Here is a 64,298-nt window from a genome sequence, read left to right on the forward strand (position 1 = left end):
TGCAAAACCACAGCTTTCTCTGATGGCTCCCTCACAGGAGGCTCATCTCAGATTAGGGGCCATAGCACCTGGTGAGCATCAAGCCCAGAACATGTGAGTTTATTTGCATTTCAAAATAGGTGAGGTTTCCCCTATTTCATTTACTTGTGAATGAATGTGTGCAGAGAGAGAAAGAGAAGCATAAGGAATCTTATATTTTTGTGTTGGCTGAAATATATAAGTCCAACAGTCATATTATTAAAAAATGTTTTGTTAAAAAATTGTTGAAGTCAGATTTTTAATGAGGATTAGATTAAGTGCAGTGAGCTTCCCCTCAGTGAAGTCATATTTTCAGCTGCTACCCATCATGGCTTTTATCAAGTTGTTACAACAACTTTTTTTTTAAACAAACACTGTGTACCTTGAAAATTCTGCATGAGAGATGATCTCAAAATGAAGCTTTATTTAAGGATCTGTGACTAAGGTCCATCAGCAAGTGTCTGGTCTTCCAGGTTGCTGCTACCTGTGTTTGAAAACACCAAAGTTCCTTACTAAGTCTTGGCCAGATTATCTCTTCGGTCAGTGCTAACATTGCTTACATATATGATAACTCTCTTTCTGCTGTTTTATGTTCCAGAGTGAAGGTAGTATCTGAGTAGGGCACCAAATTTTCTTCAAAAAATTAAGAACCTTCTCAACTCTCTTTGACTCTCTGGTCTTTTTCGCTGGCTGCTTCAGGGGACAGATTAGAAGTCTGTATTCTTCTGCTTTCAGGCTTGGTTTCAATGGCTCGTGCTAAATCCTGCTTTAACTAACATGCAAATAAAAATACAGTACAGTAAAGCTTAAAAACTACTACCACAAACACTACCAAGAGTTAGCAGAAAACTCAGGTGGAGGCCTAGGCTAGAAGCAATGGTGGGAGACATGAACACAGACAGATACGGAGCACTTGCCCATCCCCTAGACAATCATGTTCAAACCTATTGTCTTCAAATTAGTGGCTTCCTGACTGCACAGCCATCTCTTTTGCAAATAAATCTTCCCCTGTGGCAAATTCCAGCACCAAAGTAGAGCCATTCAATGTGGTCTACCTCTTGTTTCTGCTCTTTGTCTTGCCAGCTCTTGGGTGGCTGGGAACTGCCTCTGTCAAGAAACAGCACAGGCAACGACACTCAGAAATGTTGTGATAAAAAGAGACAGTCAGGGCCCTCCTCAGTGTTTTGTTTTGATACTCTTCAGTTCTCCATTACAAACGATAATGAGAGGCTGAATACCCTGAATAATAACAAACCAGATAGTTTTCTTTTTATGCCCAGTCAATGTTTCTGCTCCACAGTTCCTGGGATGCTCATTTTCAGGATGCCAGGTTAGTTCTCAGGCAGCAATGCAGAAATGTGCCAACTAACTAAATGGCAGCATCCTTGACCCTGAGCCAGGAGTGGAACCAGAAAAGCTGGGAGAGTAAGGTGGGTGCACAGTGGACAGGGCTGCACCATTGCTGTATTTCTGGAAGCAACAAAGCTGTGCTCTCACGCCACTACATTCGAGCGAAGTCCTGCCAGGTCCACGCTGGCTCTTTGTCCTTGGTATAATTTACCCACAAATAAGATAATTCATCCATGGAAAATGAAAAGTGGATCAATCAGCCGTTTCTTTTGTAAAACTGCCACCCTGCAGCAACAGCAATGAAACATGACCTCGGTGTAGGCGCTGTTGCTCCTGCTCTGACACCTTGCTGACAACGTTCTACATGCCAACAGCTACAATCTTCAGTGAGCTGATGTGGTACCAGAAGCTGAACCTCAGGAGGACTTTTTGCCTGTGCCAGTTATCCCATTCACCTGCTGTGTCTGGCTTCTCAGTTCCATCACTCAACACTAGTCCAGCTTGTCTGATGCTGTCCTGTTTTGTGCTCTGTGGGTGCAGCCTGAGCCTTTGCCACCCAACCATGTTTTGGTTTGCCAGCTCAGTCTTCAGTACTCTCACTTGCACTGGTGTGAGATCAAGGCTTTTGGTAACCCTCTGACCCAAGACTTTAAAGTGATGCAGGCAACTCAATGTCTACACAGATTCCCATGGATTTCTGAAAATAAGCTGCTTTCGTGGAAAGAAAGTGGCTAAAAAACAGTGAAGGTCTGTGCCCAAAGATTTTTGAGTATTTGTATCAGCATCTGCAGGTAAGGAGTTGCCATGGGGATTTCAGCCTTTCCTCAGCACCGGGAAAAGCCACATAGCCACTTAGCTACAAAACCCCAGTATTTAGATGTTCATCCCCTAGTACCTGTATTACTCTGAACTTGTAGTCCTAAGGTCTCAGTCCTTTTGTCCCTCATTGTCTAAATAATTAAACCTCACAAAGCCTTATGAAAAGGGTGATGATATTCTGAAATTGTTAACTTGAATTAACAAGACTTGGGGGTGTGGGGGTTGGTGTTTCAGGTTTTTTCAATAGATCTTCCAGGTAGAAGTGCTAGGAGATTTGCTGTCTGAAGAGGCTTTCTGCCAGTCCACTGCATCCTGCCTTGCATGGACTCACCATGGCAAGTCAGAGCTCCTGCATTAAGAAATCAAATGAATTATGGATCATTATACCTTACTAACACAGTTGGAAATTGTTGGTAAACTTATGATATTATTCTGTTTATTAATATGCTGAGCTGTTATACAGTTTCTGCAGGTACTGGAGTAGAGATTTACAAGTACCAGGTAATCACTTTCCCTTTAAACTAAATGTATTTAGGAGATTGTTAAATCAGGAACTATATGTCTTTCTAATGTGTCTTTTGAACTCAATCTCCTGTATTTATACTAGATTTTTTTTTCATCAATAATGATCTTAGACAAAACTGTGTATGTTCACCCATGGATGTTATCTATACCCCTCTGAATACCTAGATGCAGCTGCAAATTATAGTTTACATTCCAGTATCCTGGAATATGATACCATCACTTTCTGTGATAATAGCTGTGTAATTTCTGTGATTTCTGTGTAAATGCTTTGATCTTGATTATCTCAATACATTTTTCATCTTAAAGTTAACCAGGAATTTTAGGAGATCTGTGTACAGATACGTAAAGAAATTAGTCATTTTGTATATCTCATTTGGCCAGGGCACACTTAATGAGTACCCATTTAGTAGCCTTTGAGAGCATTTTATTAAATTTCCACATCCAACTTCATCAGAAAGAACCCTCATGCCATACTTCTACTTCTCTGTGCCCAGACTCACAGACTTATTCTGTCATTAATCCTCTGACTTCAGGGAAACTGCTGGGGGAATATTCACATAAGTAAAGGCATCACAGTTTGTCTCTTCAAAAGATATTTTTTCTCTTTAAACCTGATCTGCACCTAACTAATCTGGTAGCTATTATCTTTAGAGCTGTGTGGTTTACTCTCATCTACTAGTTCTAGTCGTTTCACTACGGTGCTGAACTGCACACGGAGACTGAAAAAAAATCAGCCAAAACATCAGTTGAGTAAAGCTTCACTTCCCAAAAGAGAAAAACTTGACAAATCTGACAGGCTAGTGCAAAAGGAGCATAGAAATCCCTACCAAAAATATGTGGGAGGGAACGTATATTTAAAATAGGACCGCCTAATTCAGCTGCTAAATCAGTGTAAGGAGCTCTGTATGACTGTGTGTGCGAGAGGGAGAGGGAAAGACAGAGAGAGAGAGACAGAGAGGGAGAGAGGAGCAGAGAGAGGGAGGGGGAGAGAGAGAGCAATGTGCCTTTCACAGAGCTGGGAGCTTGATGGGAATGTTTGATTAGCTCCTCTCTGAAAGAAAAAAAGGTGTCCAGGCCTCCCTCTGCTGCCTGCCTCTCCTTCTGTAGAATAATGTTGGCTGGAGTTTGGGGTACAGAAAAGCTTGGAAAAAAACCCACTTTCATACTGTGTGGAGAAAAGGAATAAAAAGTTGCCCACCTCAAGCAAGGTAATTCTGATGTTGCTTCTCTGCTATATTTATTTAGGGGGGAGAGGGGGAAGTTGGGTTTTTTGCCTGTTGATAATAGTTGAATATTTTCACTGCTGAGAAACTGTAGGGACATAATGTTTTATTTAGCATTCCAGCTGTGTGCTTAGGATCAAAGACTTAAGGAGATGAAGACATAAATGCAGAATGAAACTGTTCTTTACCTCATATGTACTTCATAAAGTATTTATGAAAGCTTTAAGCCCTACTGTTAAAGTGGACACATATACTCCCTGCCTGAACAGCAAGGACTTAACGATGTGATAAAAAATGGTGTATATAAGCCACACACCAGTAGACATTTATTCAAGCCTTCTGTTCAAATAGTGTGTGATAGGGAATGCAACTTGTTCCTAAGTTTTAAACTGCTCTGTTTTCAAGACTGTTTCTTTGTCTCTTTGATCAATAGGAAGGTGTGTGTCATATCATTAATTAACACCACCTCACACTGGGGAACACTAAACTCCAAGGCACAGAATGGAAAATGGTATTATTCCAGTGATGTGTGTTTCTGTGGTGTGAATTCCCTTGCTAATGGATAGATGCAGATGTATGAACAGTACAGTAGCCTAGACTCTATACATCCTTTTGTGCTGAGTGCTTGTTTTGGTGGTGAGGCTCCAAAAATGAATAGCATTGTCAAGCCTGCCACAGCCGCTCAGCTCTCTGCGGAGAGATTAGAGTCTTGATAAGTCTCTTCAAAATGTGGTTTCTCTCCGACTAGTACAAACATGAACCAAATGCCCCAAGCAAAATTTCAACTCTAGTTAATATTTTGTTCCTAGAGTTTATGGGAACTACACCACATTCAGAGCAGAAAGCAAAATTACAGATTACAGAGGCAAGTCCTCCTTGGAGCACACTGCTTTTTCTCTAACCTCTCCAAAATTTAAACAAAACACCAAAACAAGAAAACACACACAGGGAAAAAATTGTTTAGATGGCTTTCAAAATACATTTTACTGAGAAAAGCCATGGAGTTGTATATGTTTATAGCTTGTGCTTTACTAAATACATCCTGAAGTTAAAAACACATTGTGTTTGTCTACACTCAAAGAAAATCTGTGTTTATATGTATTGTCACCTTCTTCAGACTTCACTCAGTTCATCACCTGAATGGCAGTCATGGCTGTAAGACTGATCTCTTCCAGAGATGCAAAGAGAACTCAAGCAAAAATAACTGCGTTACAAGCACATTAATTTTCAAATATTGTTAGTATCTTGTATTAAACAGACTTATTTTGCTTGCATGTTTTATCTAATCCTTTGGGTTTCCAGGTTTGTCCTCACTGGGATGACAAAAAAGACCTCCTGTCTTTTAGCTATTCAAGACAAAAAGTATTTCTTTTTAAAGAAACTTTGACTGTACTGCCAATATAATTGAATACTGCTCTGTGTAATAATGTTATGTTCCTAACTTGCTCTTAACTTGTTCTTACCTTTACTTTATGGGAGACACTTTTTTCCCTGGTGGCACTTACCTCTGACTGGGTCAACCAAACAGTTTTACTAGCTACACCAGGTTTCCTCACTTGGAATGCAAGAAAGATATTCCATCTGGATTCTTTTTTGTCTGATAAGGATTCGATCCTGCACAAGCCTTTCCTTTAAAGGAGGCATTAAGGAGGTGTTTCCTTTTTACCCAGTTACTTACTTTCACAGAAGCAGAAGGAAATTAATTTTTACACTGCTTTTGTCAAAATTAATTAGAATATTTCTAAAAGGGGACTGCCTGAGCCACAGAGTGAACAAAGAAGCTGGGGAAACAGGCTAATTACTTCATGCAAAACATCAGAATTATTTATTATTTCTGGCCTTTGCTTCTTAGAAAACACTGCTAAAAATAAGTCTGAAACTTATGTAACAATGGCATCAAAAACTTGACTGTATCTGGTCTGCCTGGAGAATTTTGAACTTTTTCCTTTTCACCTCTGAACCACAAATAAAGCTCTAATCATTAAATATTGCTAACCTAAGGCTTAGAGCATGTGTCTAAGTCCCCCATTTTACAAAAAGTCTCCTAAATCACAGACCCATAGATTGGTTTTGGGTTGGAAGGAACTTTAAACCCATCTACCCATTCCAACACCCCTGCCATGAGCAGGGATAACTTTCACTAGACCGGGTTGCTCAAAGCCCCATCCAGTCTGGCCTGGAACATTTCCAGGGATGTGACATCCACGACTTCTCTGAGCAACCTGTTGCAGTACCTCACCACCCTCAGGGTGAGGAATTTCTTCTTATTACCTAATCTAAACCTACTCTCAGTTTAAAAGTTGATAGATAAGTCATTTAAGGCACCTGGATGAAATGAGCAAGAAAAAGTGATAGCTCAGTTTACTATCTGCAAGTATGACTGTATTCCCAAAAAAAGTGCTGTGACACTAGTAGATATGGACTGCCCGAATGGTGGGACTGGCATGGGCAGTGCCAGAGCAGGGAGGTGTGTGCTGTCCCATTGCACTTGGGTGGGGTGGCAGTGTCCTTTCCGGATGGGTAATGAAAAACAATGGTCTGGAATTTCCTGACAGTCCTGGGGAATGTTCTGGCCCCCTGAAGCTCTGGGTACACCAGGACTCCTCCAGCCGGCTTTAGCATCAGCTGAGGCTTAGACTTCTCATTCAGGGCTCAGAAAGTGGACACTGAACATATAATATGTCCTTCCTCCTGAAAACCTGTCTGTCATAGAGGTCTCATTGATTCGTGTTGAAAAACCGAAACAGAACTGCAAAACTGATGGTTAAGGTTTGATTTTTTAAAAATAAAAGAAAAATAATAATCATAGCCAGAGAGGATGCAGCTACAGCAGTCACGGGTCTGCCCTCTGCACCTTTCTCCTGCGGAGTAGATTTTAAGCCCAGAGTCGGAGAGAGAAATAGGTGCTTAACACCTACTTAGAGCACTTCAATTCCTCTTTTGAACTTGCCGGGGCACAAGGAGCCCCCTTGTCCCAGCGCTGCCTGGGGAGCCTGTGCTGGAGCTCAGCTGGGCCGGGGGACAATGCAGCCCCTGTTCTGGGCCCGGCTGTCGCACAGAGACTATAATTATCTCTCTTCTAATGACCAGCCAGGCAAGATAACAGTTTTCATGCTATGTTTAGAAAACAATGTCTTACTACAAATTGACGGTTCATTCGTCTGTAAAAGAGCCTCTCTAACAGTCCTAGAGCAGCTGCCACTCTTTTGCATCCCAGTTCCTTTATTTGCTGCATATTTCCCTCTTGGAAAACCTGAGTAAATGCTGCGCAGGCAGCACAGCTTCCCACTGCTACACAAGAGGCTCAGAAAGGCGCAGAAATGCCCAGAAAATCTGTAGCTGTTAAGATTGTATCTCTGATAGCAAATGGAACCCTTAAAGAGTGTCTGTCTTGCCAGAGCCTGCATGGCCCTTGTGAACTCTCTGAACCCCCAGCCGGAGGGGCTGCAGGCTCTGCTGCGAGCACAGCAGTGAACCTGCCCGGTGCTGACTCGTGACTGTGCCCTGCGGAAAGCAAGCTGGGGCAAAAGGTGGGATGTGAAGGGACTTGTCGCAGAAAAAACAGCAGCATGTAATGCTGAGGAACTTTTCTGCCGGTACTGTGGCCCAGAGACAAGTCAGGATCTACTGGAGTTCTGTAGGCTCCAAAGGCATCTGTGGGGCAGCTGTACTGCCCGGGTGTGATTGCTGTCTGTGTGGGTCCAGCTGCCCCTTGCAAACACTGGGAGGTGCCAGGTGTGGACAGTCCTGACAGCATGGCACTCACAGGCTAGCTGCCCAATTGTTTGCTCTGGGCTCTGCAAACATCCTCACCTAACCCTCTGCTGGGGCAGCTCTACATTTGCTGGTGTCTGAGGGCTGCTACCACATCCTCTGCAGGTGCCCTGCCAGCAGAGAACAGAGCCTGTTCCCTCTTCCCCCAGCCAGCTCACCCTGACCTCTCCTGCCATCTTCTCTGTTCTCCTCTGCAGCAGGACATGGCAGGGTTGCCTTGGGCTGCCTTTCCTCTTTGGGCTCATTTTTCAGTGACTGAGGCCTGGGGAAAAAAAAAACAAACAAACAGGAATTGTTGATCAGAAAGAAAATTTCCCAATGGCTTGGAAGCACCAATATTTCTCATGAAAATGCATTTTAATTAAAAAAAAAAAAACCACCATCTGCAGCTTTTTCCTTCCCTTCTTAAGCAGAGCACCCAAATCTATAGCTCATATCCCAAACTGGAAACACATTCACATCAGAAGAGTATTTATAACCTTCTCTGGTTCATTCAAATTATCTAGGTTTAAGCTGTTCTTAACATAAGTGTTGCTGTAGTGGCTGAACTGACTTTGTAGCACTCATAAAGTCCATCCCATCTTTGCTTTATCTCCAGAGTGCATTAAGAGGTCAGTTATCCTTAATGTGTCTCATTCTACAGAACATCCCATAGACACAGATATAAAAAACATTTATAACTTGCATTTGCAAACTGTTGCTCAGCCTATCACCTTATAAAATACCTTTGTAAATGTAATACAGCAGCCAACAATCCTTCAACTGGCAGCTTGTTTCATATTAAAAGAAGCACATAATTGCCAAGTGACAGTTAGACATGCGCCAGAATTTTGGGGAAAATTCTGAATATTCTTGTATAGATTCATGCAGTCCATTAATGTCCCCACCAGGATGACCTGTAGATTTCCAGCACCTTCAGGCTTGTACACAAAACTGTGGAAATTTTCACCTCTCAGAAATCACTAGTTTGGAAAGTTTGGACATGGCCATGTCTGTGCTTCTAGGTCTCCCTGCCAGGTTCCTTTAGGGACTCAGAAGGCTCCATTCTTTTTTATTTCCCCCAAATGCATAGTTTGCCCTTTAGCCCATAGAAAAAGGGTGAGACATAGAGGAAAGCTGGCAGTAGTGCTGTGTATTCTGGCCGTGGACAACTTCAGTGAGTCAGAGCTACAAAAGGGTGAGGGCTCCCTGGCTACAGGGGTACTTTCACAGCTGCCAGCCAGCTCAGGATGATGGGACTCCATCCTGCTCACCTTGGTGGAAGCCCATCCTTCTCACGTCCCCTGCCATGCATCTGCAACACTTGAGAATTTTGTTCTTCTGGGCTTGGTTGAAGAAGTTTTAGGACGTGAATCATAGGAAGAATGAGGCTGGAAATGAGGCTACATGGGAAGGAGAGGAAGGTCCAAATGAGGGAGGTGAGAGGTTATAGAAATTCAGAGTAGTTCCAAAGGAACAACTTGGTACAAATGTTACAAGGGCAAGTACTGGCACCACATAAATTAAACAAGACTAATTTCACCCTGTTTTGGAGACAGCTTTTCCACCAAACTGCACCTCAAAATATGTGGTAATTTGGGGCATAAGGGCTGAGTCTTCTGTGGTGCACATCTTCTATTCTCATTGGTGAAATCTGTGTATAGAAAGAAATACATAGGTTAGGCAACAATTAGATTTGAAGTAGAAGCTCATATGGTAATCTCCTAAAGCCAAAGTTCAGAATAAAATTCCTGAGCATGGAAGTAGATTATGCAATAGTAAGGTTTGCAGGCTTAGTTTGTTTTAAAAACAAAAGACCACAAATTACAAGTTCCTGCTCCCAGTCCATGTGGTTTCCCTTTTTGATCTTGGTCTCTCAGAAACAGAATCCTGTGATTCATCCCTATGCAAAACCAGCAGGTTTTTAAATATTCTAATATGCAAATTAGTAAAACAGTGTAAGCCTGATTCTGAGACACATTTCCAAGCAATTTCTGGCTGCACCTACCCTGTCACAGTATCCAGGACTGGGCTCTGGGGGCCACTTTCTCTGCCACCATGTTTTCTAGCTCTTCATTTCCCCTCCAGGGCACTCAGATACTAAAGGGATGTAGTTCTGGAAGCTTAGCTATTCCTCATGGTGTCTGCATGACCCATATGTTAGAGAGAGCACTCCTGCCAGTTGCCAAGGGCTGCCAACACACGTGCCATAAGGCTGCACAGCTTGGCCCACACTGTGTCATGTCTCTCACCAGCACCTCCACCAACAGCAGGTCTTCAGAAAACCAGCACTACCTGTAATAGCCTCATTTACAATGCTGGCACTCACTCAAATCCATAGCTCCCTCTCCTCCCAAAAGCAGCTTGAGATGTCAAGATGTCTTCTTCAGTCATTAAAAAATGGAAACAGTACTCACAGGTCCACAGTTTTCAAACTGTTCCCCAGAACAGCCTGGTCTGATGAGAGAGCTCAGCCTGAATGTGCCTGTTGGGTTGCAGGTGGGCTTTGGAGCAGCCCCAGGTGGGAGGGATACAACTGGAACAGCCTGGAGCAAAGCCAAAGCAGCAATGACCACCAGCTGGGGAGGGTCATTGGCAGGGCTTGGAGCAGTGTGGCCATGCAGAACGTCCTGGGATGTGGGATTGGGCATCTTGACCTGCAGCTGACCCTGCAAGGAGGCAAAGAGCACTAGAACATGACTGAGGAGCTGAGGAGGTGGTTTGGGGTTGTTTTCTGATTTGCCTTTTGTAGCAACCTCCCTTGCAGCACAGGTTACATGTTTTAAAACTAGAAGTTTCAGGAAGATATTTATCTGAGAAGGCTTGAAGGAAACATTTCCAATCAGAAATAATGCAGTTAGGAAGAAATAATGTTTTTTGAAAAGTACAGAATATATAAGGGAAAATGTCATGCAGTGCAAGAACATGAGACTATCATTCCCATGCTTCCTGATTTGCTGAAGACCTTTTGTGAAACATGCTTCCTTGATCAAGCTGTTATTACTAGACATAAATTAATTTCACCACTTACTTCAGGGTAGTTCCAGATGTGGTTTTTTGGGGTTTTTTTAAAATTACAAATATTTTCTGAATCCTTATCCCATTGGTCCATGGCTTTGGCATGGGCATCACTAGTCATACAAACTGTAGGAGATACCGAATTGATAAAAGTTTTCTGTAAGCTGTTGTATAAATTTACTAGCATGTTTAAGGATGAGTTTGGCTTTTGATCAAATGTATAATTCACTTTTGTAGTAAAGGGTTATGTGTAGCTTTAATAAGGAGAGAATAAACATCCTAAAGTTTCTCTAAATTTCTGCTGCTAAGTTGCTACAAAAAAAAAAAGTTGTTTTGTTTGAACATGCTACAGAAATTCCAAAACCATCCCCAGGGTTATGTGCAGTTTTTTCAGTGCCTTTAACAGAAATTCTTCACTTACAGACTAAATATGTACCTTCGGGGGAATTCTGACACACGACACTAATTCTTAGTTTGCAGGCAGCAAAATAGCATGGTTACTCTGCGCTCTTTATTGTGCATCCAATCTGAGAAACCATGTATTGCACTTTAAAAAGTCACTTTGACTTGTTAAAACGATTTGCTGGAAATAGAAAATGGCACATTTTCATAAAATAAAATAAAAAAATAAAAAAAAGAAAGAAATGTGGCCACAAATCTCATGCTACAAAGCTAGCACAGCCCTCCAGCACAGCTGGATTGCAAGTACTTGCCTCAGCCCTCTATTTCTTGGGAAAATGGCAGTGCCAGAGATTGATGGCACCTGGCTGGGGTCTGAATGATGTTAAGCAGAAGCAGTCAAAGTAGAAAAGCGGAAGAAGTTTGCCTGAGAGTGAGTGGGGCAAATACGTGAGCAGACAAAAGCCATGGTGAGGAGGAGAACAGAGGGAGGAAGTTTTCCGGACAGGAATTCACAGGTTTAAGCTAAGAGCAATTCCCAGTGAGGCATAAAAGCTGTGCATCAAAATGAAAAATTAATGCATAATACATTAGCAGAAACCAGGAAAGTACAGTGTAATGGCCCCCAAAGAAATTATCATCCAGAAAGTCCAAATTATATTTTCTCTGTGGGTGGGTGACACATTCTAAATGTATCTCTTCCTTTGCTGGAAGGGGCAGGTCAGACCAACATAATTGATGGTTTTCTTGCTGAGACAGATGAAAATGTATAATCATTGCAGTTTTATTTAAGCTCTGAGAAAGGTCTGGGAAGTTAAATCACACTGTAGTCCTAAATAAATTTCTTTCTTCAGAAAGAGCTCTGTGGAAAGTAGAAAAGTCATAGTCACTGTTACTTCAACCTTATGTTTCAATTTCAGGGCATTGCATGAACAAAAAATGAGTAGCACAGGTCTGCTTGTGTGTTTTTATTTGACTCTGAATTGCTGGGTGTAGTATCTCTTCATCATACCCACCTGAATGAGAGCTATTTTGGACTAAATTTATCTTGCCAACCTGCATATAAACATTTGTTCAATCAGCTCAGAAAAAAATTACTCCTGAGCCCAAAGTGCAACTTAGGTAGAATTTAGACTTCTGAATACACCCATACCTCACTTGAATGACTTGAGAGTGACTTGACAGGTACCCTGCAAGAGGGACTGGCTACCAGCAGTCCCCACAGCCCTCTGGTGAGTTAGGCACCTCATGGAGCAGAGCAGGCACCATTTATAACATTATGTGGCAGCCACAACCATCAAAGCCTTGTAATAAGAAGCAAGTGGTAAAAACCCTTAATCAGGGATAACTGTATCAGGGCTGTCCATGGCCTCAGAGAGAGTGAACCCATGTTTTCTTCATCACCAAAGAAGTCCCCCAGCATCAGGCTCCAGGGCAGAAAAGGTTGGGAGACCCCAATTTTCTGTGACAAAGAAGGACCCCTGTGCGACCAGGAAAGCATCATCCACACAGGCTATGCTACTGTGACTTAGGAGGTAAAGGAGCATGGTAATGCAAAATCTCTTTGGGGGAAAAGCACAAGCTGTGGCCAGGCCCAGAAACTCCTTTAAGAGTGGTTTTGTTGCTCATCGAACTAAACACACAGTTGTTGAATGGGTGACATATGATACTTCCTGCAACCCCTCCACTGCATGGGAAAGACCTGCAGCCACAGAAGCCTGGGTTTCCTGGTCAGCATTCTAAGACTCTGGGTAATTAAGCAGAGTGTACCAAAGTGCTCTGAAGCTCAGCAGTGTTCCCAGGAAGCTTTTTTTGGTTCTTCCATATGTGAAAGGAAACAGGTGAGTGTTCACTCACCTTTTTTTATAGCAGCAGGTGATGAAGTCTATAATGTTTTCAAATTCCTGGATGCATATATTCTATTTCAGAGCACACAAAGAGTAAAGTCTGTCCTCCCATGCAGACAAGTTGACCTCACAAAACAGTCCCTTGGATCCCATGTTTTGTGACCTGGCCTGGAATACCAACAGGCCAGTCTAAGCCCATGAAATGAAATATAGCTATCAATTCAACCTTTCTGTCTCAGCAAAACTCATTATCTCCATTTTTTTTAAAAAACAGCCACTTAGCTATATTTTTATGTACATACTTTCAGAGCAGCACAGTGCACCAAGGGTACATAACTTCTTCCCTCTGACAAGAAAGGGGGTAAAGCTAAATCACGTGACAAGTGCTAGTCAATTTACCTATTTGCACCAAAATCAAGTTCTTGTACTGCCAAGCAAGATACAATACCATGGGTAGCATGAAACAAAGAAAGGGTTAAACAATTTTTAAAACAAAACAAAAGAAAACAAAAAAGTACTCTAAAATGTTTTCCTCTAGAAGATGACATCAGCTCTTGTTTATCCAAACTGGTTTACTCACACCTACACCAAGCCCACTTGATTTTCCCATAAAGGGCACATATTTAACTCAACCCACAGTGCTTAGAGATCGTGCTGTTAGCTCCATGCTACTTGCTCAAATAGCTTTCAAACAAAGTCCACTTCTGTTTTCCTTTATGATGCCAGTGTTGCTGAGATATTAGAACCCCTTGAGAAGGGGAACAATAACACACACTCTTGTGGTAAGTGTACAAATTAATTTCTGTAGCACAGGAGATTACAGGAGATAAACTGCTTATTCCTGCAGAGGCAAAGCACATGGCACTAGCAAAGAATTTCAGCTTGCACATGGAACGGACAGCAGTGCCTGACACCAAAAATCAAGGACTTAAAATCTACACTTCCTCCAGAAAATGTTACAGTTTGCCATAGAGTTTATGTGCACTTAAACCATCTGTTTGTTTGTAGTATGTAGCAGCTCTCTCAGATATTTATAAAAGTCAAATTGCTAATAAAAGGTCAGTATAAAAATCTTTATACACAGAATGAATAGTTTGCTAACTCTGTCTCTTCGCTCACATTCAAGCTTTTTCAAGTGTTTGTGTCCAGGAAAAAGTAATCAACATTCTTTCAAATAGAACTTTGATTTTAAAAGGTAAAATATTATCTGCACTGGGAAACATCAAACTACATTGCTACATTTTTACTTAGTTGGGATTGAAGCACATGTTAATGTAATGTATATACCTAATTGCTTTCCTGGCATAAGGATAACTTCTGTTACAACAGTCTGCAGGATTCAGGTTGGAAAATGTACTCTGATAAACAGAGATCCAGCACACAGTTTAGGAAATTTAATAGTAAATAGTCTCTAGTTCCCAGTTCTGACTGGGACTGCAAATACTGCATTAAGAGAAAGCTGATTAGGAGAAATCTAAGCAAAACTCATGCTCCAGACTAACCCAAAGTGCAATCTTTTCAGTTTGTCTTAATGGGATCTATTCATTTTGTAAAGGAACAAAGGAAGAACAGCTTTGTATTTAATAGCAAAGTATCATTCCTGATCTACAGATAAAACATCCCCAAACCTCCCAGTGGATCCACACAGACTAAAAAGCATGGATTGGAGCCCTGCTTTCCCCTTCCTTCCCAGAGAAACAAAAAACCCCACTGTTTTATTCCAAGCTGTTGCTCCCTTTACCAGCCTGAAGGAGCACATGCCATGCTAGTGCAGTTTAGGAGATCTCACACAGCTAAATCAGGTGACACCCTAGGCCCCAAATACAATGAATGCACACAGACTTCCCACAAGAGAAAGCCTGGAGCTTCTATGCCTGATACTTAATAGTCAGCAGTGTAAATCCTCCTTGTATTTCCCCATGTGACAGCCCATGTGAAGGCCAGGACCACCCCTTGGAGTACTGTCACCAGAGCTGTGTCACAGGATGTCTATGCATTTTGCCTGATATGACAGTGCTTAATGTAGAAATCAATAAAGTGGCAAAAATAAGTTTCTTTACTATTAGAATTTATTTCCATGAGGATACTAGTAAAAACTGCATCAAAGGTACAGAGTCCACAGTAAGATGCTATTCTGTTTAGCTGTGACAATAAGAGTGTTAAGTAAATCTAACAGCCTTGTCTAAATGCTTCCATTATCTTTCTTATTGACTAACATCTGTTATTGTAGGCTTAAGGGGTCTGCTGAACTCTGTTGAACCCCTGACAGGTTTTACATATTAAATCCTTATAGATTTATTGCCTCCTTTCTGCAGTAAATGAATAATAATTTAGGAACAAAAGTCTACTTTCTGTTGCCTTGAAAATCAATGCCTGCCACCAAACTAGGTAGAGAATACAATTGCAGGCAAGTCCAGGGTGTTGCCACCCAAGAGGAGTGGGATAGTTTCTGGGGTGGCTGGGGACAGCAGGGCCTTCAGGAAGCAGTGAGAAGTCTTGTGCAGCACTGGTGATACAGGTGGTTACAAAAGTAAGACAGGAAAAGTTGGGCAGTATTGGACTCTCTCCACAGAAGACACAGCTTTTACATGGATGCTTTACCATTTCAGACCTTTTCTTAAACTGGTGATGAAAACATCTCAGCACCGAGTCAAATACTGTCAGGACAAATTCACACAGGTCTCTTTGACTTCAAATAAAGATACCACTGCTGAATTTATTCACTGCAAATTTTGGGAATTCTCATATTAAGATGCCTTTTGCAAAGTCTAAGCCAGTATCGGTATAATCTTTAATGGTAGTTCAGCAAATGAATTGCAAATCTTATTCTGCCTCTTCTTTTTCTGCAATTAATCTAAAGTGAGCATTCATTGAAGAGGAGCAATTGTTGGATACCTCTGACTTGTTAATGGATTGAGACAAGAAAGTGAGGAGGAAAGTATGAGCCAAGTTTCTCTGAGCACTCTTCTACTTCTTGTTGCCATTTTCTTCAACAGCTTCACAATGGAAATACACTGCAGTAAATGCTTAAAATGGATTTTTCTTCCAAAAGATGGGCAACACTTTTTATTAGAAACTAACCACGACAGCAGAATATTGCCACATACCTGCTCTTGCTGCTATGGCTTGTACAGCCTGGGGTCACCCCCACTGCACTGCCCATTGTTTTTCAGAAAGACACAGTCACCATGTTGAGCCACTTTCCATATCCCCCAGATTCAATTCAGTGGCTTCTGAGAAACCTCTGCTGCTTTCAGCTTTAACAGCCTAGCAGGAAAACTTTTTCAGAGAAATAACCAAGTAAAGACACTGTGCTATTAGGAAGTGACACTGTTAATATGTCCTGGTGTTTGACGTTCTCTTACTGTGGCACAGAAGCAAAAATCAGAGGTGAATCTGCTGTATGTTAAAAGAGTCATAAATTGTATAGACCTAGAACTGGCTGAACTCAGTTTAGATTACCATATTGCTTTAGTCATCCTCACTCATAAGCATGTGGCTTGCTTGAAAATAAGAGCAATTAAAGTAAAAATATGGAAACATTTTATATGGAGACAGATTGCAGATTTTTTCTCTTTCTGTCATGTATCTGCCTTGTTAGTCTACATTTCTTTCTGGTGTGACCAAAGCCCTGCTTCTGAGTATATTAATTGCTATGTGAAATCTGATGAAATCTGCCATTTTTCCAGGAGGCAGATATCTTGCTTTTCCTGGTCATATGCTGCTTTAACACTCTTATTTAGCACTCATATCTTCTTTCTTGATAGCTAGCTCATTTTTATTTTAGTATAAATCTTTCCACTTGTAAGCATGTAATAAGTTTCTTTGAAGATCAAGTTTATTTTGATCCTCAAGGTTCTCCCTATACAACACACAGATATACTCTCCCTTTCAGACTTTTTACTCTATTTGTTAAGCATTATGTAGAACTTTAATGACTAATTATGAGTGCCCAACACAGGATTCCCTGAGCAGTCACAAAATAACAGCAAAAGCAGCAGGTGATGCCCAAGAGGAGCTGAGAGGGGTTATCTCTGGTAAGTTTGAATTCTTGTAGCCTGGCCAAGAGCTTCAGGGTGGGCAGGGGTCATGAACCATGTATGCAGACCCAGAAAAAAAATGTTTTCCAGATGTTCTGACAGAGTCCTCTTTATCTCAGGTGCTCGCATACATACACACACATACACATCCTCTCAAAAGGAAAGAAACCAGTAATTTGGCTCACAAAAGATGGAACAATTGTAAAATACTTTAGGCAACATCCTTCAGGAGTAAACAGCCTTATTAATGTTCCCCATATCTCTGTGAGATTACCTGGTGTGGTTTGATGTGAAGAAGATACGATTCTGTGATTATTTCTTAGAAGAGCAGTGAGCAGATTTGAATAGATGTCAGAGCATGTCTTTGCCCATCATACGCTCTCCTGACACTGGCTTCCAAAACAAGTATATGAATGGAATCTTGGTTTCCTGGAGCAAAAGACAAATTTTGGACAGAAGTAAATAATTAGTCAATGGGAGTGTGACAGCCCAAACACCATTTCCTCTGGGGATATCAGCTGTTCTACAAAGCGTGATAAGAGGATGCAGCATGTGAGGACTGTGAAAGGTTGAAGAAAAGTGCACAGTCCCTCTTCCCCCACCATTCCAGTGTCATCTGCAATACCTCTGCAGCCTGATGAACTTTTCTTTTCCTTTTCAGTGCTCCTCGGTAACAAATCCAGTCTTTGCCTTAGTCACCATGAAGGCCACAGTCATTGCTACCTTCTTAGGTAAGTACAGTTGATGTGCTGCAATTAGTAGTTTATGGGTTTGTACTCTCCTGTGCTGGATGCCGTGTGGCTGCAGATTTATTCTCCTCCCATTGGACTCCATGGCTAATGAAGCTCTCAGTGGCAGGTGTAAGCCTTGGCACAGCTTTTCAAAAACAGGCTACACAAGCTTCTTGACTTTGACATAGAAAAAATATTAATGAATTGCAGAGACCTCTAAGTATACGACCAGCTGCATGCAGTCCATATCAGGTGGCATAACTGGGTCTGGAAAATGTCTGTAATGTAATGATTCCCTCTAAAGAAAAATCAGCTGTTTCTTACATAGGGGCACTGTTCCAAATTCTCCCTATTCTTGCTCTTTCAATGAACAAGATAGCACCAAAAGGTTCTATCAGACAGGCAGTCAGACAGGATCTCGCTTTTTGGGAACATGTAGAAACTCCAGAATCTGCAATTCATCTTACATGAACACTGTTACATTCCCAGACAATATTCCCTCTAGCTGTTAGCCTCAAGTCTGTCAGGACAGTTGTTCTTAGTTCAAATTCATAGCAATCTATGTAGTGCTTCTACATAAATTACCAAATTACTTTCTCCACATTAGATTATGCTGTAATATTCCAAGTAGTTGAGACATTGCACTTTATTTTCCACTCTTTTTTTTTTTTTTTTTTTTTTTAATCTAACTACAATTTTCTCTTGCTTACACAGCTGCACTGGTGACAAAAGGCCCAAATATTGCATCTACTCACTGTCAGTGCAGACACTGTGAGGCTGCTTTAATTTTTGAGAAAATTCTAGGTGTGATTAAGTCTACAAACTCTCTGCAATCAGTCTAGGGGGAGAAGAGCATAAAAGAAAGAAATTACTTCTGTTGCATATTGTAGTAAGATTAGCTTAACAAATGATAAAAGGATCAGCTGACCCATTATAGAGAGTTTCAATTCCCTCTGAAAGCTCACAGAAGGGAAAGGTGAATAGGAAAGTCAGGATATTTTTAACAAAATTATCAATCACCCATAATACAGTGCTTATAAATAAGCCCAGAGAATAAAGAGGTTTTGTATGTCATCACTTAGCAAGTAAACATAACAAGGTAAGCTACATGCATATATCAGGATGCATCTTTAATGCAACAGCATATGTCTCTTCTACTGTTCCACTTTTCAAATCATAATTCTGCTTACTGAAGAAAATGAGTGCCCTTGCTGGGGCAGGATGCTGGGACATGCCACCCTGGAACCTCGTATGGTCTGTAATGCTGCCCAGTATCCCATACCTGCTGCCACCAGTGAGTGAAAACTCCGCAACACACAATTACAGGATAACCTTCCCAAAAGGTTATTAAGAATACTCTTTCACTCCTTAACTTCCCAGTTGCTTTATGTGCAGAGAACATTGTTTCATTAACATCCCTGTCACACCAATCACAAAGAGTTCCCACTGCTTGTGGAAATACTTTCGGGGTTTTCTGGACCACATGGACTCTGTGGCATCTTCAGACAGTAAATTCCACAGATGAATATGTGAACTGAACTGATCTTTAATCCCCTTCAAAACACTTCCCCACAACAGATGCCATCATGACTGCAAAGTTAACCACCAAGTAGAAACCTAGACGTGGCTGAGAAAATTCCTATTTCAGGTTTTCAACCTGTTGATCCAAATTTGAGAGATTTCATGTGCAGGAGCTTGTGGTGACTGATGTTGATAGTCCACCTTTTCTCTGATACTATGTTTATTTGTTCTAGGTGTGTTTCTTACCTGTACATACTCAGCTAAGGAAGCCACAAAGAAGACAAAAAAGGGAAAGCTATGTAAGTGATCTCAGCAGAATTTTTGGCTGTTTTACTGCAGACATGTCTGATGCATAAAAAGGGTGCAAAGTAAGATTATAATCTGGTAACTCTTCACAATTGTCTGGAGTCAATGGCAATATATGTTAGCTAAAAGAGTCTTTACAGAAAACAAACCCTTAAGTAAAATGTGCGCTACTTAACACGTATAAAGGGAGAATTCGTAATTCGCTACTAAAATATATCTTCATAGGTCATTAGGTACCACACAAGGATCAAAGCAGGCACTAAGATTTTCAGAGAGAGAGAGAGAGATAAATATGTGAAATGGACCAGCTGTAACACAAAGCATATGTAGCTGATTAGTGTGAGACAAGTGGTGCATGCCTGGGCACCAGGATGTTTAACTTTCAGCTATACTACTGCAGGAGCATTTCTTTCCACAGATTATTTTGTTCATGTAGCTGACAAACAAGCCTGCTGCGAGGTTGTAAACGCACACTTAAAACCCTTGTTCAAAGTAAATTGTACCCAGCAAAAAGTTTTAAAAATTAAGGGCAAGATAATGGGCTGTGACTGCAGCCTGACATTATAGATGGCACAGAGCTACATGAGCACAGCGGGAGGCTTGGGAAGCATCCCTACCCCCTCCTTCCCACGTGTTAACCACAGGCTGGGTGACTACACTTCTTTCTCTCTCCAGCAAAGTGTCAGAACAGATATGTCCTCCAGAGAAGTAAACACTGAAGGTCAGAAATATCCTCAGGCTTCCTTATTCCATCCTTAGCTACTGCTATATCCCTTAGTATAGGGGTTATTATGTGTTATGTTGTTGATGCAGAAGACACAAGATGTCTTGCATCCCAAAACCATTGATATGCAGGCTTAAGAGGAGGGCATCCCTGTCACTCAGTTACTCACTGTTTCATGACAAGATCACTCAGTTATGGGAGCATTCAATCTGACTTTACCAAGATTTTGCACTCACAGATGTACCCCAGATTGATTGTGATGTCAAAGCGGGGAAGATAATCAATCCAGAATTCATTGCAAAATGCCCTCCTGGATGTCAAGATGTAAAATACCGTGTTTATGGCACAGATATTTATGCTTCTTTCTCCAGTGTCTGCAATGCTGCAATTCACAGGTGAGTGAGTTGAAATGAGCAAAGCACTCAGACAAAACTGTCTTTTCAGTGTAGGGATCTTTCGACTTTTCAAATTCTTTACAGTTCCCACTGCCTTGTAGGTTTGATTGCAGGCTGCCTAAGAAATCCTGAGAGAAAGACCATGTGTGATGGAATGCATCCATTCTTACAAAGTGCTGTCAATCTTGCATTCCTATTGACATTAGTTGTGTTTGAAGAAGTTTCTCAGCCTTCAGAGAAGTGTCTTGAGATTTCCAGATCTCTCATTCATGCATAACAAATTACTATTGTACTATTATTATTCAAGTGGAAGATAGAGATGGAGCTGCTGCTACTAATAAATCTTCAGAAAAAAACAGGCATATAACCAGTGATGAATACATATAACTCTCATACTTCTGGGATTGGTTTGGTTTCTCTGGGTTTGAGTTTAACTGTCCTTGACATCAAAGACTGAGTAATGTGCTTTCTTGCCACATAAAAGGACACTGCACAAGGAAATGAGTAACATAAATTTTGTAGCACAAGTTTTTCCGAGTTTTATTAACCATGTGAAAATGTGCATGAAGTTCTAACGGAGAATAACTGCACAATCAAAACACACCGCAGCTGGAGGCAGGATGCAGAGGCAGGATATATCCAGCCAAAAATGCCGCAACAAGTTGTAAAGCCTGATCGGCAACTTGACTTAATTCGGAGTTATTCGAGCTGCGCTTCTGATTCTGTGAAATACTTGGGTAAAGCGGGATGGCTAAAGCTTTGGGAATTCACCCCTTGGCTCCGCAGGGCTGACGTGCCTATGTGAGCACAGGGCTGCTGCCACCTCCTGGCTGCGGCTCTGCCCTCCATCACATACTAGTGCACAAGGGAAATTGTCTCGGCATGCAGAATTAAGCCCAAAGGGAAGTTAAAAAATACTGGCAGCAACTGCAATCTCCCTGTAGCCTGGCTGGCTCTATTGTTACAGTGAGGGTTTCAGGTTTTCTCATTTGTCAGCTGGTTTTGGCTTTGTTAGCTTGTATCTTACATTTCCACAGACAGTGAATTTCTTGTCCATACATTTAACAGCAGCTTCTTGCAATTATCAGAGAAAACTACACCTCCAACATATTCTTCAACACTGTTTGCTGCCCAGTACGTATTTTCCTGCCTGGTCATCACTTGCCAGCCCTACACCCCCCTACAGTGGCAGTTGTTTCCAGGCTGACCTGCTGTCCTACTGATGCCAGAGCAGGTTGCATACACTGAAGGTTGTTTGTCTCGAGGTACATGTTACAGCATGCGTTAAACACCACTGGATGTGCACCACACCTGGAGCCTGACAGGTTTTCTACAGCTTCCAGCAATATTGTGTCCAGTTTACTCCAGGCTGAGGTCAGAAGCAGGATTAAGGTTTTTGCAGAAAACTCATACTGAAACGCAAAGAAAACACATTCTGTCACGTGGTTGGCCTGAAAGCTTCTCTGAGTACCTCTGCCTGTATCTTCAGCCATTCAATCAAGCTTGCAGGAATTTTAACGAAGACAGTAGCTTTTTCTTGTGTGCAACTAGGTCAAGCTTAAACAGAGGACCAGTAGATCAGTGGGAAGAGCAAACAGATCCTGACAGCCCTTTGCAACAAACTGCTTTTCTCTATGTGGAAGAAGCACAAATATTTCTTAGCAGCACACTTGGCAGTAGAATCACAGCCCCACCACCACCCTGGTTTAAAGATAAAAGGAAACACTTCACACCTCTTGCATTGTAGAACAGTTTTGAAGGTTTTTGTGGAATTTCTGCCTTCAGACACTGTGTTTTGTCCTTGCAGTGGTATAATTGACAACACAGGTGGGAAGATCCTTGTCCAGAAAGTGGCTGGGCACTCTGGTTACCGCGGGAGCTTCTCCAATGGTGTCAGGTCCCTGTCGCTGCCGCGCTGGAGGGAGTCCTTCCTCGTGTCAGGTACCATCCAGGGCTGGGGCACTGCAGCTGCCTGCCCTCCCCACCTGCTCCCAGCTGCTGATTGCTGGGCAGCAATGGGCTGAGGGGGAAGCAGCCTCTCATTTTCAGACCTGGTTAGTCACCACAGGCCCACCCCACCTAGCTTAGGCAGGAAGAGTGCATTTGAGACACTTCTTGTTCTGGGCTTCCTACACAGCCTGCGAAGAGACCTGCACCCTGCCAGAGCTGGGCTCAGCTCAGCCCAGTGTGGGCCAGAGCCACTGCAGGTGACATCTGCTCTGGACTGAGCCTCAGAAGGCACCTTAACTCCAGATATTGATGCACAAAATCTATTGCTCTCCACTCTGGTAAGTAGTGCTGCTAAAGAACTGAAAGGCCTGTTGGACATTTGAAGCATCCTCAGCATGCACCTGAGTTTGCATCTCCTGAAGTGACTTCGGACTTATGCCAAACCACATGTAGCCCAACTGTATGCATGCAAACCCTATATTAAGCAATTTGACTTTTGCATCCCAAGTATCAGGATCCCATCAGGACCTCTCTCCACCTCTGTTAGCCAAATAGTTTTGATATCTAATCAGTGCAGGTAAATCAATCTTAATTTAATACTAATTCCTTTTTCTTCCCCATATTATATATAGGAGCTCACATTTACCAAAAAAATCCACGGACTTAAAAATTCTTTTTGCAAATTAGATCCCCTTTACACCAGCTTCAGATTATCTTAAACCTACTTGCACTCATTCTACCTGTGTGAAAGAGGGTTTACTTGACCTTGTTTTACATAAAAATTCTAAATCTAACTTCTTGATACATTGGGCCAGTTCTTGCTGCTCTGCACTTTTGGAGGTTTAAGATAGGTATGACTAATTGAAGCTAGTTAAGCATATCATCCCCTGAAAAATCAACAGCTCAAGCAACTGAAAAGCTACTAAAAATAATGTTCTTTCCATGTGAAAATTTGTAGATAGCAAAGGAGGTGTCAGAAACTGACCAAAACAAACTGTCATCTCGATTTTGCATTCATGTATGTGGATGCACTTTTTTACAGTAGTCTTCCATGGGTACACTACATTATGGAAAGGATTTATTTTGGATGAGTAGGAATTTCCTGGAATAGCTGAATTACTACTTGTACTTGTTGCAGTTTTTTCTACAACAAACAGGACATTTTAATTCTGGTACATAAATGGCAAATAGGATTTTTTTTTTACCTCAACAGCTGCTCAGTTTTTATCCCATGAAACTATAGAAATTCTTCCATTAAACTGTAGGAATCTTTTATTTATGATAATAAATCTTTATTCTTAATTTATAAGACACTGTAAAAGAAGACACAAGAGAAAGTTACAAGAGCATATAAAAGGAGATGGTGAGAAACCTGGGTAGGTGTAGGTATGATGAGATTTCTCCCTTGTGCCTGTAATTTTATGCATACTGAATGCTCTCACTGATGTCAGTAGAACCCTTAGTTTATAAACTAGCTCAAATGTAAATCTAACATATCTTATAACATACATCATATCATATTTCATATACAAGTAGGAAGAAAACTTTCACTATACCTCCTGAAAATGTGAGGAATTTCAAATTTTAGAGACATTTAGAAGACTAAAACCCAGGAAGGCTGTGCTACCCATCTCAGCAGCCTGAGGCTGAATGCATACAGATCTCCTTCTCAGAAAGAGAGGAGTTGGGGAGGGGTTTTTTATGAGTATGAGTCATAAAAAGACAGGGCTGCATAAAGTATTCCCCAATAAAAAGTCACCTAAGGCATTAATTTCAGGGCAGCTTTAGAGCTAGAACTGAGTCCCCTATTCTCCAGTTGAATTCCTTTTCAGCAGACCAGACCTGTATGCAATATTGTCCCCTGGAAATGTGCCAACAGTTTATTCCTAGTTAGGATATTGTCACTGCATTTGTGATGTTTAAATTGTGAATGAACATCCACACAAAAGAGCACAGAAGAGGAATCCTTGGGGGACCCAGGGAATGAAGTGGTGTGATGTAGGGGCAGTGGAGAAAGAGGTCTGTCCTCTAGGATTAAAGCAGCCAGCACACCAGGAGGTATGCAAATGCCTCAGTATTCACTTTCAAGCACTGAAATGCCTTGGCACTCAGTTGAATAACTCCATTCAGTTTAAAGGGAGTTTTGCAGCTAGTGGGTTAAGAAAATAGTCCTAAATTTCTGGGTTTGCTAGTCACAAATAAGTATGAGAGGGTGAGCAGCCACTGCACTATAGCAGCTACCACACCATAGCTTGTATTTCAGCAGCCAAAGCTGATGTTTTCAGCCCACATGAAAACACATTTGTAAGTATGCTAAGCAAACTCCAACTTAGATGTAACTTTTTCCCAATAGTGAAAAAGACATATTACCATTGCTCCAGAGAGCAGGGCCACATTCAGGTCAGGCCTCAGGCTTACCTCTTGGTCACATGCAGGGTGTAAATTGCTGTTGATCAAAAACCCCAGAATCAAGCCTCCCCACTTAGCTAGTGTATTTACACAGCAGCAGGCTTCAGGTTTGCATTAGAAATCAAATTAGCACAGAAATATTCCAAATTAGGATGAAATTACCATGCTATTGCTGCATCCATGTATCAAGAATTCTTCCTCTGCTGGGGATAGAGGAAAGCATTTAGAAATCATCTGTGATCCTGTAACTTTTTTTGTCGTTCTACCAAATTAGCAGATCTCCCTAGTCCTTCTTGGCTCCTGATCCCAGTTTTAGCTCAGGGGGAAGAGGATGTGAAAACCTGCTGCCCTTCACTTAGCCCAGCTTCTATGAGAGAAGCTCAGAAGGCAAGAAGGAAGCTCTTTCTAGTTCATCCATGCATGCTAATTTGCCAGCTCTGGTCTTTAGTGGGTCAGTGTTGACTTTAGTGGAACTGCTCCCACTTTATATCACTGTAAATGAGAAATGGAATAACTTCTTACATTGTTACCTCATTAGTAACTCGAACTTCGTTATCTACGGTTTTGTAATGATATCTGAAATTTCAGAGAGGAGCAACACAACGGAGATACAGACATGAAAAGGGACAAAAGACAGGGACTCTCCAGCTCCATGGACATCTCTGCTCATTAGAATTCCTCTAGCATATACCTTTCTTTGTGTGCCATCATGGGGGAAACAGGCCCCAGTTCCCAGGAGGGGCTCAGCCTGTAGGAATTAATCTTGTACAGTGCTGTTGGTCTCTGGATTAATCACCCAGGATGACAACTGACATGCTTGCAGTGCCATATGTAATGTACCTCCTTAAAGAATCCCCCAAGGGAATAGAGGAGAGGTCATCATGATTCAGGTTTTGCAGGAGGTGGAGGTAGGTCTCACCAGAGGTTGTCCAGATCCATGACACAGGACAGCATCTCACAGGGACAGTCACCAGGGCATGGAAGACCTACATCCACCAACTCCTGGAGGCCAAAGCAGTCTTCCCTGCTGGGCTCCTCTGTAACATTTCTCATTCAGTGATATATGTGGGTATAAAAACTGTCCCAAGAGATGGAATTGCATGGCCACATGTACCAGTAGAGATGGCATCTGCTCTGGCACTAAAAAGATTTGTGGTTTAAAGCTTAACTGGGAAACATACCTCATTGTTTCAAGACAAGACTCTCATTTTAGATCTAAATATAGGTACCATATGTTCCCACACACAAGCACAGCCTTCTCTCACTGTTATTACTGCAAAAGACTGTTGCCAGAAATGGCATCTTGCAGAAGTGAGGTCAGAGAAGAATGCTGTGTGCGTGATGAAATGAATCCCACATCAAACATGCTTTCCAAGTCAACTGCATAGTCAGGCACTGGAGAAGGCTGCCTAGGGAAGCTGTGAGTTCAATCAGAAGTTGTACAGATGTCCTTCAGGAATGGCCCCCTTGTGCTTGATATCATTTGAGAGCAAAGGAATGAACTAACTAATGTCTGCAAATCCTCCCCAGTACTGTGTTTTCATGCTTTCTAACTCATTTTTATGATGCTGGATTTTGGCACTGATATTTTTAGTGGTATGATTTTGAGTTTCTGCCATCAGATGAAAGAAATCTTCATGAAAATGAGTTGGCCAGTAAAGAAGAGGGATCTAATTCCGAATGGCTATGTTAGATGAGAATTTTATTGCAAGAAAACTTAGAATATTTTGTGATGCCTTCTAATACTTTTTTTGTAGAGGGCAAGCCAAGGAAAGGTGTGACATATCCATCAACTCTTGAATATTCTTCTTCAAAAAGTACAGCTGTTAAATCAGGCAAGTATTTTTGACTGACTTTCCCTTACATCCATTCACCACTATCTGTCATAGCTTTTTAGTTGTATAATACAAAGATATAACTACTCAGAGGCAGAAGTTCATGCATCCATTAGTATGTCATCCAAATCACTCATGGTATTTTTTTATCTTAGGCATATGGAAGTCATCTCAGACAATTTCTATTTTTTGGTCATACCATGTTTCGCAGACTTCCATTTCTAATTAGTTTCCCCCTTGCTTTAGGTCTGTTACTGAATATGATGTTGTACTGGTTATAGGAAAGCATTTGAGGTTATACACGTTGGCTTTCTCCTAATGTTACTCATGTTATCTCTTGGGACTTTCAGTGCTGAGAGTATAATATTAAATAGTAATATAATACAAATGACTGAGATGGTAATACATAGCAGCTTAACTAAGAATGCCACAATAAAGAACTACTCTGTATAATCATTTTAGCCAGCATCCTACTCTGTGAGACTCAACTCAGTTTAAAGAATTTAGTTGTTTTCAGAGGTCTTTGATCAAGTTTCACTCTGGTTGGTAGTTGATATTCGAGTGCATATGGATTGCCTCTGTCACTGAAATGACACTTGGTTTTGCTCCCTGTTTCAGCTGTGTAAAGTTCAGACTCTTCCTTGGGGGTACAAACAAAGAGAAAATTAATGTCTACATACATACTACAGTGCACTTCCCTTAAGCAATCCTTTTGCTGACTGCTGAGCCTGAGCCTTCCTGAGCATATCCACTGTGAGCTGTGGTATCAGGAAATGTGCTGTATCTTCTCCATGAACTCAAATGCCTGGCATTGGGTGCATTCATCCAAGGCCACAGAGAGGTTACTTGGAGACCTACCCTTCTCCTGTACATTATGGTTTGGTCCTTGGAAGAAAAGTACAGAGCCCTTTCCTCACAGAATTATAGAATCATTAAGGTCAGAAAAGGTCATCAAGTACAACCTCTAAGTTCATCAAGTACAACTCAGCACTGCCAAGTCCATCATAATCATATCCTTAAGTGCCACATCTATACTTTCAAATATCTTCAGGGATGGTGACTCCATCGCTTCCCTGGACAGCCTGTTCCGATGCTTGACAACACTTTCCATGAAGAAATTCTTCCTAATATCCAATCTAAACCTCCCCTGGAGCAACCTGAGGCCATTTCCTCTTAACTGACCCCCAGGTGATTTAACACCTCAATTCCCTCAGCTGCTCCTCCTAGGACTTGTGCTCCAGACCCTTTACTGGCTTCATAGACCTTCATCTTTCTATTTTCACTTGAACAAAGGCAACTTTAAATCTCAAAGCTGTAGTTGTTCAGACTGAATATGCATCGCTCAATTCTGTTCCTTTGTAATTTGTAATACCTTTGCATTTACAAATAGGTACAGATTTGTATCTTTCTTGACCACATACGCAGAAATTACTTGACCCAAATATTATGCACTGCTAGAAGGGAGGGCAATACCTTAGGAATCTTGACTTTTGCTGAGAAATGTTTACTAAAATCACAGCTCATCATTCCCAAATGTAGCCACATTTAAAATATCAGCCCAAACATCTCGCAGCAGACCAGAGACAATCACAGCCAGGACTGTGCTCAGCAGGCTGTAAGCAATGATGTCTTCCACCAGTGCTAAAAGCCACATAATATTGTGTAGAAATGGGGAGTATTTCCCATTTCTACACATATTTCCCAAGTCAGGGTTCTGCCACACAAACAAAACACCAGGATCCCACTCCTACAGCAAACCAAAGACACAAGTCTTCACTTTGCTCTTAAATCAAACAGTGTTTGATTTAACAGGATCCAAAAAAACAAAGACTGTGCATTCATGCAGAGAAAACCCAGGACTGCCAGAGGAGCAAGCAACTATTACATCAAACCTGAGGATGTCACTGCCTGATTTTGCCCAGCCCTGTTCCACAGGTAGAAAAGAGATCTGATGGTCACTATCTTTCTGATGGTCTCTATCTTTCCCAAGCTCCACTTGGCCCCATCAGCCCTTCTTAGATTTGCCACCTCAGTTCAGCCATCTGAGATGTTCTCTGTTAGAAACAGCTTGTCTACAGAGATAAAAATCTCTGTAATATGCTTCCAGGGCCATCTTGTGAAAGAGAATTTCCTACTTATTTTTAATTTTTAAAAAGCTACTTTTTTCTTTTAATGTAAATTAGAGACCACACTGTTCACTCTGATACTTAAATCCATTATCTGTAGGAGGCAAAGGCAGTCCTTTGAGTATTACACTCACTGCTGTCAGATTAACAAAAAATCCTGCTTCATACCTGATCAGCTGTCAGAGGTGCAATTTTAGTCCTCATCCCAGAGATACCAGAGATTCAGAGTGCCTGACATTTCTTTAAATGCTCCTGGTGGTTACAGTGCTTCTCAAATGCTGGGCACAGCAAGAAAAACCTTCCCAAAATTGTAACTCTTCACAGCTGCTCAAAACAATTAAAAGATGTTTAGGGAAAACAGGACGAATTTTTAGGAAACCATCAACACTGGAGTGAATTCTCAAATAGTCTGATGCTGCCAGAAGAGCTAGAGAATAAAAGAAAAAAAAAAAAAAGAAGAAGATGAAAGTCCTTCAGTACTCAGATATAAAAGCAGAAGCAGATAATTTTGTGAGGTAGCAGTAAATAAACTGTAATAAGTATTCCAACCGTGTTGATGACTCTGGGTCTTAGAAATAAATAAAGAACCAAAAAAAATCTCCCTTTTCCTTCTAAGCCAGTCTACGGCATTCAGGATTTGGCCCCATAATGATCTCAAAATGTCAGGCAAGAAAGAAATATATCTGAACATGAATTAGTGACTGAAATATTACACATTAGCAAGTATTTCCCAAACAACCTACACACATCATGACCCTGGTTCTCAGAACATGCTACAACTCAGAGGAAAAAAACATTATGCATTAAATCTTATGAGTATTGGCTTATTAGTGGCAAACTCCCATACTTCTTGCTCACTTCAGAAATTCTATTTATACTGGCTGGAGCTTTTGGGCAGTAAAAATGCCTAAATTTGGCACGGAGGGTAGGGGGAGACTACTCTCTAGTTGTCACTTTTTCTCACTGGGTGATAAAGCTCTGATTAGACTGACTACCTACCTAATGTCATGTGACAGGATGCCTTCCTTTGGGGACTGATAATCTCTAAATGGGAGACTTAAAATTATTTTCTTCCAGCGCTGCCTTTTCTAATGTGCTCAATTTTGCTTCAGAGCCTAAAAAGCCAGAGCAAGACCTAAAAAGTATGAAGAGTGCAGACACCTCTAACACATCAGAAGAAGCATCAGAACAAGGTAAGGATTGGGCATCTTGGTGCTCTTTACAGTATCCAACCCACCTAATCTGCCTGCCAATGCTTATAGGAAACATTTTGACTCTGGTTACGCAGACAGCTTTACCTCCCCCATCCAACCTCCCCTCCACAGCCTCTTTCCCACCAAACCAACCTCCAGTGGTGCTTGAAGGACTTCTGCTAATTCAGAGAAGAGGGCACCCACAGAGTTTGATTTCTGCTTGTGCTTTGGGTGAGTTCAGGTTTTGTGAACTTGAAAATCATGCATTATGGTTCTGGGCAATCTCCTGTGCAGGGCACGTGCCCTGCAAAGCCCTTTGAAGATACTGTGAAAGGGATGGGTACCCTGCCCTCAGGAGCATTGGGAACAGCTACCCCTCAAGAGCCCTTCTCTTGTGTTAAGGGGTCCACAAGGAAACCCAGCCAACATGCACCAGGGCAACAGCTTTTCTCTGCTCCTACTATGCTGCTTCCTCAGGTTTTCTGCTAATACTGTTAGCTTCCAGCTTCCTTGCTCCTCACAGACTGAGCTATAAAGTTGGCCAGCATGCCTGTTCCCCAGTCCAGCAGCACAGGATCACAGGGGAAGACTCACTGTGCCCTCTGTTTTCTTTCTTTTATAACAGTTTCATGGAGCAGGGAACTATTCAGCCCAAAAAGAGCCATTCATACTGATTTTTTCAGCTGAGTTGTTTTGTTTTTCTTCTGAGCCCTCTTTCAGCATTATTCCATTAAAACTGTCTGAGATCTGAGTTTTTCACTGCTTAGCATTAGGTGATAATTAATCCACCAGACAGTTTCACAACGATGCCTTCCAAAAGGAGAATGTCCAGAAATAGCAATAAAACAAGCTTGTGTTGTGTAGCAGTGACTAGAGAGCACACCATTCCCTTTCAATATAGATAGTGTGTCAGGCCATCCCCAGGGCTATGGGCAGAGAGGAAAGGAACAAGACCAAGGTTAGCATGAAATATAATTTTAGGCCAGTTTTTTGTAGCTAGATGGAGAAGATACCAGTGAAGAACCTTTTTTGAGACAAGGACTTGGAAGAACCTAAACACGTTGACAATTTTTATAAAGATTTTTAGGAAGCAAATTTTGCAACTAGAATTGTCACTGTTCTCACAACAGATGATACATTTTAAAAGTAGTAGCAACCGTGAGATGAGTCAAACTTAGATGAGATTGGCACCTTCCAGGTGGTGCTCTCCCCCACTCCCCTCAGCCAAAGCCCTAACGCTCCCTGCTCTGGCTCTGACCCACTCCCCCAAATCACCTTTATCTGAAAGTTGTCTTTCTGTCAAAAACATTTCAGTGGTACAATTTTATTCTGGTCTATGACTCAGATTGGCCATCTTTTACTACCAGATGCCAGCTGATTTTCATTTATATTCACTAAGTGCTTTATTACACTGAGAAAAAATGATGCCAAAACAGAAGCTGCAACTGGCTGGCTGAACTATTTCATAGGTCTGAGACATTTGTCAGTTTGATAAGTGTTCCTGACCAGAGCAGAAGAGTGTAGGGGGAACATTAATGTTGCAACAGGCTGTAGTCATCACCCTCTGACAGCAGTGTCACACAGATACCTGCACTGCACATCCACACACAGCAATAAGGCACCAAGGGCTCCACAGACAAGGATGCTTGTAGGCATCCTGAAGAGAATGCCAGTTTCTGGGTTGCCTTAAACACTGAGTGCTGCTGCTGATGCTTCCATACCTGCCACCCATCCGGCCACAGTGACAGTGTCAATGTTCCCACAGGGGGCACAGTCCGCAAAGACTATCAGACAACTCCAGTGCCAACCCCAGCCACACCAGTGGCCACCACAACCCCCACACCAACGACCACGACGACAGATCCTTCCACCACAGTGCCACAGCCAACCACAACTCCTGCAACAACCAGAACCACAGCAGCTGCAGCCAAGACTAGACCTGGACTGCACAGGGTCAGAGAGATGGGTCAGTAGCATGGATGTTTGTGTTGCTCTCCTTCTGACTGACAGCTTTCCTAAAATGTAAGGAACAAGATATACAGCTGGGTATACCATGACTTAGAGGGTCACAAGTTCAGTAATTCAATGTAGAAATATTAGAAGTGGAAAAAATATGTAAGTCCAACAGACAGATTCATGTGAGAGTAAGCTCTCTATCCCCAAATGCTGTGATGATTTTCAGGTATAGAAGTCAATAAATAGTTCTTTGATTCTCATGCCTAGAGAGCTCAACAGATAGGTCAAGAACCCATTTTAGAATTAATTTTGTGATAACTTTCAATAAATGAAAGTAGTAACATATTTTTGTAACAGCTTTTGGATTTAAAAGATTAAAACACTTTAAGGGAATTCTCATACACTTTTTTTTCATACCTGATTTTCCTTAAACCTCCCTTCTTCATTTCTTATTATTCATTAGCATTGTGGGGTTTTGCTTCAATAGCTGAAAACTAAAATCTCTTATTTTTAGGTTCTAGCAGTGTCCACCCAGCATACGCATCTGTGGTAGCTGCAGCAGCAAGTAAGTATGGTGAAGTAAGTATGCCACAAGGCAAGCAACACAGTGTATTTTAGGGCAGCAATGATTCAATAACCTTTCAAGCCTCAGCAAACTCAATGCCTGAATCCAAGTCTGAATTTAAACTGAAAACCAGCCGCTTGGCCTGAATGTCAAAGACGCTGATCATCCACAGTTCTGAGGAACTCTTTCTAGTGAGTATCTGCCCATTTCAGCAGTGACAAAAGCTGGGTTTGCTGTCTCAAGCAACACTTGAGACAAAGAATGTGCTGTTTGATCGGTGTTTTCCTATTAGTTCCTTCTGTCATACACTTTCAAAGGGAGACTTGATTTAGCTGTGAAACACATGATGCTGAGGGCTGCATAGCCAGCTAAGCTTAGGGCTGACAGCACTGGAATGCTGACATACATTAAACCACTCTTCTCTCAAAAACCTTGGGCTGTGGTTCTGAGCCTGGCATACATGTGGTGTTATTCCTGGCATGCCACTTGTTGTGGACAGCAGAATGGTGGCTGCTCAGAGCTCTGCATCTCGGTCCAGAGCCTGCTCCCAATCCAGCCCACAGCCTGCAGCGCAAGTATTTAGATGTGTTTTACCATACAGTGTGCAATTGCTCAGCTGTGCAGTCAAGTACAGGATTTTTTCAACTGTTTGAAAGTTTCTGAGCATGGGGATATGATTGCTTTTGGGTGAAAAGGGAGCTGGGCCATATTTAGGTTTCATGCTCCATAGCTATTTCTGAGTGCTTTCAACTCAGCTTTGCTCTCACATAGAGTCATCCCCACTGCCAAGTAATTCAGAGCCAAGAACATGGAAGGGCAAGTATCTTGTCGGTAATTCAGGTCTTGAAGGGAAGCATAATTAAGTCGAATTTAGTTGTGAGTAGAGAGTAAAGGCAGGGGCTGAGGGGTTAATCTTATCAAGTCAAATGTGCAGGTAGGTATGCATGGCAGGATTTACAGAAGTGACCGCACAATTCAAAGGGTTTTAAATTCTGTGGGAATCTGCATTATTCAGTACCTAATGTGCCTGTAAACTTAGTTCTTCTTGTTGCTTTCTGTTCTATTTCCTATTCCCACAGACTGAGCACAGAGGAGGCCTTTGCTGTCTTTACTGGCAATTAGGAAATCCTGTTTGAGGTTCCCCACTCAGAAAGAGATGCATGTTGAGAGTAAAGTTTTGGCAGCACTGACATCAGTGGGAAGGTTGCATTTGCCTTTAATAAGACAAATCATTTAGTCAAAAAATGAAAAAACCCCAAACAAAACAAAACCAAAACCCAACCAATGACCCAAAACAAATAAAAAAGCACTCAAATTTTCCAATGCTTTCAGTGGTCACTTAATTGTAATTTGGATCCATCTTTCTTCACAATTTTCTTTACTGATGTTCTAAGCATAAATTAATTCCAAAATGTTAAAGTGATCAGAGCTAAGAACAGGTTATTGTGAGCTGGAGTGGTAGAGACCCACTTCTGATTTCACAGACTTCATTTCTAGGACTATGTCCAGCATGTTTGTACCTGATATCTGGCTTCCTGAATTCTCCTGACCTCTTCTTGATTCTGAAAGAGAAGAGCTGGATAAACAAAATACAGAAAGTACAAGTAGTTTTGATGGGATGACCCATCAAATAAAGCAGTTTATCAGTTTTCTCTATCTGAAGAGCCTTTAGGACCCACTGCTATTATTTAGGCCAGAGTTTCTGATGATGACATTGTTCTTAACCACAGTTTGTCTTGACTGAACAGAATCAAATGTTCTCCTGTCCATCTTGGCTCACAGAGACTCACAGATCTACCTCTCACTGTGTGCTGGTAGTTCGCCACAAAAGTAAATTGCTATGAAACAGAGCACAGTCAGAATGAACACACCATTTATATTTCCAGCCACTGGTACTGGCAATAGTTCACAGGAGCAAAAGAAAAGCAGGACTTGCAGATTAGCACATGAGAGCAGGGGCAAAACTCCTGATGTAATTCTTGCTGTTCTTTCCCCTTTATCTTCTGTTTGTCAAAGATAGAGTAACAGCAAAAATAATGGAGACTCTGCTCCATTGCAGGACCCCTGCTTCAAAGACTTGATGTGGCAAAACTGCTAAATGAAAAACCACTAATGTGACTAGTGAGACATATGCCAGCTGGGTCCTACCTGCCCCACCAGGGCTTCTGCCTCTGTCCAACAGCAGTCAATCCAGCACACTCCCAAGGGCCACAAACTCACTTGTTCTCTCCCATCTCAGCTCTTCAAGCAGTCTTTTCTTGCACAGCAGCTTGGACCCTAGATGAGGACTGAGATCAAATCCACTGCTTCTGTGAACACTGCAATCATAAGTCATGTCATGACCCTTGGTGCCACACTGAAGCACTGAGCTGGTAACCAAGCATCAGGCAGAGATTACCTGGGCATCCTCAGGTGAGGTGCTTTCCTGCCCTCTGTGTCCAGATGGGTTCAATGGTTGCACCTCTTTTTAGACAGGGAGTCTAAGCTGGGCACTGCCTACCATGGTATATTACACAGCTTTCATCCCCAGATGTGACTTAATAGGGTAGTAAAAAGAAAAGTACTGAAAAGACATGAGGCAATGGTAGCGTAAGTGCTAGAGAAGACATTGAAGGCTCTTCTCCAGCAGGAAGACCAGCAGGGCTCATGCCTTCAGGAAGCACTGGGCAAACATTCCATCCTGGCACTAGGGAGAACAGCTGATGTTTATTTTTGGATGCTGCCTTTCTCCCTGACTACTTAACCTGTCAAAGGTGCTGACTAAGTTGCAGATGGCCCGGCATGTTTTGTACACAGAGCAGCTGTTTTTCTTTTCAAACCAATTCCCACCATTTGCAAGGTTCACTCTTAACTGTAAACTGCTATCCCATCCTTTTCCTGCCTCCCTGCTCCCCACAACACTTGCTCCCAAAAAAGGTTTCTCTGCTCCATTACTTCGATTTTTGACCCAGTTCTTGGGATTTGCCTGGTGACTGTCCATCCCCAGTTTGTTACAGACTTCCAGTCCTGGCTCAGCCTCCAGCTTGCACAGAGCTCTGTCCTAATGAACACGCATTCCCATGCCACAGCCTCACTGGCATCTCAGATTTAAAGGAAGAACAAGCCTTGGAACCTAGAAGTGCAGTTCCAACCTTTCCTCCTCTACCACCACCATGTTTGCCCCAGCCAACAAAAGCATGGCAGAAACCAGCTTACTGCAGGGAAGGGGGAAATGTGCCTTTGGGAGGTATAGCAGGAGGGAACAATCCCAAGGCCCAGCACAGTCAGTACATAGAGAGAAATCCATGCCTCTAACATTAAATTAAATTTTAAAAGTGGCATAAAATACTTGGATACTGAGGTAATCTCTCTTTTATCCTCTTGTACTCTGTTTCTACTGACCTTGTAGAGTGTTATATACACATTGGGGCTCAGTCATGGCAAACATGAAACAAGGGGAGCTCTGAGGCTCAGAGTTAATTTTCTACCACCACTTTGGCACAAAATTATCTCCTCTGTGTAAAGTCTGCCCTGCACAATTCCATACAACACTGACTGCTGTGCACACAGACTTTTCCTACAAAATCTGAGTAGTCAGCCTGGTATAGCTGTGGTCCATCTGGAGCCTTACAAGCTTAGAGTTTAAAAGCCTTGCCACTTTTGGCAGATGAGCCTGTTACTTCCATAAACAGGATCTCTTTGGCATCTGGAATTTACAAGGTCTCTCAGGAAAGCTCCTAGAAATCCTGTCAAAGGGCTTCTAGTGGCCTGGAAGGTTCAAGTTTGGGTCAAACACAAGCTGCTTACTGTCACCTAAGTTTGCAATGTCAAGTTCCCAAGGAGCAGCCATTCCTGTTTTCTGAGACAACCACTCAAAATGGTTTCATTGATGACATCTTATTGATAAAATAATCTCCCAGGCCCCTGTCCAGTGTTCACAGAGTCAGCTAGAACATTCCCACTGATTTCATCAGGCTTTTGAATTAATCTTTCTGGGAAAACTAATGAATAAAGGCTTGTTAAAGGATAAGTTTGTTAACAGGCTTCTTAAGAATAATTAATGAAATGAAAAGCATGATTAAAGACATGGTTTTCATCTGAAAATACTTTGAGCCTTTAGTATTTTTGAACAATGGGAATTTAATAACCCAATCACCTTTAAAAAAGCCTTTTGTGTAGAAGACATGTCAGACACATGAATTCTCCCACATTATTTTTCCATTGTCTCATTACTTACAGTCTGCCTGCTTGGTCATGTCCACTTACTCTCTACAGAAAGGGCAGTATCTGGTCTGAGGGGCTGTTTTAGTGTTGGGGTTAAAACCTTCTTCACACAACCAGGACAATTGGATGGTACTGAAATAGAGATAAACATAGATCACCAGTGTGAGTGAAAGAAAGAAAATTACAAGGGAAAGCAAACCACAGAAGTAGCTGCAGATCTTCTAAATGCAAACCAGAGACTTGTATAAGTAATATCCATCACTGAAGGGAACGTTAACAAGGCTCATCTGTATGACAGACAGAGCAAGACAACCCTTTTTTAAGCAGGCTCAAAATATATAGTTAACAGCTGAGAAAGCCTATTAATGACAACTCTATATTTGAACCATTAACTCTGACAGCTATAAAGTGGGACTCAGGCAAAAAACTATGTAGCAGTAGTCCTGAACCAAACATGGTATAAATCACACTTTTCCATTTTGATGTCTACTTAGGGCAGGTTCAGGCTGCACAAGGAAGAGGACAGAATACAGGTATGTTTTAAATTAACAACAACCAGTATATTTGTACTGCTCAAATACTGGAAAACCTTGTGTTTAAGTTCTGTGTACTAACCAATATAATATTTCCAAAGCATTCAGGAGCACTTCAACCTCTGCAAGTAACAAGAGTATTTTACGACAGAATACAGGTAAAGGCCTTACAATTCTCCTCTATTTCCTCCCTGCAGGTATTTCTACCACATACATCTACCAAGTCATGCAGTAATGCACTGTTTTTCCCTCCTAACCATGTTCATAGCAGGATGCAGTGAGAGAAGATATCACAGTGTCATTGCATGACAATAGTGTAACTTTTAGGGAAAAAGGAAAGGATTGATTAAACATGGAATTGTTCTTGAAATAGTAGTCTAAAATCATTTACAGAGGTCTTTTATAACATTTGCTATTGCAAAATGAGAGGCGACTGCTGTGCCTGTGTAAGTTTGCCGGACTAAGGCCTGACCCAGTTCCCAGCCCCTAAGCACAGTCACCATCCCAGGACCCACCACCAGTTGTTCCAATGCACCAGCTAAAAGCTGCACTGTGCAGCACCTACCAACATTTAAACTCTTTTGACAGCCCCTTTCAGTCCTTTTGTTTTGTTTTAATTAATTCATGGTTCCCATCTTCCTTTTTTGTGTGGTTTGAAAAAGTGCAGAAAGACAATTTGGGGCCACTGCATCCCTTGCAATCATGCTTCTCCCTCCTTGCCCACTGGCATCTGCTGGCATCTATTTAACCTCTTGCCTCTCTGTTGGATCATGCAGGTGTTCAGCGCCAAGAGCCTGTTGTCACCTTCCAGAGGGCTGCTGGCTCTCCAGCCCACCTGGGTGAGCAAGACTGCTAGCAGCAGATTTTCCACTCTCTTTTATAGTTTTAGCTATCCCGCATTGTTTTCCTGTATCCTGGAGGAGGACCAGGGCAAGATTCATGCACTGAATGCCAACTAGCAGCTTCCTGAATGGGAAAGGCAAAGGAAAGCTCTGTCACTGGTGACCTGTTTTTCCAGGCCATGGGAATCAACACTTACAAAGTGTTTTCAGGTTTTCTTATTTGTTAGTCACAATGAGAAACAACCAGTCAGCTCTGTGCAGCCTATCAGGTGTTCCATGGAGCTAAAGCTTCTGTTCCTCTGGTTCACAGGAACCTTTAGGCTGTGAAGGCAGAGGTTGCCTTTAATACTCAGGATAGAAGCATCACCTGTACTTCCTGGCAGTGCCATTGGTCCTTCCCCAGCAAGCAGCCCTGTCAGCAGGCATTTTGCAAGTCCTCCAACAACTTTCCAGGGGTTCCAGAGCTCTCAGCACACCCACCAAACACTAGCTCTCCCTTGATGGACAGCAGAGTTTCTCAGAGACAGATTTTGTCTGGGAGCACCTAGGGCAGGGTGAGGGATGGGAGCCAGGGTGGCAGCAAGGCACTGCAGCAGATGAAGGTGTCCCTGGGCCCTGAGGGCTTTGGTGAGAACAGGGAATCACAGGAGGAGTACTGCAGCAGGAAAGAGCCAAGTGCTCATTCACTCTGAGGTTAGAGGATGATATTATGCAGTGAGTCTTTCCAGATAATTCCAGCCAAGTAATCTAACCCAGCAATTTCCCAGTGAAGGTGACAACTTGCAGTTGACCAAGTTGCAGCATATTTAAAATCCAGTTGTCCTAAGAAGTACACCATTCCTTCACTTTTCTACTCCTCCTTGTTTCAACCTCCTTCTCTTCCTTCTCTTTTCCATCTGTGTTTGTCTTTCTCATACCTTTTTTGGCCATTCCAAAGGAAGTGTTGGCTAATTCTCAGGCTAGCGAAATCTTTGCCAGAAAAACAGGAGAATACTGCTGAGTTTTATTTAAATCAAAGTCAGTGTTTGAACCCCACCTAATTGCTTAAGGCATCTTAAGGTCACCCTAAAGTGATTGCAAAGTACAAATTTCCCATCATAAATTATTCTGTTTTCTTCATCACAGAATGAGAAGGAAAAGAAATACAAACACATAGTTGCTGTATTCCCAATAAGTTCTGATCCTTTTTTCAGTCCAGAATGTGGCAGTTCACATGTGTTTTTTTCAAGCAGCAATTTTTTTTCTAACAACCAAAGGAGAATTCCTGAACAAGTCCTTGCTTTCTTGGAAAGGAAAGTTGTTCTTGATCCCACCAAGTGTGTGCAAACAGCAGCAATCAGTTCTGAGGGTTTGGCTGTGCTGTCGAGGAACTTCCTCTCATTGGCTCAGGTTACCAAAAGAGTGTGCTGGGAAAACACCTTCCTCAACACACCAGTTACTTGTGCAATGCACATTAACTCTCTTGAAAACTCATACTCACTTAGCCATGAGTTTTCAAGAATGTTTTTCAAGGCAATTATACTAAAGAGTTGTGGTGGTTGTGTCTTTATTTTTTTTCTATTTTTTTTTTCAAAGAGACCAGTCTAGGAATATTTTAAAAATTAATCCTTTCTTTTATGGGCATCTTCAAGTGAGGGGAAAAAAGCCCTAGTTATAAAAGTAGTCATTTCACTTTCAGATATGCATGAACAGCTTTCTTCATTCTAGGACTACATGCAAGAAATAGAGCTTTTGCCTGGACTATCAGGTCACTCAAAAAAAGCTGTATATTCTGCCTATTTGCAGACAGCTGTCCCAAATTCTTGGTACTTATCTTCTGTTTTTTTTCATTAAGATGGTAAACCACCACAGCAAGTTCTAAATAAGTGAAGTGAGAAGGCCAATTGAAGAAGCAATAGACAGCTCCTACCCACAGGGATTTGGACAGACTAGAGCACCTGTGGACATCTGAGCTGAAGAAGTTGTTAATTGTTAATCTAGAAAAACTTCAGCATTGCTCCTACTGACAAAAAACAGTCTTTTTCAGCATCTGCCTCTCTTTCTGAAAAGCGTCTGCCCGTCTTTTTTGAGCTTCAACAGTCAGAGATGTTAAAGAAGCCTGGTTTCTGAGGATACTCCCTGACAATGAGGTGGCAGCAGAAACAAACCTGTGACACATTCTATTGCTCCTATTCTTCAGCTCACATCCCTGCATATGAAGAAGAGAAGAGATGGGCAAATCTTTATGCAGCTCCTCAGCTGGTTCCACACGCCATACGGTTCCTACTGCTTTAAACAGGTTTACCACTGCAGCTCACACAGCAGCATATTTGTACAGAAGAATCAAAAAGTGCAGGGTCTTCTTCATAATTTGTTCTTAGCCTGTTTGTTTAGTTTTTTGGGGTTTTTTTTCCAGCTGGTCTGGATGAAAAGCAGCTTCATATGAATCTTTTCTATTTTTTTTTCACAGTCACTGGGTGTTCCTCCACCCTGGGACAGGGAGGCACACCTTTGGGGATTATCTACTCACAAACTGGTTTCACTGAAATTTGTTCTTCTTAGTGACAGCATTCAGGAGATGCCTTGGCCACTCTGGTAACAAATAAGCACCAGCTCTTCTCTGTGGGTAGGGTCCTCCTGCTCTGCCACCATCACCCCTAGGTCCAGTTGCTGCTGTTTCCTCATGACTCTGCTGAAGGATGTATGAAACTGGCAAACAACACTACCAAAATATAGGAATATTCCTCCTGGTTTTCCTCTTGTTTCTGTTCCCATTAGCCAGGCCTATCCTTTCCTTTACCCTACTTCTCCTCCTAAGCAAAATCACAAAAAAACTTCTGTGTCCATTGTGACAGACTTAGTCCTTTGTTTTCCTCAGTTTTAGACCCTTCATAGAGTTTTTAAGTAGTGCTCTGCATAAGGAGGGAAATTATCTTAGCAATGAAACATGGCAGGGTTCCTCCTACCCTAAGGGAGATCACACATCTTATTCAGCCATCAGCCTCATCCAACAAGTCTCCCTCCCCAAGAGAAGCTGATAGCTCCTCATGGAAAAGGCAACCTAAGGACAAGGCTGGAGGACACTGGCAAGCCCATGCATGACTTTTTCCTAGCCTACATTGTAGTTCACCCACTGGCTCTAGCCAAGAGCACACCAGCTCTGTGCAGCCTACTAGGTCTTTGAAAGAGCTAAATCTGTTCCTGGGATTGCCAGGAACTGTTTCTGTCCTAGTCAGCTGCAAGGGCATTCATCTGGCTGCAGCCCAGAGCAAAACATCACTTTTGGGGAACATCTTTCAGCATGTTCCAAAAACAAAGACATTTTGGGGTTTATTTATAAAGGCAGCAATTTTGAAGAAGTTATCCATGCCTAATAAGTGGCAAGCAACTTTTAGACAACTTCTTTGTGTTTGGATGGGCTGATGGGATAAAGAAATCTGTAGGTGAGAGGTACTTGCAGATTTGCAGTGAAAAACAACTTAAACCAAACCAAAGTATACTGAGGTCAGTGCCACAGTTATCAATGAAATTTAGAGGAACGAGACCAAAACAGTTCTAAGGAGGTGTATTTTAAACATCATTAAAAAAGGTTAGTGCTCTGAGGGCAGTGATATGTGGTTCCTAATTATGGCTTGAAATGTGCACATAAAGGTTCCCAGGTTTACTGATTTCCTCAGCTCCTAAGTTGTTAATGTAAGTTATTGTCTGAACTGACCTTTCTAAATTGAGTCAGAATTTTGTAATCTCTAGTATTTGCACTATTATCAGTAATAGTTCTTATTCTCTTTCTTGTGTGAAAGCAGTGGAAACAGAGTCATGGAAACCTGGACTGAGCATTTTTGACACAGGTAAATATTTAAAGCATCTAGCAACTAGTCTGGGAATAAGTGGCTTCCATGACACATGGGAAAAGCTAAATCTCTTTATTCATCAGGCCCATGACACTGGTGATAACAATCTCATTTTAAGAAGTAATTACAGCATTTAAAATTATAAATAAGATATGTTGTTTACATTTTAGTAGATTATTCTGTGCTTTCATCAGTCTTCAATTCCTGCTTAAAGCAGAAGCAGAAGAGATGAGTTCTGGAGAGAGTTGGCAGCTACACTACAGGAAGGGGGTTCTAGCTACTGAAATCCGTTTGTAAATGAGAAGGTATTTGGGGAATGCCACAGTTGAGATCACAGTTTAGAGCTGCAATCAGTGAAGAACATGAGAGATTATTCTGATGTCAGAATGTACTTAGGGAAGACATACAGATAAGAAAAGTGGGGGTTAAGTCAAACATAGAGAATAATGAACATCATTGAAATTTTCTGACATTTTAGCCTTCAAAACTGACAATATGGGGATAAGAATATTTTATGAGTACTGGTGAAGGAAAAAACCCTACATTTGTAGCAGGCTCTAGTAGCAACAAGATCAAGGCTTCTGCAACCCTTAATGAGGAGCAGCTCCCAGCTCAGATTCTCCATGTTAACAGCTCCCTTTCCTCAGGAATATTAAAAGCAGACTACATAAGATACAGACCAATTCACAATGTAGTACTCTCCCTCTCACAAGGGGCCTGACCATCCAATACAAGAGGCCTTTCCCACCACTGGTTTTGTTGCTGGAGATGGCTGTGCTGGTGGCCCTTGTAAAGACCATTCGCTTGAATACTCTGCTTACTTCAAAGCTGTTACTGTGCTTATTCAGGAAAAGCTACAGCACTAGGGCCAGGGTGCAGAGGGATATTTTGAGGCAGAAAATGACAGATTGCATTAAATGCAATGAAAGGTTGGGCATGGGGGAAGGGATGTTGTATTAATAGGATCTCAGCAACTGAAGTGCCAGCACAGACTAGTGTGATAAAGTCTGATGAATTCAGATTGTCACTTCAAAGGAGTGGTTTCTGGCGTGGATGTAGTCACTGCTGTCTTACTTAAATGAATGGGAAGTTTAATCAGTAAGGACAGCTGTGACAATCAGTGAAGGGAACTTTAATTAGCATGGCGTAGACTGCCCATGGAGCAAGTTGAAATTCCCATGGCAATACCAACACTAAATTGGACTGGCAGAACAGGGAGGCCCATAGAGACTGACCACCTTCCCAATTAGTTGGGGAGGAGTATTTGGTGGGTGACCTTATTGTTCCACTAAGCACAAGTCAGCCAGCTGACCCACAACCTCCAAGAACTGATAATTGCACTGGCAAATAAAAATGAAAAATGCTCCACTGCCTACACTTGAGTTCTCCATACTGACAGAGTTAATGTCAGCTGTATGCCTGGGAAAGGAATATGGATTTTATAGGATGCAGATAAATGCATGAGCCAAATAGCTAACTATGAATTATCTTCCATATACAATTTAGTTGCTAAAATAGATGGCACATGTTAATTTCTAATTTCACTACAGTGTTAAATCCACCTACTTTCTGTTCTGCAAATAAGGCAAGGTGGGGGAGAACTGCACATATGGGATACCAAGCTGGTACATGTGAGGTATGCAGTGTGCAGGCTGCAGGATGAAGCATGGCTTTGGTCTGTTGCTGAGGAACTATTATATGCCTGTGTAATTAAAGCCTGTACGGGAACTTGCACAGTCAGGAAGGCAGGCTGATGTCTATTTCAGGTTTTAAAGAAAAAACCCACAATCATCATCCATGTGCTTGACAAAGAGAGGCTGTGTGTGGCCAAGTCATGTTGCCTTTAACTTCTACATCAGATAAGCTAACCATAAACCTGCATAAGATTTGCCTTCCTTCAAAGGCAGGTTTGGCCCCTGCAAGTGAGACTTTCAGGCCTGAGAGAGGTCAGAAATATTTCCTGCAGCAGATATCACAGGAGAGAATTGCTTGGTGTCACCCCTGTTCCACATCATTTTTCCTCAGTCAAGAACAAGTGGCCAGCCTCAGGCAGTACTGCCCCAGCACCACCACTCTGCCTCTCCCTGCTGGTGTTTCCCCATCCAAATGGGCTCCCATAGGCAAATACACAACACCAGGTGCACTCTTCCCTGTTCTTTGCCTGGGAGCTCACCTGCAGTGTGCAAGACAAGAGGCGCAAGCCAGAAATGTGCTGACAACAGCTCCAGCCATGAGAGATGAAGCCAGTTGGAGCCTGGCTTGCTCATCTGCTTTTGAATGCATCCAGCCTGCTCTGGCACAAGAGGGCCAGCTCCACTAACTGTGAGGGAGAGGCATTTCTGCCCCAAGAAGCAGTGCCAGGATGGGTGGAGAGCTCCTGTTTCCAGTCCAGAAAGTATCCTGTCCAAAGTTTGGGCAAGAGCACAGAGAAGCTGCATGTGAGCCTGCAGGCACCACAGGCACCACATACACAGTGACAAAGAGCAACACCAGCCCTCAGGCTCTCCTAACCTGGCCTGACATTGCAGGGAAATTCTCAAACAAAACACACAAAGCCATCGCCAGCTCTTGCTGTAAACAAAGCAGGGCAACTCTTTGTGCCCTTTGCCTGCTTCACTCTCAGGTGACCCCATGGGCTCCTGTACAGGGCCAAGCCTGGTGCTCCAGCTAGCACCACATCCTGGCTCTAACAACAGGCAACAGCAGATGCCCGAGGACAAACAAAGCAGAGGGAAATCATTGATTTGGTGCTGCTCTTAGCAGGTCTGTTTAGTCCCTGCAGTAGCAACTTTCTTCACTGGCACCTGAATTTAAAACTGAGAGGCCAAAGCACCCATTCTCTCCAGGACTAATGTGATGAGGCCTCCTGGCAGGGATCAGGTACCAATCAGGTCAGCTTTACACCAGGTACTGCATATTCAGATTTAATACAAACATGGCCCTGGCCCAAAACTGTATGCAGCTTTCAGCATGCAGCTAGGACTCAAAAATAGCTGTATTTGACAATTACGAGAGGTGGATTTTTAGACTTAACTGGAATACAAATAGCAGCTGTGACAGAGGGGAATGGAACTAGTACTTCCCTCCATTTTCTTCACAGTAGTCTGCATTATTATGGCTTGGTTCTTAATACTTTCAGCAGCCAGCTTAGGCTGGTATGCCTACCATCATACTTGGGTGGTGACCTTCCCTGATGTCCCTTCATGTACACTGATGCTCTTATGCTTGGCTTGCTCATGGCTGGCTGCTGTGGAGAGACAAACTCTGTGGTACCTAGTAATTTCTCATCCTTTTCTTTATTAAGCTCACGCTTTCTAAAATTACCTTTGTATTGTTTCTCTGAAGTCTGTACTCTTTCCTCAACTTATTTGGTGATGATTTAAGGAAATCTTCCTCCTGCTTTTCTTACAAAATCTAACACACAGTTTACAAAAATAATAAGCTGTTCTGCTGTTCTTTAGACCAACAGCTTTCTTGGTGAGTGTTCAGTTTGTAGCTTGTCTGATCACTGCTGTCTCTTCTGAGGATTATCCCAGCTAAATCCCCTTAATCTTGTCATGCTGTAGTGAAAAGAAACAGCCCTTTGCCCTTGCTTGGAAGGGAGATGCTGGACTGTAGGAGAGTCTTGACAGACATTCAAGTCATGAGTGAAGTTCAGCATTTTCAGACCTTCTGACGCCAGCCTGGTGGTGCCCTGTGAGTCAGTGCCTTTCACAAGGACATCAACTCATGCTTTCAAGGTTGCTCCCACCCAGATACTTCACTTGGATCCTGAGCTAGGATCCACTAGTGACCAATGAAACTTTCCCTTGACTGTAGCTCTCCATTATGCTCTCTCTTTTGTGCTTTGCAAAATAACCCAGACCTCTGAGGGCACCTGAGGAGCTGTGGCTTGCAATGCTCCCCTGGCTGTAATGAGATGGAGAGAGTTGCTGCCTGTGCCTTCCTCTCCAGATGGGAAACAACGTGATAAATCTGTTGCTCATCTGCTTCAGTCGTTGTGCAGCTCATTGTAAAGCACAGCGAGCCAGTGGGGTGGCAGTGCTGGCTCTCAGGGCAAACTGCTGGCAGTCACCATCCCACACTGTGGCCATCAGCCTCTGCTCCTGAGGAGCCCACTGCTTGTGCAGGATGCTCCCAAGCCCTTGCAGTTAGTGGACTCACTCCCAAACAGGAGAACCTCTGAGTTGGTGCTTGGAGAGGTTTTGGTGGCCTTCCTAGAAATGTCTCTGCTCTTGTTTTACCCCAGGAATGATGCAGATGAGTAAAGGTAATGTCCAGGGACAAGGTAATGTCTCCAGGGAAGTTCTCCACATCCTCATTTCCCTCCCACATCAATCCTCAGGCCAGGGGGTCCCTGCAGTGACCCTGTTGCTGTTTCCTTACAGAGCAAGGGCAGCCACCAAGCACACACTGATAGATCCTTTCCTTTCTCTCTTTAGGCTTCAGTTCAAAGGAAGAATTGAATCCAAAGCCACTGGAGTCCATCTCCCAGGGGAATCAGAGTACGTACTTCAGAATTAACTACACAATTATGTGACATTATTAATTATATATTGCTAGAATGCATTCAAATTAAATAGCAAAAGGTAAGTTTTCAAGAAAGCCTAAGAAAATCCAGGAATACAATTTTTTCTTGTAGAGAAGGAGTGAGCACTCTCCACTGACCCCTCTTACACACATAACTGGTTTTTGCTTCTACAGGGAAGGAAATAGCCAAAATTTAGCTTACCTGGGCAGTGAGATAGTGGCTGCTCCCCACCACCTCTTCCTGGGCTCTATCAGCTCCATGCTCCCAGGGTGCAGAGCTTCTTCACTCAGGTACTTTGACGGCAGAGGTCAGCAATCCAGTGTTAGCCCTGCTGACCCAAGCAGGCTCCCATGGCTATGCAGTGTGTCCACCCTTCCCACAGCAGTGGGTGGATGGAAGGAAACCACCTGAGAAAGGGACCTGAAACCTGCCACAGCCAGGGGAGAGGGGATGCAGAGGGAGCATCAAGGACCCCCAAGTTCAGAGAGGAAAATGTAGGCTCCCCTACTCTGAAAAGGAAATCTTCTACAGACCTTTATAAAGGCACACTTACCCATTAACTCATCTTTAGATGAGGCCCAAAGTAGCAGAAGAAAGACAAAAGAAACTCTGAGTGGAGAGATGGAGTCAGTTGCAGTCACCTGCTACCTCTCCATTAGAAACCACCCCAAAAAAGGGGACTTCACCCTTCCAACAGTGCCTGGCTCCTCTCTTGCCCATCCTTGGGCAGCTGAACGCTGTCTGGACTCTTTAAAGTAACTACTGAACCAAATGTCTATGTATTTCCAAGCACTTCTTCTAATATTTAAAGTATTCTTTTCCCTATCAAAAATGTCAAATACACCTGAAACTGATACAGAAATAAGGGAAAGAAGATTAAAAGGGGAAGGCTCTGCCCTACAGACCCCGTTGCACTGCAGGAAAACAGAGCTCAGTGCAGTGAAGATGCCAGCAAGAACAGCTGTGTTTCCAGCAGTTAAACTGAAATAAGTCACACCAGCAACAAAATTTTCATCCCATTGATAACTCTAAGACCGTAAAAACCCTAATTCAGATCTTGACTCCCTGCAAATCAGAAAGTGCTCACCTCCCTACGAAGCACCTTTAGTCTGTGGTGTTGCAGTGTCCCTCTCGTGTCCCAGCACCGAATCTGAATCCTCCCCAGAAACTAACTCTGCCTGTAAGTGTATGCATATCTTTGCCTCCCCAGACCCTGCTGCATAACAAACTGCCCACTTTCCACATATAGATCTCATGAAGTAGTTCCCTTTGAAGGACAAGAAATTCAGGAAAACTTGGCTGTTAATTGAGGTATTTGTTATGGGTTCCCAACCTTGCCTCACGATCTGCTGTGAGCGGACACGGTTCTCAGTCACGCTCCTGTAATTCAGCATTATTAGAATTAGAAAAAAGAGACAGCTATGGGAGAAAAAATTGAAGGTAATGAGATGGGAGGCAGTTGCATAAGCCACTAAGAACAATTGGCGCTTTGTAGCCTTGGGGCTACCTAATGATTAAAACACAGTAGTTTGAACAGTCTGATTGGTAGGAGGCATCATCAGAGGGAAATCAAGAGATGGGGATGACCCAGATGCCGGAGGGGGAAAATGTTAATTAGCGCTCTAGTTAAGCCAAGTTTTGATCCCGCTCCCAGTTGCAGACCAAAGATGAATGTTTCACCACTGACCTGCAGAAATGTGAAAGAAGGCTGACAGTGATGAAGATAGCATTTGCAGAAACACAAAGATGAGGTTTATCTGTGTAATTAAAGGGAAGAGTATGTTTGGGTAGAGCATACCTTTCATAGAACATTGCCTTCAGCCCAGAGAGGCAACACACAACAGCACACTGCTGCTGCTGCACACATGGGTACAAGGCTACAACAACATGCAGAAGAACAGCCCCACTCTGTCTGAACATACCAAGCAAAATCATCATCCTTGATGTTAGCTCCAGCCAAGAATGAAACTGATGAACAATTCTCATTCAGAAGTGCAGAGTTGCCAGGATTGTTGTCAGTAATCCTGGATTGCAGTGGCCTTGAAGAGACCCCATGGCATTTTCCCCTCAGATGCATCCCAGGCATCACACATTTCAGGAACTTCCCTCCCTTCTGAGCAACATTAACACAGTAACTGTTCCTGTTATGTCTATTATATCAATTAAGTCCACAAAAGTGTAACCAAGGAAATCCCCCTCGTTTATGCCCTGCAGGTGGTCAGACCACAAAATCCAAGGACCATGGCTGGCTTTACAAACTCCCATCACCTCTAGACTGCAAATAAAGCATGCTGAGCCCAAGGCATGGCTCTGAGGGCACAGGATATACAAGTCAGCTTGCTCCTGTTGCGCTGACCTTCCTAGCCCCCAAATGCAGTGCTCCCAGACTGACCCTTGTGAAAAGATTCTCGCCCCTTTGTCACACAGCAAAGCTTGATGTTGTATAGGACAAATTTGTGCCAAGGAATATGTTCACCAATGAGTAGAACGGACTTGAGCCCCCAGCTGTGACTTTTCCTTGTCAGAGGCTTTTTTGTAGAGCTTACACAGCAGGACAAGTCATTGGATGCAGACTTTTCAGACTTTTGCTGCTTGCAAGATGCACAGCAATCAGAAAGGACTAAAAATATCTTGTATGTTTCTTTCTCTCTCCTCAGATTGTAAGGTTGATTTGTCCTTCTTAATGGACGGGAGCTGGAGCATTGGCAAACGCCGCTTTCAGCTCCAGAAGCGGTTCCTTGGTAATGTGGCTCAAGCCCTTGGCATCGGCAGCGCTGGTCCTCTGATGGGCATTGTTCAGTATGGGTAAGAGTTTCCCAGACATTCCCATTGCCACAGGGCATGGCTGCACACTCTGGCAGCTGTAGCTCCATGGCTGGCATGTGCTAAAGGACTCACTCCAGCTCACTGCACTCAGAAGCCAGGTAGCACAGACCAGTCCTACAGCTTTTGTGTTGCATGTGAAGCAAAACACTGACATTTGCTCTCATTTTTTTCTTTTAGTGATGACCCTTCCACAGAATTTAACTTAAAAACTTACACCAACTCCAAGGATCTAAGGAATGCCATTGAGAAAATTCAACAGAGAGGGGGACTTTCCAATGTTGGTAGGTGATGTGGCTGCTTGCACATCCTCAGCTCAGGGAGGGTTTCAGAGCCTGGGCTATAGCAAGCCCACAGCTCCTCCCAGGATACAGAGGCTGTGACCAAACAGTGCCTAGTGCTAGGGCAGGGCAAGTGAGAAAGCATTGTTCCCACCATGACCTGCATGGGCTGATCCAGGGCACTGGAAATCCATCGCAAGTTGACAGGATATACCTGTCTTCTTGCAGTCAGTTGCTATCAACACTTTGGGAACCCAGCTCATCACTTGCAGCCTCTCTGGGGCATAGGGAGGGGGTTCAGCGCAGGAGGGCTCAGGAAGCACTGCCACCAATAGCAGTGGCCTCCCCTCCTGCTCACACAGCCACAGAAGCTGCTTTTGCCAGCTCTCTGCAGCCTCCAACACCTGACTCAGCTCTCTGCCTACCATTTCATGGGGTACTATCAGACAGAGTGTTTCCAGATCTGTAACTCCTCCTCAACTCCTCTTCTATTACAGGGAAGGCACTTTCATTTGTTAACAAAAACTTCTTTTTGGATGCTAATGGAAACAGAGGTGGAGCACCCAATGTAGTTGTAGTGCTGGTGGACGGGTGGCCGACCGACCGAGTGGAAGAGGCTTCCAGGCTGGCCAGAGAATCAGGGATCAACATTTTCTTTGTCACTGTTGAAGCAGCTGCTCAAAATGAAAAGCAGAACGTTATTGAACCAAACTTTGTGGACAAGGTATTTAGTGGGCTGAGTCTGGCCAGGAGCTTGGCTCCAACTAGATTTTCCAACCTACTTCATTCAGGGCATTTTCCTTTCCTTCTTACTCCTTTCGGTTATTTCTTGTCCTTCTTGTACAAAGTGTCTAGAGGTTTCCTGTGCAAAACCCAGGCAAGTAATGCTTAGGTCAGAAAGGGGATGAAGTCAGTTTGGTTTCGTTCTGGTTTGAGGTACATCATTGAGCAAAAGGCTTTTGACTGACTAAACCTTGGCACACACCTGCAGTTGTACTGAGATGAGAGAGAGGCTTTCCAAATACACAGTAGCATGACAAAGTACAATTGCAGCCTGTGCAATTTGGAATTGTTTTTTCCACAAACCTCCTGCTGTGCATCTCCCCCTAGGCAAAGGTTGAGGTGCCCCGTCCACCTAATGTCAATCTTGCATTTACAAAGAGCAAATGGTGGGACAGCCCAAACATGGGCACATGCCAGTTTTTCAGCTATACTGGATAACTCAAACTTTTTCTTTCCATGGTTCATGAAGGGTATTTTTCAGTTATTTGTTTCTGCTGCTATGGATTTCATGGTAGCTCTTGGAAAAGGAGTAAATCCTGCCATGTGCAGCAAAAAAAGAGAATGCAAGCCTTGATTGATTTGTATTTGGCAGCAATAGTAGCTGTCTGATCAACAATGCTTCAGGACAAGCTGGCACCCAGTTAGGGCAGACCAGGCTGGGCTCAGGAAGCAGGGTTGAGTTATCCAGTATTTTCAGAAAACAAATTCCCATCTGAGCTGGGCTGCTCTGCCATGAAATAATCTCCCATGAGTTTAAGAGCTGCTCCAAAGAGCTGCACTGTCTCTGGTCAGCATACAATTGGACTGTAGTCTCATTTGCACTTAACGTTTTTAAAAGAGCAAAGCTACAATGAGTCTCTGCAAACCTGCCAGGCACACAGCAGAAGTGAGAGTAGAGTGGGCTCAGAACAGGAAGGTAAGGAGGGAGTGGTAACTTGATAGTGCTGCATCGTAACACTAAAATAGAAGTGAGACAGTAAGAAGAGCAAATGAGAGCAGGACACCATGAGGAGCCCAGACTGGAGTGAACTGTAACTCCCTTGGAGCTGTTAGGCTTTATCCAAGTCAAGACCAGTGTCTTGGTCTTTCAAAATAGTCAGATAAACACACCATCACAAAGCTGATACATAAAGGCTGGCATAACAAAATATTGTCACTCAGAGAACTGAGGCATTGGCAGTTAAAAGGCACTAAAGCCAAAGACGATTTGATCCAGCCTGTTCATATCACTCCCCTCCCTGCCCCATCCCACCCCTCCCCACCTCACCCATCCCATTCTCCATCCCTTGACTTCTCTCACATCCTCTTCTGTGCCACCCCTACTTCCCACCTGTGCTCACCTGACTCCCACTAACCCTACAGAAGCCTCCCGCAGATCTGGCCCTTATGAGTATTCACTTACTGAAGTTAGTGGTTTTTGAGTTTTTTTACTATTTGGCAGAGCCAACACAATGAGCCTGGGTTTTTTCTCCTTAGAAGGGTATGAGGCAAATTATCCTCAACTTAAGCCCCAGGTTTCACTTCAAGGTAGTAGGGTTTTTCAGCAGGCAAAACCTTCCTTGTTCTCCTGAATGATGGGAGCTGAAGTTGCTAGCTGGCAAACATACAGGCTCCTGTAATACCCATGGGAGCCACGCTAAGAGTAGCTCTGTGATTTGGACGCTTTTTCTGTGAATGGTACAACTCAAGAAAAAAAGCTTGACAGGTGGCAAACTTGCTTATTACAGTTCTTTCACTACTATAATATCAGCTCCATCCCACAGTTTTTAAAAAAAGGCAGGAAAAACTGTCACATTACACAAGTATCTGTGATGCTACATTGACATCATTTCCCAGGGAAGCAGATGGTAATTGCGGAAGAAGCCATTTCAGACTCCAGCACTGCTCTTTCCAGGAGCCTATATTTACAGTTTAGCTACATACCCCAGCAGAAACAGGCAGACTGAATTTCCATTGCGTTTATCCTCGCGTTGCCTTGCAGGCAGTATGCAGGACAAGTGGTTTCTATTCCATCAACGTGCCCAGCTGGTTCAGCCTCCACAAGGTGGTGCAGCCCTTGGTGAAGCGGGTGTGTGACACTGACCAGCTGGCTTGCAGCAAGACGTGCCTCAATTCTGCCGACATCGGCTTCGTCATCGACGGCTCCAGCAGCGTCGGCACCGGCAACTTCCGCACGCTGCTCCAGTTTGTAGCCAACATCAGCAAGGAGTTCGAGATTTCAGACACGGACACACGTGTTGGAGCCGTGCAGTACACCTATGAGCAGAGGCTGGAGTTCAGCTTTGACAAGTACAGCACCAAGCAGGACGTGCTGAATGCTATCAAAAGGATCAGCTACTGGAGTGGGGGCACCAGCACAGGAGCAGCCATCAGCTACGCCTCAGAGCAGCTGTTCAGCAAGTCCAAACCCAACAAGAGAAAGATCATGATTCTCATTACAGATGGCAGGTCTTACGATGATGTCAGCATGCCAGCCATGGCAGCTCACCAAAACGGTAAGGTCTTCTATCACTGCCTGCTCTCCCCTCATGCCTCAGCACTCATCTAGGCCAGATAAATGCAGTTTGGTATGATCTGAAGGCACTGGATGAAACCTTGTGAAGGAAGAGTAGTACTTCTCCCTGGGGTCCCACTGAGCTCCAACAAGATCAGCATCTGTTTATTAGCTGAATAAGGAACTTCAGAAAAAAACCTTATAAATCATCACAAATGCAGCTATGTCTAGGAGATCTCAAGGGATTTTTGCTGTCTTAATAACACAGGACTCCTTTGGCTTTCTAGTCAGGATAGTGATATACTTTCCAACACATTGGCACTGGAACAAGATCCTGTTGTTTAGAAGCTTCTTGTAGACCCAGAGTAAAAGCTTCACTATTGTTTAAACCTTTTTGCTCTCAGCAAAAAGTACTTTCAAAACACAAGCTAGAACTTTCCTCCAGTTTGAAAATACCCACTTTATACAGAGAGCACTGCAACTCACTGCCCATTTTTTTTTTTGCCTGGAAACTACATTTGCAGTACTTGTCTTAAATTAGATTTAATGCAATGAAAACTTTTATGCTTATTCTGAACTTTGGGTGTCTTTCCAGGAGTCATTGCTTACTCCGTTGGAGTTGCTTGGGCAGCCCCAGATGAACTGGAAGCCATTGCATCAGAACCTGTTAAGGAGCATTCCTTCTTTGTGGATGAATTTGACCACCTCTACCGCTATGTTAATCAGCTCATCCAAAACATTTGCACAGAGTTTAATTCCCAGCCACGCAACTGATGGACTCAAGCAAGGCAGGACCCTTGGGTGCTGTGCTGACGGCACACCAAGTGCCACAGGAATAATGCCAGCTCTGAGTTCAAAGAAACACTGGAGGTGTTTTCCTCTGGCACTTTCCAGTCAGCAAGGTTGATTGCAGCTCTGTCCCTATGCATGATAATGCTCTGTGTAGAATGTTGATTTTTTCTTTTCCTTGCAGGCATCAGAAACTCTGATTTGGATGGATAGCGAAAGAGGCAGTAAACATGGAGGAAATAACTGCAGCTGTTTGAAAAGCTGCTTCAGTATAGAGCCCCAGCTTGCCCAGTTCTCACCTTTGGACACATGCAAGCACCTTAAAACATGCCACCTACTACCTGCAGTGGCTAGGTCCCTTCAGGGACTGGCCTTGCTGAGCTGCTGTGGCAGAAGGACCTCTCTATGGCACTGCCCACCAGATGACACACAGATCAGGGCTCAAATACCAGACACTTCCTTTGGAGGGGCAAACAACTCAAATTTGAGTACCTTCTTAAAAGCAGGAGCTGTCTCCATACTACTGTCTTGTCAGTAAGTTAAACTTCAGCTAATGTAAACTCAAGCACTGGGATTTATCCAAACTCTGAGAAACTGGAAAGCAAGTGAGAAGCAAGGGTCTAGCCCATGACCCTACAACCCTTTGCCAACCCCAATAAAACCTCAAATCCACAAAGCAGCCAACATGCAGGAACTAGAATCTAGTCTCCTACCACACTGCATTAATACTTGATTTTGAGAAGTGTCTTTCCCCCTCAGCTTCATCCTTCACTCATTGGTGGTTCAAGGCCTGCAAGACCACAGGAGCATTGTCAGGACACAGGAGACTCTTTGAGAAAAATTGTGGGTTTAAGTTGCTCACAATCAGCAAAGCATTTAAGATCCACCACTCTGCCATTAAACCACCACTCAGAACAGCAGTCTCTAGTGTTCAGAGAGCTATTCAAGAGCCATTAACAGGATTTAAGAGGGAATTTTCTCAAATTCTGAATTATACACACTGGGAAAAGCAGAATTTCAAGCTTTTACAGACACCCTCATGCAAATTTAGGATTGACTTCTGCTTTAGGGATTGATTTCAAAATGTACCTACTACAGCCCTGGATCAGTCAGAACACACAAGGGTTTCTTAAGTGGAGAACCACCCATGTCACTGGTCAGTGGGGGAGGAGTGACACACTAGGAGGACCAAAAGAATTGCACTTTATTTAGGAAGCAGCCATTTCTGGTTATGTTTCATCTAGTATCATTTAAGAAAATGTTCATTAAGTGAAGTTATCAAAGGAGTCGATAAAACCATAAATGTTCACCCCCCTTAAGGCAATCAAAGCCACACCAGGCTTGTGGAACTAAGAGGAAATGGAAAGAAATTAAAACTCAAATTTGCCATATTACTTGCAAATCAGGCTTTTAACAGCATTTATAGTTTTAATAACCATGAGCCAAGATATTTATTAGCCACATAAATTTTAACTGAATTGCCATAAGGGAATTCTACTGCTACTTCCTTTTATAAGCAGAAGTAGCACAATTTTTTAAATTGTTACATTTGGAAATAATATGACTGAAGCAGCTCATAAACTGTCAACTAAGTAAGCATAATGCAAATTAATGAAAACAGCAGATTCTGCATGATCCCCCTGGTGTGGGAATATAAGCCAGGCTGGGCTGGCATACGTTACCTCCAGGTAACATAACCTCCTCTCAAGAGGTTATCAAAACCAATCCTGGATGAAACACTGGTTTTACATACTAAAGGTTCATCTCTTCCTCTTAGAAGAAACATTAAGTCCCAGCTTTAACTGAATATCATCAATTTAACCACTCTACCAAGATCAAAAGCACAGGACACTGTCAGCTTCCAAAAAAAAAGCAAAACAAAGACATATTTGTACGCAGAGTTTTTACCACTAATCTGTCCTGCTGCACTTCACAGCACTAGCTTCTTGGCTTGAAAAAATGATTAAGGATATAGAGTTAGGTATGAGCAGAGCAACTCCTGATATTCCCCATCTCCTGACCCAGCTCCTCACTACAGTTCTGCTGAACACATCTTTTTCTGTCAACAAGGGACATTACACAGCCTAGATAAAACCCAAACACATAAACTGAATTTACTGGAGACTTCAGACACAAGATTTGTTGTGAAAACCTGTTTGTTTGGGGCTGATTTGGGGCTACCTGTGAAAAAGGCCTAAATCTTAATTTATGGTTACTCTTAATACTGTGGTTTAATTTTTAATGCAACAGCTCACCACCACATATTTTTCTCCATACTAAACGTACTCTCGCGGCACCAAAGACTGGTACCCTGCAGAGACTCCCCAGTGCTTCACTTGTTCTCTGCCAAAAGCACAGCAGTGATGGCTGAGATGTTAGAAACAGCTAGAGTACACGTTCTTCAGGATGTGCATAAGGGATATATGCATATGGGATATAATTTCTTCCTAAAGCTTAAACTTTAAGCAATGACATTAAGCTTTCAAATGCTCTTTCACAGGAAAGTTGCACAGCTATCTTTTGTCAAGCATTTATAAAGGGCACTTCAGGGTTTGTTGTTTAAATGGTTTAAGTTTACAGAACAACTATGGTGTTTGTTTGCCAATAAGCATTTTTATTTACTTCCTGGGACAACCTTGAAATTGTCAAAATTCAAAGTGTGAAAGTGGTTTAATCCAACTTTTGTCTAAACTTGGATGTTCTATTCATAAACATTGTAAACTTAAACAGAAGCCACAAAACTTTTAAGACTACACCCTTCCATTATGAAAAGCAATCACAGAACACACTCCTCTTAACCTTTACCTTTCATAGCAATCAAATTACTTGCCACCTACTAAAGTCTCTAAATGCTGTTTTATTAAAAAAACATGGTAACTTACATATGTAGATAAATATTCAAGGGGGTATATTTGAAGAAAGCAGCAGAACCCCTTCTGTAACATATACAAACTATTTTGAGCTTATAAGTTGCTATATATTTTGCAATAAAATTCTCATAAAGGCATATGCAGTGCATGTCATCTCATATGGGGTTAAAAAATAAACAGCAAATATGGCCCATGCCATTTTAGTTTCTGAAACACAGTTGAGGTTATCATTACATTATGGAAGACCTAGCAAGGCTGGCAAAGCCCAAGGCCCTTCAATGTCATCCTTTTATATGCTCATATGAAAAAGATCCTTAGTGTGACCTACCACAAAATTACCTGTCCAAGGGATCAGTCACTGAAGCTGAGTCTAATGACTGAAAGGCATCAAAATCATATGTACATTCCAAAGTCTGCAAGATCATGTCTTACTTGGAACCAGAATTCCTTTGAAAGCTGAAAAGAACCCCAAAGGCTCCACACACTTTCTACATGCAGGACTGAATCAAAAGAGAATCTACAAGTCCAAGTGCTTGATGCTGGGCCACTTAGTTTCAGATGTCTGACCAGTGCAGTGCAACCTGCCATCTGGCAGAGGCATCCCAAAGAGATGGGAGCTGCATGAACTGATCACTGGATACACATTCTAGAGGGCATTGTCTCATCTCCCTCTCCCTAAGAAATAAGCAGAATTGGGCTGGTGGTTTACCAGTGCTCAGCAATCACAATGCAGAACACCCACCTGGAAATACCTACTGACGTTCATGCTCTGAAAGCCTTGGCAGAGCTCAATTTCAGCATCTCTTGCCTCTAACTCCAGCATTAGGCACCCACATTTCTAGTGAGACACCAAATTCAATTAAGAGTTCAGCCATCTCTTCAGAGAGAAGTTACTCAAAGTCCTCTTTCCCAGTGTGGGACACTCAGCATTTCTGGTGTCATTGTGCCACCCCACAGAGAAAGCATCACCTGCAGTGTGCACCCTCCTGCCCCTCAGCTGCTGCTGCTTTGCTGGTTTGGCAAGAAGTTTCTCCATGGCTGCTGCTGACAGGTGGGCAGAAAAGCTTCCCCTTCCTCCTCACATTACTTCCCCCACGGCTCTCCAGCACACAAGGGGGACCATACCAGCAACCAGGAAAAGCTCTGGAGTTAAGCATCCAGCCAGGATCAACCCAAACTAAACATACTTAGTGATTTATTACCCTCCCTGTTACCCCACAGAGAATTATCCATGTTGTCTACTCAGAAAGTCAAAGCAAGCAGTAAGTAGTACCAGAAATATTACCTAGACACCAAATTTAAGTCACTTTTCTGTGGTATACATACCTTAAATTACTTAATGGTTGAACAAAGTCACTATCATTCCACTAGCTATTTTTCTCTGCCTATGAGCAACATTATGAAAACAACTTGATCCCTTTTCCATTCCCATCTCATTTTGAGACATCTTTGACAGTACCAAGTCATTTACATTTGCTAAGTCACCTACATATTGAAAACATTACAAATGTACACCAATGCAGCTGAATGCTTCAAACTCCTCAAAATAATATTTTTTTTCCTTGTTAAACTGGGAGAGGAGGAGGGATGGGGGTTTCAGCACTGCATCAGCAACACTGCTCACAATCAACTGCATGAGTCTTACTGAATGGCAAGAAACGTGTTATTTTTCTTAATGCCAGTTTAACCCCTTATCTGATTTCTAATGAGAACTCTGATAATGCAGTTCAAGAACTCCAGCACTCATAGAAATTACTTCTTTTTAAGCACAAGGAGAAATGGTAGAAGTTCCACTGTATCACCAAGTATACTCACTTCCCTCACACCCAAATCATCATGGGGCCATGTCTTGTTCATAGGCAAACCCATAAGCATGGGAGGAAGGCCTTCCACATGAGGGGCACTTGTACATTATTCACTAAATCTTCTTTCCCCCTACCTCAGGAATCTTCTAGAGGCAGAACACTGGGGTGAATGGATTCTACTGTCAATTCATAAAGCAATTCCTCCTTTTCTATGAGGCAGGAAGATGAGTAGGACCAAATCAGGCTATTTTACACCTACCAAAAAAAGATGAGAACTTCGCTTATCCCACCTACAAGCTCAGAAAAAACAGCCTGGACTCACTGACAACAACTTGTTCTGCTCAGTTCTGTGTAGGTTCTCCTACCACCCCCTCACAGTGCCATTCTGAGCACCTTCCTGCAGCAACGCAAGCACCATCTGTGATGTGTGGTTTGCTCTCCCTCATCCTCTCCCCGAGGGCAGAACCATGCATTTTTATTTTTACGTTGAATGAACGCTGTCCTCGGGAAGAGCCACGTGTCTGGCTTCCAACAACCCCACTGACAGATCAGCTCCTGCACAGCCACACCCACTCCGCATGTCTGCTCACCCCACATTCACCCCCACGCAGGGAACACGTGCCTCAGCACATGGAAAGATGCAGGGTGCCAACACTGCCGAGCTGGCAGAGCAGTACGGAACCAAGACATACAGAGAACAGAAAAACCAAGGCGCTCCAGTGATCAGTAACATGCTGCACAGTTCAATAGGAATTTCACATGGAGTTACCTCAAGCCCCTTCAAACACATCTATTTGTCTTAGTCTTAGTGCACTTCTCCCTCCTAGCACTCTAAACCACACATATCTTGTGACAAAATGCAGAATTATGAACACAATGCAAAATGTTGAAAAATAGTATTTATTAGCACCCAATTTACATAATTATATGGTACAAATGACACTTGCTGCTGCAACATTAAATAAAGCTGGTCTTAAAAACCATTGCTTATTTCTGGAAGTCCGTGTGATTTTGCTCAGCACAGAATGCAGGTACAGTACACAGATACCCCACTTCACTACTGTCATACCAACACAAATACCTGCATGGTTACCTCAATGGGGTCTCATTTTAAATGGCACACTAACATAAGCAGATCTATATAATTTTAAATGACAAAATATTTATTTGACTTATTCAGGCAAGTGAATGTAGCTTTAAATATAACCTATCCAAGAAGTTTCACAAAATATGAATTGCGGTGAAAAAGAGAAAATTCAGGGCTGCACTTGAAAAGCTCAAAATTACACTGGTGTATTACAAAATAATCTCCCTCTGAATTTTCTATCCTTGCCATTTTAGATATTTATCCAGTATTTTAAACTACTAAGTTTTAATAAGAAGTTTAATATTAAGTTTTTGAAGAAGCATTTTCATTTAAAGAAAAAATTTATACTTGTAATAATAAACGCTAAACAAATCTTTGGAGAATGTATCACTTTTTGACTTTTCTCACGTCCCATGATTAATAAGCCTTTTCAAAATCATGAAATATATTACATTTATGGATGCTTACTCCCAGGAAAACTATTTCTTTCATAAATTAGAAAACAGAACTTCTCACTCAAAATAACATTCACTTTTGTACAACAGTAGCATTTAAACAAGGTAATCTTGGCGGTACTGCAATTCTGACACAGCCTTGTACTGAGCCACACACAAAAAACTGACAAGCCGACTATTACTCAATGAGTAGGTACTTCTCATTTGGATCCAACCTTATGCAAGACACTTGAAGCTCAACATTGTTTCAAAGTAGTCATTCAAAACTGGTATATAAAATCATAACTTCAACACAATTCTGAAGGGGAATCTTAATTTCCTTTAGTTGTTTATAGATCAGCCACAATAGCCTTTTCATATCAACTATCTGCCATGGAAGTGACCCAAAACAGAAGGGGAGCCACTGTAATTACTAATGTGTTAGTGGTTATCACCTTTAGTAATCTCTCCTAAAGAGAGCTGTCAGGTATCTCTAAATTCTAGTAGAAAAGGAAAAAAAGTATATTAATAAGCAACAACAACAAAAAAATCCAAGCTACAGTCCATACGGCAAAGAAATTTGTCTTTTTTAACCTTACAGTCAATTGAACATTGACAAATGCAAAGCTGACAAATGTCAACAGAGAACCTCACAGCAACAGAAGTCATCTCATCATGGAGTTCCTTCTACATGTTTTTTCAAATGCACTATTCAAGGAAAACATAGCACAAGACCGCTTTTCAGTCTGCTTGGACTATAAAGGTACAAGAAATCATTAGCTAACATGCTCAGTTTGCATTTCCAAAAGAAGTGCTAACACATATGAGACAGTTTTCAAAACTGATGCACATTTGCAAATGTGTGACTGCAAGGAAACAATTCTAGGAGCCATACATCTGAAAACAAGCTACATTCACAAGCACTATAACTTGATGACAGGAAGCATAAAAAAATAAATTCTTAATGGAAAAATATTAGCTTGAAGTCCATAATTTATCCCTTATACAATGTTTTTGGCTGCTTTTCAGAAGTAATCCAAAAATAATGACAATATTTGGCTTGGCAACGAGTTATCCTTTCCCTTTCAGAACAGTACAAATCCAGCTGAGTAAATCTTTTCTCAACACCCCTGTCTAATACTCTGGTGTGAGGTCCAAGGGTTTCTCAAAATAGCCAGGATGTAATTCCGGGAGCCTGCAATTCAAACTTGAGGGAATGGAAGAAGACTGGCCTTGAGGACCACGTCAACACAAGGCTCTGAGCAGCTTAGAAACACACGCATGGTTTAAACACCAGTGTGATCTCCCAGGATCACAGCATGGCTTGGCAGCACAAGCAGGGCAAAACTAGTTTAACACACAAGTCCACCATCTACACTTAAGCAGGAAGAAAGCTGGGCTAAGAAGAATATATTATTATTAAATGTCTTTTTAGCTCAGCCATAGTTTGAATTTGTAATCTAACAAGTCTCTCCTAACAACAAATCAGATGAGACCCACAAATTGTATTATTCAACTGGATTTATGCCTTCTGTAGTGAAATCTAGATTCTCAAAACCATCTTAAACGATACAGCAATTCATAAGCTTTCACAACTGACTACAAAGCACAAAACTAAGTCAGAAGGCAGGGTAAGAGATAACTCTCTGGAATGAAATGAACTGGGAGTGAGGAGGTACAAATCAGCCTTTTGGTGGTGAGAGCAGTAGGGCTGAAGCTGAAACCCTACCACCCTTCATAAAAACCACTCTAAAAGAAAAACCAATAGTCCTTTATGAAATTTATGCTACCATAAGAGCTCACTGCAGATGAGATTTTAAGATTCTCAGAAAATGTAACCTAAAGAAAGATTTAAGTGGGAAGATAAAAAGCAGATATCAAAAGAATAGATAGCCTGCACAGGTATGTTCATTAGCACAGGCAGAGACATTTTTTAAAGGTCATATTTCCAACCATCCTCCCTCCTGGCAACATTCCCAGCAGCTAAACAAGCGTTTTGCTCAAGCAAGGACTATTTACACAAGAATCAATCTAGTCCTTCCCACCCTCCCCAGGAGTTTGTTTGTTTGCTCTGTTGTATGTAACACTATCTTTTACAATAGGGGCTATTTTTTGTAAAACACCCCTGATATATCTGGATTGATCAACACTGCTGTCCATCAGTTTTTCTGCTGCTCAGCAGGAACATGGCAGAGGCTTTCACTGGCAGTTTACAGGCAACTCATCTCCATAGCTGTGTTCATCTCTAATCTTAGAGACACTGATGATGAAATAGTCAAGACTGTTCACCTATCATAACTCTCTTCAACTAAGCCCATTATCAGATTTAGATAAAATATTCTCAACACTTTCATGTCCCTATGGGAAAAAGGAGCTTCCTGAAACATCAGAGCATTTTTTTCAGGGAAATCTTTTCATCCTCTCTGTCACTCTATAGTAACAGCTACGCTGAGCATCCCTACAATGCTTATGAACAGCAGATGCCCAAGAAAACTCATATTGCCATGTCAAAGATTGCCCCATCTTATACAAACCAATTTACAACATGAAAGAGGTTAACTACCATATTCTGATTTCTTAATTTCTAACAGTGTAGTCCAAACTAAATTCCACTGAACAGCCACAAATTTCAGCATAGGACAACAACAATGGCTGCATTTCCTTCCTTAATGCATCTCAGGTTGACTAGGTATTTCACACAGACATCAAGCAGGCTCTTGGATACCTGTGACAGCCTGCAAACACACTGCTACGCCACAGCCTGCAAATGCTACCAAACACACATCTTGAAAGGCATTAATAAAACTGAGACTTGATTATCTGATGGTTATGCCAGTTGTTTGAGCAGTGTTTGATAGGCAGAAGTGTAGAAACAAACAACACATGAGTTTACAGAAATTGCTGCTTCCCAAAATTACACTGCTAAAACTTCAGGAGGCAGGGAAAGGGCACACATCTGTGATCCAACAAATGCACTGAAAAGGTAGGGTAACTAAGTCCTTTCTCTCTCACACATTTATTCAAAAGGACAAGCTTCTGGTTACTTAAATTCACAACTGAAAAGGAGTGTTGTATGACCTAATCACAAAGCTGTATGGTGAACACCACACACTTACTCAACCACATTACCTGCGACTGCTTTAACATAACATTATTTGAAAACACATGTCCTAAAAAAATAACCTACAGGATTGTGGCATATAGTTCTACATGCTTCTTTCTAAAGAAGGCATTTTATCAAAATAGAGATGAATGAGATAGAAGTAATAAATCTTTTATGTGTAAGTTTTCTCTTTGAGGCCCAAAAATAAATGCAGACACTAGGATTTTGTAAGAGTGACACAATACATCTAGAACTTCTTCCAAGCTACTCCAAATCATTCTGTGCAAGCATTCTGGTAACTGAATCAAATATGTGAAAGCAAATAGTCCAATGAAGTAAATTACGAGTAAAAGTAAGAGTATTTGAACCTAGCAGACCAATTTTCAACATAAAGAAGGACTGAAAATTCTCCCATTAAATTAGTTAGTAGAACCAAAATCATTAGCACAGGGTAACATACACAAAAAAATTATATGAGTTAACCATTAAAAAATTACCATGTAAATTAGATACAGGAAAAATAGTAATGGTAAAATACTAAATACTGATATTGCAGAAAAACGGTTTTTGCAAGAATAAGCCTTAGGTCCAGTTTTGTTTACATTTTCAATAAACATATGTATCACACTAATAAAAGTTATTCATTACACTGAACTAGGAAGAACGGCACATAAAAGGGGAACAAATAAAAATAATTTAGTGCCCTCAGAGGTCAGAAGTTCAGAGCTTGTAAGACCCAGGATAATCATGAAACAGGAATTACTTCTCTAGCTGCAAAAGAATCATTGCAACATACTGAAAATGAAGAAGAAACTTGAAAAGCAGCAATGCTCAAATGTTATTTAAAGCAGTTGTCAGAAATAAAGAAATATTATTTGGGTGTGTCAGACATCAAAAGCTTGGTCTTCCTACACAAAAGCATCATATCACAGAGGATAAATCCAACCAAATAACAACCACATTTAACAGATGACCTTCAGACTAAGTCCAAGAAGTCATGCGTGTGGAATGGTGGTATGGACACCAAGATTCGGAGAATGGCGCTTAAAGGACGAAAACAAGAAAATGTGTAAAAAAAGTAGACTAAAAAAATAGCTTGAAGAAACCTGAAAGGAATGAAAATATACAGATGGAACCAGTGAGTGCATGCAGGTTCCAAATTAAAAAGGCTATGAAGAATATGTAAA

At 42.2% G+C, this 64,298-nt stretch overlaps 2 protein-coding genes across 7 annotated transcripts; one reads left to right on the forward strand and one right to left on the reverse strand.

Annotated features, from left to right (window-relative positions):
* The first annotated feature begins 3,630 nt into the window (after positions 1 to 3,630).
* VIT (vitrin) lies at positions 3,631 to 56,819 on the forward strand. 5 transcript variants are annotated; one of them, XM_085055235.1, is made up of 19 exons: positions 3,631 to 3,920; positions 17,654 to 17,723; positions 19,478 to 19,543; positions 20,513 to 20,669; positions 22,477 to 22,610; positions 26,786 to 26,863; positions 30,102 to 30,182; positions 31,948 to 32,148; positions 32,653 to 32,703; positions 37,401 to 37,439; positions 37,541 to 37,597; positions 38,216 to 38,278; positions 42,061 to 42,108; positions 46,554 to 46,616; positions 49,300 to 49,447; positions 49,646 to 49,749; positions 50,244 to 50,470; positions 52,511 to 53,024; positions 53,619 to 56,819. In XM_085055235.1, the coding sequence occupies exons 2-19, from the start codon at positions 17,693 to 17,695 to the stop codon at positions 53,795 to 53,797; spliced, it is 2,241 nt and encodes a 746-aa protein (XP_084911361.1). In that variant the 5' UTR covers positions 3,631 to 3,920; positions 17,654 to 17,692; the 3' UTR covers positions 53,798 to 56,819. The 5 variants fall into 5 exon arrangements, with proteins under 5 accessions (XP_084911361.1, XP_084911362.1, XP_084911365.1 ...); XM_085055236.1 differs by having other exon boundaries at positions 42,064 to 42,108; XM_085055239.1 differs by lacking the exon at positions 42,061 to 42,108.
* LOC146439436 (uncharacterized) lies at positions 6,749 to 10,216 on the reverse strand. 2 transcript variants are annotated; one of them, XM_085055230.1, is made up of 4 exons: positions 10,018 to 10,101; positions 9,267 to 9,342; positions 8,963 to 9,091; positions 6,749 to 7,971 (listed from the first exon to the last, which is right to left on the reverse strand). In XM_085055230.1, the coding sequence occupies exons 1-4, from the start codon at positions 10,025 to 10,027 to the stop codon at positions 7,797 to 7,799; spliced, it is 390 nt and encodes a 129-aa protein (XP_084911356.1). In that variant the 5' UTR covers positions 10,028 to 10,101; the 3' UTR covers positions 6,749 to 7,796. The 2 variants fall into 2 exon arrangements, 1 of the variants encoding a protein (XP_084911356.1); XR_014850799.1 differs by lacking the exon at positions 10,018 to 10,101 and adding an exon at positions 10,106 to 10,216 and having other exon boundaries at positions 8,963 to 9,342.
* Positions 56,820 to 64,298: the final 7,479 nt, after the last annotated feature.

This window comes from Lichenostomus cassidix, chromosome 3 (genome assembly GCF_008360975.1).
Source record: "Lichenostomus cassidix isolate B80296 chromosome 3, HeHo_3.0, whole genome shotgun sequence".
Lineage (NCBI taxonomy): Eukaryota > Metazoa > Chordata > Aves > Passeriformes > Meliphagidae > Lichenostomus > Lichenostomus cassidix.

Excerpts from the sequence above, each read along its gene's own strand:
- LOC146439436 (XM_085055230.1), bottom strand. Across the intron at positions 9,092-9,266 it reads AAATTACCACATATTTTGAG|CCTCATTTCCAGCCTCATTC; the intron begins GTGCAGTTTGGT and ends CTTCCCATGTAG. Across the intron at positions 7,972-8,962 it reads AAGGATGGGCTTCCACCAAG|GCCTCAGTCACTGAAAAATG; the intron begins GTGAGCAGGATG and ends TTTTTTCCCCAG.
- VIT (XM_085055235.1), top strand. The coding sequence starts at position 17,693 with ATGAAGGCCACAGTCATTGCTACCTTCTTAG. Across the intron at positions 37,440-37,540 it reads AGGAAGAGGACAGAATACAG|CATTCAGGAGCACTTCAACC; the intron begins GTATGTTTTAAA and ends ATATTTCCAAAG. Across the intron at positions 49,448-49,645 it reads ATGGGCATTGTTCAGTATGG|TGATGACCCTTCCACAGAAT; the intron begins GTAAGAGTTTCC and ends TTTTTCTTTTAG.